Below are 72,089 nucleotides of genomic sequence, written 5' to 3' on the forward strand. Positions count from 1 at the left end.
GTTTATATGCGAACTAGCTCTGCACATGATGCATTGAAGAAATGTATGATGAGATAAAAGAAATTATTCACATAGTTAAGGGAGAAAAAAATTTAATACTCATTGGGGACTGGAATTCAGTAGTAGGAAGAGGAGGAGAAGGAAAAGTAGTAGGTGAATATGGAGGTTTAAGAATCATGAAAGAAGGTTGTGTGTGTGGAAGAGACCTGGAGACACCAAGAGATTTCAGATTGATTATACAGGGCATTACAAAAAGGTAGGACCAAACTTTCAGGAAACATTCCTCACACACAAATAAAGTAAAGATGTTATGTGGACATGTGTCCGGAAACGCTTAATTTCCACGTTAGAGCTCATTTTAGTTTCGTCAGTATGTACTTCACTTCCTCGACACACCGCCAGTTGGCCCAACTGAAGGAAGGTAATGTTGACTTGGGTGCTTGTGTTGACATGCGACTCGTTGCTCTACAGTACTAGCATTAAGCACATCAGTACGTACCATCGACAGGTTAGTGTTCATCACGAACGTGGTTTTGCAGTCAGTGCAATGTTTACAAATGCGGAGTTGGCAGATGCCCATTTGATGTACAGATTAGCGCGGGGCAATAGCCGTGGCGCGGTACGTTGTATCGGACAGATTTCCAGAACGAAGGTGTCCCGACAGGACGACGTTCGAAGCAATTGATCGGCGTCTTAGGGAGCACGGAACATTCCAGCGTATGACTCGCGACTGGGGAAGACCTAGAACGACGAGGACACCTGCAATGGACGAGGCAATTCTTCGTGCAGTTGACGATAACCCTAATGTCGGCGTCAGAGAAGTTGCTGCTGTACAAGGTAACGTTGACCACGTCACTGTATGGAGATCGCTACGGGAGAACCAGTTGTTTCCGTACCGTGTACAGCGTGTGCAGGCACTATCAGCAGCTGATTGGCCTCCACGGGTACACTTCTGCGAATGGTTCATCCAACAATGTGTCAATCCTCATTTCAGTGCAAATGTTCTCTTTATGGATGGGGCTGTGATCAAATTGTAAATTTTCACAATCGACATGTGTGGGTTGACAAGAATCCACACGCAATTGTGCAATTACGTCATCGACACAGATTTTCTGTGAACGTTTGGGCAGGCATTGTCGGTGATGTCTCGAATGGGCCCCATGTTCTTCCACCTACGCTCAATGGAGCAGTTATGATTTCATACGGGATACTCTACCTGTGCTGCTAGAACATGTGCCTTTACAAGTACGACACAACATATGGTTCGTGCACGATGGAGCTCCTGCACATTTCAGTACAAGTGTTCGTACGCTTCCCGACAACAGATTCGGTGACCGACGGATTGGTAGAGGCGGACCAATTCCGTGGCCTCCACGCTCTCCTGACCTCAACCCTCTCGACTTTCATTTATGGGGGCATTTGAAAGCTCTTGTCTACGCAACCCCGGTACCAAATGTAGAGACTCTTCGTGCTCGTATTGTGGACGGCTGTGATACAATACGCCATTCTCCAGGGCTGCATCAGCGCATCAGGGATTCCATGCGACGGAGGGTGGATGCACGTATCCTCGCTAACGGAGGACATTTTGAACATTTCCTGTAACAAAGCGTTTGAAGTCACACTGGTACGTTCTGTTGCTGTGTGTTTCCATTCCACGATTAATGTGATTTGAGGAGAAGTAATAAAATGAGCTCTAACATGGAAAGTAAGCGTTTCCGGACACATGTCCACATAACATATTTTCTTTCTTTGTGTGTGAGGAACGTTTCCTGAAAGTTTGGCCATACCTTTTTGTAACACCCTGTATGATGGTAAGACAGATTTGGGAAACAGGTTTTAAGTTCTATGACATATTCCAGGGGCAGATGTGGACTCTGTACACAATTTACTGGTTATGGACTATATATTAAAAATGAAGAAATTACAAAATGGTAGGAATTTCAGGAGTTGGGACCTGGATAATCTGAAAAAATCAGAGGTTGTAGAGTGTTTCAGACAGAGCATTAGAGGACAATAAAAGGGGAATGGAATACAGTAGAAGGAGAATGGGTAGCTTAGAGGGATGAAATAGTGAAGGCAGGAGAGGATCAAGTAGGTAAAAAAAGACGAGGGCTAGTAGAAATCCTTGGGTAACAGAAGAAATATTGAATTTAATTGATGAAAGGAGAAAATATAAAAACGCAGTAAATGAAGCAGGCAAAAGGGAATACAAAAGTCTCAAAAATGAGATCGACAGGAAGTGCAAAATGGCTAAGCAGGGATGGCTAGAGGACAAATGTAAGGATGTAGAGGCTTATCTCACTAGGGGTAAGATAGATACTGCCTACAGGAAAATTAAAGAGACCTTTCGTGAAAGGAGTACCACTTGTATGAATATCAAGATCTCAGATGGAAACCCAGTTCTAAGCAAAGAAGGGAAAACAGAATGGTGGAAGGAGTATATAGAGGGTCTGTACAAGGGCGATGTACTGGGGGGCATTATTATGGAAATGGAAGAGGACGTAGATGAAGATGTAGGAGATATGACACTGTGTGAAGAATTGGTGAGAGCACTGAAACACCTAAGTAGAAACAAGGCACCGCAAGTAGACATCATTCCGTTAGAGCTACTGATACCCTTGGGAGAGCCAGCCCTGACAAAACTCTGCCATCTGGTGAGCAAGTTGTATGAGACAGGCGAAGTATCCTCAGACTTCAAGAACAATATAATAATTCCGTATCCATAGAGAGCAGGTGATGACAGGTGCGTGAACCACCAAACTATCGTTTTAATAAGTCACCATTGCAAATCAGACAAATGAAAAAACTGGTAGAAGATGGCCTCAGGAACATCAGTTTGGGTTCTGTTCAAATGTAGGAACACGCGAGCCAATTCTGACCCTACTACTTATCTTAGAAGCTAGGTTAAGGAACGGTAAAGCCCGTCTCACACGGAGCAAGGTTCGCCGCAAGTTTGCGAGATGGCGTGCATGCCTGCCGGCTTGCAGGGAAGGGAGCCGGCTGTCTTCCATGTCGAAGCTCTCCCACGGTGCAAGATCGGCTGCTAGTTGTGTTGTGATCGGCTGCGTGTTGTATCGAACCAAGATGCTTCAGGTACAGATGTTCTGAGCAAACTGGCATTATTAGCTCTTTTGGTGCTAAACGATGCAGAAATACATGCTACTGAGAGAAGAAGAAAGAAAGAATGGACGAAAAACTGGATTAAGAGGAGAAACGCTGGGAAAGGTGTGCTCTCCATGCTTCATAAAGAGTTGAGGTTAGTTCGCATAATACCTACTTTTCTTTGAAAAATATCACCATTTCATTACTGTTTGACTTTATAAATATACAAATAATGACTGTTATATACGACTTTATTTTATAGGATAGAAGATCGCACATGCTTTGCAAATTTTATTCGAATGGATGTATTGGTATTTGAAGAACTGCTTCGAATGGTTTCGCCTTTGATTCAGAAGAAAGACACTGTGATGCGTCAGGCAATTACGGCGCGGGAAAGGTAAGTGCATTATTATATGTTCGAAACAGAAAGTTAATTTTTATTTATAATCCATTGTAATTTTACGATCAATCTGAGACATGTTTAATATGCGTCTCTAGGCTTGCTGTCACACTGCGTTTCCTAGCGACCGGAAACACTTACAAAGATTTGGCCTATTCTACACGAATAGCGAACAACACGCTCTCCCGTATGATACCAGAGACTTTGACGGCCATAGCAAGCGTGTTAGGAGATAATGCGACACAGGTAAGCTCAAGATAAATGCTATAAGTATTTGCTACGATTTTCTACTTGGTACGGCACGACTGTGAAGTAAAATGTAATTTGCAGTGTCCACGTGATCCTGCCGAGTGGAAAGTAATAGAAGATGGGTTCCACAGCCTCTGGCAATTCCCGCATTGCATTGGAGCACTTGATGGGAAACATGTCAAGTTTAGGCCTCTGCGCTCTGATGGTTCATCATTCAGAAACTACAAAGGTCACGACAGCATAGTTCTTTTAGCTCTAGTAGATGCTAATTATAAATTTTGTTTGTGGACATTGGCAGAAATGGAAGAATGAATGATGGTGCAATATTCAGAGAGAGTGCCCTGTTCATGAAACTCATGGATGGTTCATTAAATTTGCCACCAAGTCTCCACTTCCAGGTAGTGACATCTGTGTTCCCTACATGTTTGTGGCAGATGATGCTTTTGCGTTAAAGGAAAATTTAATGAAACCATATCCTGAACGTGACATAACACCTGAAAAAAGAATTTTTAACTACAGAATTTGTAGAGCACGTAGAGTTGTGGAAAATGCCTTTGGCATAATGTCAAACAAATTCAGAATTTTGCTGCAGACTATTCCACTATCTGTTTCGAAAGTAGAGCTCATTACAAAAGTGTGTTGCTTGCTACATAATTTTGTACTTGCCAGAAACTCTCAAGGATATATCCCTCCAAATGTAGATGAATTACCATGTCTTCCTGGCATTGCTACTCAGGGTGCAAATCATAGTGCAGCCAGTGCAAGAGAAGTGAGACAACATCTGACATGGTATTTCAATACTGTTGGCAGAGTTCCATGGCAGGAAAGGTGTGTTCAGGAAGGTAACAGATAATGGTTTACTATGTTTCTGAAACATTACCTTATTCATTGTTTCATTTTCAGTCCTTTCGCATATTGACAATGATTTTGTGTGTGTGTGATTTTTTTTTATATATATATATATATATATATATATATATATATATATATATATATATATATATATATATATATATATATATATAGAGAGAGAGAGAGAGAGAGAGAGAGAGAGAGAGAGAGAGAGAGAGAGAGAGAGAGAGAGAGAGAGATAAATATAAATGTATATGTATCTCAAGCAATGATTGGAACCTGTGCAAGACCTTGCAAAAATCTGATCTTATTTTGTATAACAGCTCCACAATTAATTACCTGGGACATGTAGAGAGCCACTATTATGAAATAATATTTTTCTTTGATGGTTATGAAGAAGGTATGGAAAGACCTACTAAACATTTATGAATCCCAAATTAACAGTTTTGGAAGATAATTTTGTGCTGACTGTATTTGTGGTAGTAAGGTACTGCACAATATTTTTTTCTGATTGATAGCACTTGGATGTATATGCTTATTTTTATTTTACTTATTTATTTATTCATTCATTGAAGGATCATCTAACAATTATCTGGTATTTGTCACCATAATACAATGGAAAGACATAGTTTGTAAATATACATATATGTGTACATATAAGTATGCTTTTGGGATAGGACAGCTGGTTGGTTGTGGCCTTGACACAACCTTGATGGGGGGTAACATAAATCAGGATGGCCAAATAGGGCCTGCTCCAACCTCTAAAATATGAGGTTACTATTTTAACAGTTGGATTGGCTCATCTGTTTAGCCCCTATTGTACAATGTTCTTTGATTTAAGTACTGTCTGTTCCAGATAGCTTATAATACAAATGTGGTTTTACTGTTCACTTTTGGACACGGAACAGCATTTAGTGATAACTCTGGATCACAAATTTGCTGCTTTACACCGTGCTCTAACTTTAGTCTGCTTGGAAAACTGGCTCCACACTGGTAGACATACTTCTATTCCCACCTCTGTCCTGAGTCTTCATCCCCTGTCATTCACTTCAGATATTGGCACAGGATTACAGTATTTTACGGTGTCGGGATGATGATGTTATCCCATATTACTATTAACCACTTCCATTAACACTTTATCAGTGATTCCCAACCTTTGTGAAACAATGTTTCTGCATGGAGTCAGATATTAGCTACTACCCATGCACATTAATTTTTGTTGCTACTACTTTTTGATAACCTCTTTTTTTTATAGAATGATGGTGGTAGTCTCAGAACAACATGTTAAAATTGGTTCATTGTACTCCTGTTCGTAAGCCACTTGATTTTTAGACTCCTTGCTTTTGAAATACCAGTAACTAGAAGACACCACTTTGCTACTGTTCTGCGTGAGAACTGAATAATAATAATAATAATTTGTGTGGCACAATGGCAAAGTGCCTTTCTTTTGATGTGATGCCACTTCGGCAACTTGCATATTCCAAATCTAATACTGTTATCAAGATGGGACATGTCATTTTTGGCAGCTCCTCACATCACTGAAAGGGGAGTGCTACACTGAAGGCTAACTGAAACTTTTTGTGGTCTGAACAGCCTTAAATTTTGCTTCCTGTTTTCAGGCACACTATCACTAGCCTCCTTTAGCAATGTAAGAACTATTACCTACTTTCTATTAATTTTGATGTATGTTTGAAACTGCAAAGAGAATAATGAAGCAATATATGGTTAAGAGAACTATGTACAACTCTGAGAATATATTTAGGCATTTATGAGGTCTCAATGTTGTCATAGATGGCTGCTACAAAGTATGTGCATTTTTTTATCAGTTGCATAAAACTTTCTTAATCAGTATGCATGTATTCAAGAATATTGTCTATATTTCTATTCAGACAATAGGTGTCTGTTTTTGTGTGTAAGAGATTTTCTGCTGTTCGTTTCTGGTTTTCTGTTCCAGATGCAGCTGCCGATACACCAACTACATGATAGGATTCACGTTCAAGAATGCTTGTGAAGTGTTCTGAAGAAAATACTGTTGCAGTTCATGTGTCCATATTTAAAAAGTGTACAGAACAAAGCAGCCATGTAAAAAGACATTTTTACTGTGTGTGTGTGTGTGTGTGTGTGTGTGTGTGTGTGTGTGTGTGTGTGTGTGTTGGGATTGAGCTAACTGTAGCCATTATATATGTTATGGGATTATTTGTTTATTAAGTAAATATCAAGCCATCCTGACTTGGGTTTTCGTGGTTTCCCCTTGTCGCTAAGGTGAATACCGGGATGATGTGTCTAAAATGCCACGGCCGACTTCATTCACGAGTGTCACATTATGTATTTCTCTGATGCAGTTGTTAAATTTTAATAGGCAAATACAATGCATAAACAGAACTGGTTAAAATGTTACTGCTTATTTTACTCCTGTTTCCTATCATGTTAAATTCCTATTGTAATTACTTATCATGCAGACGACTTGTATCTCTGTGTATTATTTAAATATCCCAGGATATTGTAACTGTATTCAATTTCTTAAATACAATTATATCATTAGATATCACAAGATTCCAACTGCTATTATTTGTCACATAAGTACATGCTTCTTTTGGAATTCATACTATGATTGGCTACAAATCTCAACTACTGCATTTATGGGTGATACTCTTGAAGTAATTTACCTACTCAGAGATTTAGAAATCCTTACTATCGAGTGGATTCAAAACGGCATATTTTAATTTGTTCTCGTGAAACAGCCTGATCTAAATGTACAGTTGAGTGCAAAGCTTTCATGCAGGCTATGCTACTACATAGGCAAGTCTGCATAATGTTGTTACCTAATATCTCGAAGTACTTGGGTCATTTGCTTCAAATTTTTACACTGTCTAATGAACATCTGCATAGATAGGGGGTGGGGGTGTTACCAAAAGTCTATAGCAAGATCTTTACCAATATGTTTTGTATTTTTATCTGATACTCTCATTCATATTGACATAGGCTATTTTTTCTCTTTTTTATAAATGTCTTAAGGATTTCTGCATAAAGTTACTGCAAGAAAGAAATTGCTATGCTGTGAAAATGTACAGCTTAACCTATTCACACACTGTTTCAACCAACATAGTCTGGCATGTCTACAGTTATTCAAGTTGTTTCCCCTATCATAATTCTTCCTACTTATATATAATCAAATTGTATACAAAATGTGCTGCTAAGTTTTCATCATAGCAATCATATTTACAGGAAAGAGGCCAGTTGCACTTGTGGGTTATGATTAGAAAACTTTGTAATCCTATTCCTGTGCAGATTAAAATTGTGAAATGTCATTGAAATTATTGTCCTCAAAAATTCAGTAGCAGAAGTCTTTAGAATACCCTGTATACCAGTTATCTCAATGGATGCACTTACTCATATTGAGACATTCCAATCAAGGCTCAAGATCATACAGTGGTAAGATAAGGATGGGGAGAGAGGGGTGCTAAAGATGTGTATCCAATTCCCACACATATTTTACAATTGTCCAGCATTCCTGGGTTTGCTAGTATATAATTATGTTACAGGGATTTTACTTTACTCATTCCTTTCAGACAATGAGAAAGTTCTATTTCAATAAATGTCCTCTTTCCTGCATCAGTGTACTGTTTTACTTACTCTTTGAACTATTTTACAATTCTCCTTACTAGACATAGCTTATATGGTTTCTTTGGCAGTCTCTTATGTTGACTGCAATGTGGCCACTAGCAGAAATAGCCAAGGCTCTGCCTCGGCTAGTGGAACCCCATGGCAGCGAATGTAACAATATTAGCGGTTTAATTTCGAAATTGGTATTGATAATTGTTCTAGCTATTTCTTATACATCACTTTCTTATTGTGAAGATGCTAATACTTCATGAACAAAGGTTTGATTTCTTAGTATTGCATTTAATTTACCTTCCTGGAAAATTGCTTTCAAAACTGAAAAAATGGTTTAATATGAAATATGTTGGTAGTACAGCTTGCATTAGGATAATTAGGAACTTCATGAGTCAACACTACAGCTTTCTTTATCTACATTTCCCTTTTTGCATCTGTCATTAGACTTTTACCATTAATTTCCATTAAATGTTTGAGAGTGCATTTACTGTTGGTAAAGTTGCTGTTCAGCTCCATGAGGATATGCACATAAATCATAAAAATGATCTTGCTAAACAACTGATTTCTGATTCAATTAGCAGAAATATTACCTTTAAATTTGAAGCTTCATTTTCATGTTAAGTGCAGTAAGTGGACAAAGGACCTTATAACACTTCTCGCATTTGTTTCTCATTACCCTTAAAATAGACTTCTCAAAGCAGTTCAACAAAGCATTGTAAACATATGTATAAATAAAATCTCAGAAGAACTATACAAATATCTACATCAATCCACCTCAATAGAATTTATGTCATTAGTAGAAGATTAATTATTTGTAACTACTCATACCATTGCTGAAAAAAAGGCTGAAATTTGTTTATCAGAGACAATTAAAATTTTCTCTCTTAAGCCTTTCATAAAATTTCAGGTTCGAGATAAATAGAAGTCTTACAGCAGGGAAAAAACGTTTATTTTATCAATATTTCATATGGCAGTGGAATGATGTGCTATAAGTAAATGACATCAATGAAGTAATTCAATGACTGGTATATTTCTTTACTGTATGTTGCACAACAAATAAAGATATTGTTGGCCAAGATGTTAGTGGAAATTAAAGGGAACTTGGAAGAAAGGAATAAAGCAAATAATTTTAAATACCATTTATTTTCTGTACATCATGAAAATCACGAACTTACGCAATTTCACTTTCACTCGAGTTCTGCATTTGTATCTGTAGATCTTTCAGTTTTGCTTCTGTTGTTACATTAACAAGATCTCTTATTAACTGCATTTTGATTTCACTGCTCTTGATTTCCTTTGCAAGGTTACCAATGAATATCATGCAGCTATCCATAGTGAGCTCTGCCGAGGGTTGTTGGCGGTCTTGGGTGGCACACATTTTATTAGCTATTACCTCAATAGCACTCATGTACCCGTCACCAGGCCTCTTTCTTCTTCCATCCTTGCTTTGAGTGGCATGGGTAGGTGGTGGTGGTGGTGGTGGTGGAGGTGACGTTGCTGCTGCTTCTTCACATTGTTCCCCAATGCATACATCGTTCAGCACATCCACATCAAGACTATAACAGCCTTCGATGTTTTGATGTGGTGATGGTTGTATATCCACACTTTGAGAAGAGAGACTGCATGTCTGTAAATTGCAAAACGTTCTGAAATTTATTCCAGTACTGTAAAAAAATGGTTCAAATGGCTCTGAGCACTATGGGACTCAACTGCTGTGGTTATCAGTCCCCTAGAACTTAGAACTACTTAAACCTAACTAACCTAAGGACATCACACACATCCATGCCCGAGGCAGGATTCGAACCTGCGACCGTAGCAGTCGCACGGCTCCGGACTGCGCGCCTAGAACCGCGAGACCACCGCGGCCGGCTCCAGTACTGTAACTGAATGAAATGCATAACATACCAATGAACAGTTGAGCATACTGAAGTTTTGTAAATAGTGTAAGACAGTTACTACATAAGGGGTAACTTCTATTTAAATTACATTTTGTTATTATAAAAGTGGGGGGGGGGGGGTGTTCTTTGCCCCAATTTCAGGGAAACTGAGGCAACTTGTTCCCTCTGACAAATTTGATCAAAATAGCTCCACAATATTTTCATTGCTGTCTTTCATACCTGAAGCAACTTGGGATGAACTTAACACATTGAAAGGAATACTGCTTAAGAGATTAGTGTTATTACAGTGGGTATGAATGCAAACAAAAGCCAAGAGCACACCAATATGCAAATTACAATGCACACAAAATCTGAAAGAATTCCAGTAATCCATAACAAATGGAACATTTGCTAAAAATGTCACAAAATGCTTGTGAATCAGTAAAAGGTACTAGTAAACAACCTGATAGAAGGAAGAAACCAGGCAGTGCTTGATTATTCTAGTGATGAAGACCTATCATAAGAACAAATTGCAGATGAGGAAATTCAGATGAAGACTGGGAATCATACAGAAGAAATAAAACCATATCAAAGCCACAGAGAAAACTGACACCTATCCACAAGCAAATTAGGCCTAATCCACACTAGGGCTACTTTGCTCCAGTTTTTAAAAGGTTAAAAAATTTAAAAAAATAATCCCTTCAGGGTTTACTATGGTTCTTAAATAGCTTCGAACAGAATAACCTCATTTTCAAAAGTAATTTTACAAAACTACTACCCACTACATGATTTTGTATGAATAACTACGACAGTGGAGCACAGTATTCTAATTGCATTTGTAATGTGTCTAAGACCCATGAAATTCAGTTTTTGTCTTAAGTAAATAGGTAACTTACCTCTTCACTTTCATTGTACTCAGTCATGGAATGTTGAGTCAGGCCTATGGCTGTGCTCTTTCGTGGCAAGCAATGATCCGCCAAAAACATTAACTTCTCGTAATACCATAAAGATGGTTTGTATATCTGAAAAATTGTAAGTTCATATTAACATAGTAAAATGTACGTGGGAAAGCAACATTGTAATCCATTACCATTCAAGATTATGTGCTTTCAAAAATCGGGTAAATATTCAGTGTGATATTTCTATGAAATAGTCTTAAATGTGTCCGATGTTTGCAAGTAGTAGGTTTCTACATTCAACACAAAATTCATAGTTTTGTACTTACGTCGTTCATCCCAGCGCCACTGCTTTTCGTTGATTTTACTTTGGCGTGCTCCACTTTAAATTGAGTTCGTAGATTGTGCACTTTGCTGTAGCACTCCTTGCTCGTCGTGTATGGTCAAACAAGACACACGGCACTTGCAACTCTTTCGAGTGCTTCTGCACGCAAGTGTTTATTGTAATAATTTGCGCTTTTCACGACGTACAGACACTGTTCTTCCCTATAAGCACATATCAAAGTTTCAGTCGCTTCCTCGGACCACTGCGGTGCCATTATTTAATAATTATAATAACTTCCTACCGCACCTCACAACAGCAGAAAAGCAACTACGAACAAAGGCTTCCAGCTCAAGCTTTCCGCGTCTGACGTCACAAACGAAACGTATCATGATTGGCCAACGCAGGTAACATGCAGGGAACCTTGCAAGAAAAATAGCACCGGACCCATCCAGTAATCTGTAAGAAGCTGGTATGTAGCCATAAACACAAAGAAAATTAATATTATATCTCCGACCATAAGACACACATATCACTGATTGTTCCAAACATAAAAATTAATCCATCAGCCGTAATATGTAAATTCAAAGTATCTCACCAGTAAACCAGCACAAATTCTTCCAAATGCAGCCTGAAACATTCAATTCATGTCAACCAATTCACTAACCAACATCCAACTCAAGAGAGGGCCACCAAATGCTACAGCACACCATCTACAAACACAAACAGAGACAAAAACATCAAATCTCACCATGACATCACACACCACATCACGCTTACGTCACGGGCCTAAGCAGATGGGTGTAGCATCAGACCCGACCGAGTGCGAATAACCTTACGTTATCCCCACATAGCAAATGGTGACAATGAGTGCCAATTGGCAAGAAAACGGGAACAAATTATCTAGCATGAAGCTTAAATGCTGTTGGAACTTTTGTTCAGAGTGTGAGTCTTTTGGTACAATCCAAGAATATCAGTACTGGCTGCTTTGCACTTGGAAATCTTTCTCACTGTACTGGCCCACAAACAGGACTCACAGCATAATTTTATTCAATCTGTCCTACAGCATTTTCTCTTTATGTGCCACAGCTAGGATATAAAATTGTACATTCTAACACTGAAATTGTTATACTTACACCCTAAACCATTTACTCCCTGATCGTAATTGTGATTAATAATAAGGGGTGCGTTTAGTACACACTGATTTGATTTGCGAATTTTCATAATGTCAGTCGAGACATTCGCATGAAGACATACCTGCTATTTCTTCAGCATCTTGATTTGCAAATGCAAATTTCCCACTGTATCTTCAGTTCTGCCGCATGTCTCCTTCTGCTGTTGGCGAGTTTCATCATTAAATACTTTGTAAATGAAGTTCAAGAACTCGCTTCACAAGTCAGAATGTTTAAATGAGAGTTAACTTTCAAGAAGCCTTGCACACTCTTTAAAGCAGTACTATACAGTTAATCTACAGTTCATGACCAATAAATTGTGGTCAGTGTCCACATCTGCCCCTGGAAATGTCTTACAATTTAAGACCTGGTTCCTAAATCTCTGTATTACCATTATATAATCTATCTGATACCTTTTAGTATCTCCAGGATTCTTCCAGGTATACAACCTTCTTTCATGATTCTTGAACCAAGAGGTAAAAAGACGAGGCCCATGAACCATGGACCTTGTCGTTGGTGGGGAGGCTTGCGTGCCTCAGTGATACAGATGGCCGTACCGTAGGTGCAACCACAACGGAGGGGTATCTGTTGAGAGGCCAGACAAACGTGTGGTTCCTGAAGAGGGGCAGCAGCCTTTTCAGTAGTTGCAGGGGCAACAGTCTGGATGATTGACTGATCTGGCCTTGTAACATTAACCAAAACGACCTTGCTGTGCTGGTACTGCGAACGGCTGAAAGCGAGGGGAAACTACAGCTGTATTTCTTCCCGAGGACATGCAGCTTTACTGTATGATTAAATGATGATGGCGTCCTCTTGGGTAAAATATTCCGGAGGTAAAATAGTCCCCCATTCGGATCTCCAGGCGGGGACTACTCAAGAGGACGTCGTTATCAGGAGAAAGAAAACTGGCGTTCTACGGATCGGAGCATGGAATGTCAGATCCCTTAATCGGGCAGGTAGGTTAGAAAATTTAAAAAGGGAAATGGATAGGTTAAAGTTAGATATAGTGGGAATTAGTGAAGTTCGGTGGCAGGAGGAACAAGACTTTTGGTCTGGTGATTACAGGGTTATAAATACAAAATCAAATATCGGTAATGCAGGAGTAGGTTTAATAATGAATAAAAAAATAGGAGTGCGGGTTAGCTACTACAAACAGCATAGTGAACGCATTATTGTGGCCAAGATAGACACAAAGCCCATGCCTACTACAGTAGTACAGGTTTATATACCAACTAGCTCTGCAGATGATGAAGAAATAGATGAAATGTATGACGAGATAAAATAAATTATTCAGGTAGTGAAGGGAGACGAAAATTTAATAGTCATGGGTGACTGAAATTCGTCGGTAGGAAAAGGGAGAGAAGGAAACATAGTAGGTCAATATGGATTGGGGGTAAGAAATGAAAGAGGAAGCCGCCTTGTAGAATTTTGCACAGAGCATAATTTAATCATAGCTAACACTTGGTTCAAGAATCATAAAAGAAGGTTGTATACATGGAAGAATCCCGGAGATACTAAAAGGTATCGGATAGATTATATAATGGTAAGACAGAGATTTAGGAACCAGGTCTTAAATTGTAAGACATTTCCAGGGGCAGATGTGGACTCTGACCACAATTTATTGGTCATGAACTGTAGATTAAAACTGAAGAAACTGCAAAAAGGTGGGAATTTAAGGAGATGGGACCTAAATAAACTGACTAAACCAGAGGTTGTACAGAGTTTCAGGGAGAGCATAAGGGAACAAATGGCAGGAATGGGGGAAAGAAATACAGTAGAAGAAGAATGGGTAGCTCTGAGGGATGAAGTAGTGAAGGCAGCAGACGATCAAGCAGGTAAAAAGACGAGGGCTAATAGAAATCCTTGGGTAACAGATGAAATATTGAATTTAATTGATAAAAGGAGAAAATATAAAAATTCAGTAAATGAAGCAGGCAAAAAGGAATACAAACGTCTCAAAAATGAGATCGACAGGAAGTGCAAAATGGCTAAGCAGGGATGGCTAGAGGACAAATTTAAGGATGTAGAGGCTTGTCTCACTAGGGGTAAGATAGATACTGCCTACAGGAAAATTAAAGAGACCTTTGGAGAGAAGAGAACCACTTGTATGAATATCAAGAGCTCAGATGGCAACCCAGTTCTAAGCAAAGAAGGGAAGGCAGAAAGGTGGAAGGAGTATATAGAGGGTTTATACAAGGGCGATGTACTTGAGGACAATATTATGGAAATGGAAGAGGATGTAGATGAAGATGAAATGGGAGATAAGATACTGCGTGAAGAGTTTGACAGAGCACTGAAAGACCTGAGTCGAAACAAGGCCCCGGGAGTAGACAACATTCCATTAGAACTACTGATGGCCTTGGGAGAGCCAGTCATGACAAAACTCTACCATCTGGTGAGCAAGATGTATGAGACAGGCGAAATACCCTCAGACTTCAAGAAGAATATAATAATTCCAATCCCAAAGAAAGCATGTGTTGACAGATGTGAAAATTACCGAACTATCAGTTTAATAAGTCACAGCTGCAAAATACTAACGCGAATTCTTTACAGACAAATGGAAAAACTGGTAGAAGCGGACCTCGGGGAAGATCAGTTTGGATTCCGTAGAAATGTTTGAACACGTGACGCCATACTTACCCTACGAGTTATCTTAGAAGACAGATTAAGAAAAGGCAAACCTACGTTTCTAGCATTTGTAGACTTAGAGAAAGTTTTTGACAATGTTAACTATAATATTCTCTTTCAAATTCTGAAGGTGGCAGGGGTAAAATACAGGGAGTGAAAGGCTATTTACAATTTGTACAGAAACCAGATGGCAGTTATAAGAGTTGAGGGGTATGAAAGGGAAGCAGTGGTTGGGAAAGGAGTGAGACAGGGTTGTAGCCTCTCCCCGATGTTATTCAATCTGTATATTGAGCAAGCAGTAAAGGAAACAAAAGAAAAATTCGGAGTAGGTATTAAAATTCATGGAGAAGAAGTAAAAACTTTGAGGTTCGCCGATGACATTGTAATTCTGTCAGAGACAGCAAAGGACTTGGAAGACCAGTTGAACGGAATGGACAGTGTCTTGAAAGGAGGGTATAAGATGAACATCAACAAAAGCAAAACGAGGAAAATGGAATGTAGTCAAATTAAATCGGGTGATGCTGAGGGAATTAGATTAGGAAATGAGACACTTAAAGCAGTAAACGAGTTTTGCTATTTGGGGAGTAAAATAACTGATGATGGTCGAAGTAAAGAGGATATAAAATGTAGACCGGCAATGGCAAGGAAATTGTTTCTGAAGAAGAGAAATTTGTTAACATCGAGTATAGATGTAAGTGTCAGGAAGTCGTTTCTGAAAGTATTTGTATGGAGTGTAGCCATGTATGGAAGTGAAACATGGACGATAACTAGTTTGGACAAGAAGAGAATAGAAGCTTTCGAAATGCGGTGCTACAGAAGAATGCTGAAGATAAGGTGGGTAGATCACGTAACTAATGAGGAGGTATTGAATAGGATTGGGGAGAAGAGAAGTTTGTGGCACAACTTGACTAGAAGAAGGGATCGGTTGGTAGGACATGTTTTGAGGCATCAAGGGATCACAAATTTAGCATTGGAGGGCAGTGTGGAGGGTAAAAATCGTAGAGGGAGACCAAGAGATGAATACACTAAGCAGATTATTTTTTGGGATAATTCTTCTGATTCAAAAAGGGTATTTTTGGCTCAAAAACGGGCTGTTCGAGCTATGTATGGTGTAAGTTCTAAAACCTCTTGTCCACCCCTTTCAATAGTCTTGGAATTTTGACATTGCCCTCACAGTATGTATTTTCTTTAATGTCGTTTGTTGTTAGCAATATTAGCTTATTCCCAAGAGTTAGCAGCTTTCACTCAGTTAATACTAGGCAGAAATCAAATCTGCATGTGGAATGCACTTCCTTGACTCTTGTGCAGAAAGGAGTGCAGTATTCTGCTGCATCCATTTTTAATAAGCTACCACAAGAACTCAAAAATCTTAGCAGTAGCCCAAACACTTTTAAGTCTAAACTGAAGAGTTTCCTCATGGCCCACTCCTATTCTGTCGAGGAGCTCCTGGAAGAGCTAAAAAATTAAGCAAATTCCAGTGTTACATTCTTGATTTTCTTCATTTAAACTAACGACTTGTCGCCTGAATATGTTTCTTATATTTCATTTCATCTGTTTCTACAATCGTGTTATAATTTCATGTATTGATTCGTTCCATGACCCTGGAGACTTCTCCTAAATGTGGTCCCACGGAACAATAAATAAAATAAGGATGTAGGTTGCAGTAGGTACTGGGAGATGAAGAAGCTTGCACAGGATAGAGTAGCATGGAGAGCTGCATCAAACCAGTCTCAGGACTAAAGACCACAACAACAACAACATTTAAACGATTTGACTGTGTCAAGCAGGACGCTATTAATTCCGTTTCCGAGTATTACGTGTTTCTTCTTCCTATTCATCGCCTACTCTAATGCTCAGGGTACGCTAGTATTTTGCTTTGTGCTCACTTTAACATAGACTTTTTTTTTTAATTCTTACTGTGTAGTACTGTTATGTAGCAATACCCGTCAGGTTGATGTCTATGCAACGCTACAAAAATCTAGTAAGAAGGAATACGAAATTCTAGCAATAATTGAAAATGTAATAAAGCAGTTGCCTATGTATACCAAAACTAAGGATAATAAGTTATTTATGACAGTTTGGGGGGAGGGGGCTAGACCTCGGCGTATGGAGTACTTTTAGTATCTTCGAATATAAATGGCGTCTTGTAAGTAGCCATAAAGGGTTCCACTCACTGTCCTGTAAATAAACCTGCACAATAATGCCTTTTAAATGATCTTCATGAAAGAAATGCACGCGACTACGTTATATTTCCCCGAATATGGATCTCCTTCTGTAGGTATCAACGTAAAGTCATGTGAGGAGCTAAAATGACAAAAAAAATCGGTGTGCTGCTAGTCCGTAGTTTAACAAAGAATAGCATTCTGTAAATTTCACCTCAGCTCTGCGCTAGAGCGTGGGACCGCCAGCGACTGCTCGAACGAACCTAACCGTACGCCGCCAATCCAACAAGTTTTCAGCCAATCACGAACTGTAGATGGCGGTAAAAGATGGGAGACCTTGTTTTCGCCCGAACGAACTAGCCCAGTTCTGAGGCAGCGTGTTGAGCTGACATCTGTTGGCAACACCGAGCAACACTACAGTACTCAAGCGATGCGTATTTTACTTCGCATTGGCAAGTTTAGCACGAAAACGTTGGAAGTAAGACACATCTTTGCAGGTATATCAATTTCTTATTTACAGTTTGCTAACAAAATAGGAATAAGTGCCAACATCTTTTCATTATTTGTGAAGGGTATACTTCACGCCCACAAAGTTTCTTGGTAAGGCGTTCTTTAGATATGATAACTTGGAACAATGTGTCGTGATTAGTGTTTGCTTATTTAGAACGTGGAATCAATTTTTGGGGGGCTCGGATAATATTATCCGAGTACATGCTCTAAATGCAGTAGTATGGGCGGCGAAAGGGCTCGTGTTCTAACAGCACAGCGCGCAGTGGGATTTGACATATCATCGGAATTGCTGTACCCATAATTTTCCATTCATTAGCCGTACTTGCGACTACAGCCTGGAACTTCCTCGGTCGATAAATGATCTATCATCTATGTGCTTGGCTACACACACACACACAATACATACACGAAACTGAAAAAGGTTAACATTTCTTAACTTCGCCTTTCGAAACAGCAGGAAATTTCGTTATGGGAAACCTATATCGAGTTTACAGTAAAGCAGCCCAGGTTACTTTTATTTTCCCGTTTAATTTTCTTCTCTGCCCAACCCGCAACTTTATCGATTTGTTCGCTGCATATTAGTTAAGTTTTTGTATCGAATTTCAAGCATACTTTCCAACTTGCTGTTATAGGGTCTTACTTCGAGTGTCTCCAGGTTTATGTGGACTAGATGTAAACAGACAGCACAATGCCGTGAGCCAAAGCAGGGTGCTTCACGTAAAAATTCTTCCCACGTTTCGTATTACCCAGTGGAAGTCCAGGCAAGCAGAAGACGGCAGGAGATGTAATGGCGATGCTAACCCAGCCAGCTGCACGTAGTGTAGAGGAGTGACGCGAGAGAGCAGCAGCGTAGCCCGACACGCATAGTACGGACTGCCACCGACAGATGGCAGGTGCGAACTGCAGTGCATAAATCTCTGTAAAGGGAAATTATGGCCAACTTGAAATTGGGCGCCATTTTCGAACGACTGCGCCGATGGTGATACATTAACTGCTGCAGCGTATTTAGCAGTGTTTACTGAAGGAGTACACTCAGCTCTCCAATACACTGCTAAGACTAATCAGTGGCTACAAACGGAACATGTCGGATATTTTGCAACAAAAAATCAACAAATTAAAGCTAAATGAGTCGAAAAGCATTTGCTGCTGGGAGCAAAACAGTTTTTTGCCTGCTATTCTTTATTAGTAGCGAAAGCAGATATCGCAGTTCTTGATGCGGTATCGAGTTTGAACACCTGTTTTCGTAATTAGCATTAAATCGGTCCTATCCAACTGTTAGTAAGACCAATGTTAGGTCGCAAGTGCAGGGAAGTAGAAGTCGCTAATTTAAAGCTCTATATCAGCTTACCTCTTGTTCCTGCTACTTCATAGTACGAAAATTCGCCCAATGTCTCTTGTTATATGAAATGAAGCATTGCATTCACATATATATGCGCGGTACCCTAGTAAATAGAATTGACAAACGAGGCTTTATGATTAGGCATGCTTTATATCTTTGTCAGGCCTATCCCACAAAATTTTTTCTGCAAATTCTTCATAGCATTAGGAGAATGATGACGAAAGTACAGGAGAATACAATATGTTTCAAATGTGTTGAGGTAAAACTAGTCGTATGATCAAAAGTAGGCTGTAGGGAACTGTAACAACTGTACTCTTATTAGTATACTACAAATTTTTGGCCAGGTTCCATCAGAAATAATAGTCTGCCAGTAACGTCAATATTCACTGAATATAAGGTTGTAGGTTCCGTACGTGCATCGTGCATTTTTTTTTTTTTTTTTACGTTATAATGTGTTGAACAAAAACAATTTCTTGTCGTGAGCATCCTAAATATACATTTAAACCATAATCTACAGTCAACCAGGTCAAATTTTTTTACCAGTCATTATAACTTTGTACACCACCACTCACTATTTTTCGTTTTATCTGCTAACAGAGGCAGTTTTGTCTCCAAGATTTCTATTTTGTAATTAGACTACCTTTAAACCATCCTATTACCTCTTCTGACTTTTCTTTGCTGTTCAGATGGATTGGAAACTAAGTAACATAAATGTAAAATAAGACAAAAGACCAGAAATGAATGAAATTAACTAAATGGTTAAATCAAGTTCCTGCAACCTTTCCCATTGGGACCAAGATAAACCCAAAACCAAGTAAATGTATAAAAACTCTAGCTGCAGTGTTCAGAAATTGAAATTAAAATAATGAGCCTGGAGATGCTGCTGATAGTAGCACGAAGTTAGCTGAATTAGGTGTAAACAGCAGTCTCACAGGGAACTTATAATCATTTCTGTCACTACCAATAAGGGAACATGGTTCTAGGCTTGCTGATAGATTTGTTCATTAAATTTACATTTATCTTTGAGTATGGCTTTCACATAAATATGTCATTACACTGTATGAAGGTAAATCATACGCTGGAAATGTCACTGTAGCAGATATGTAATGCAAGTATATCTCGTTTAAAATAAGTTGCAATTGCAGGATCAAGAAAGGGGAAAAGAAATAGGTTTTGGCTTCAAAGCTAAGGTGGAGTCTTGTACTGTAAAGACAGTGTATTAACAGAAAAGCTGAATCTCGCCCAATACCTGTTAACAGAAAGTGGCGTGGTCCATAATAGCAGTGAACATTTACGCTAAATATCTGAAAATGTTTGATGGAATGTATTTAATATATGGTATTACTGAAAGTGTTGTTCTACTTTGAAGACAATGTGTGCACTATTATTTGTAACACGTGTTATCAAAAATATCCTTAACGAATGTGTTATTTTTACATTTACAACCCCTTAGCCTAAAAACTGTTAATAACAGGTCTATATAAATATCTTTAAATTTCAAAGTAAACCTGCATTACTGAAATAGAACAATTTATTTAGGCTTCTTATTAACCACCGATTTACTTTTGGAATGGCTTAAAATTACCCAGAGTATTTTATGTAGGTAAAATAATGTGTTGTCCAAGACTGACATAAACTTAGCCAGAATAGCAGAGCAACTTTATCAGTATAAATATTAAAATATTACAGCAAACAGTCAATTTGTCTATATTTTTACTATAAAAAATGCTCAGTAACTGTAACTACAACATGTGTTGCAACAAGTAACATATTTTGTGGGCAGTATTTTCAAAAAATGGTCTCATGGGGGGCAAAGTTCCCCAGTTGACTGCATTTCCATTCACATATTCCCAGTCTTCAACATAAAACGCTAAATTTTGATAATAAATAAAAATAGCAGTTACAATACAAAATATGCACGACATTTACTTGTAATGACGTTTACTTTTTACCGTGTTTGGAAACAAGTATTCTTCAAAAAGTATTGTTCAGCAGATTTTGCATATGTGCTATTTCATTCTGAGCTAGAAAAGAGTATAGAGTACAAGCTAATGTTCTTACTGAGTGAATGTATACTTTTTTCCTCTCTACAATATTATATAAAATATGGGTACATTGTATGAATAAAAACCTATTAAAATCCAGAGAAAAAAATAAACGACATAAATGAAGCACAAGGAAGAAACATAGTTGGTGGCAAAGCACAGAAGTCAAATAGGTACACAGGTCGAAAGGTGAAGTTTTTATTTTTATATGCATCAATCTGAAACCTGGAGAGTGACATAGTTTACTTGCAAATAATATACGATATAATAAAAATACTCCATACTCAGAAAGAAACATAGAACAAAAATTTATAAAAATCACTGTGATTGAAACAATAATGAGACCACTTTAAGAGAAAATGGCAACCAAATGAAGTTTGAATGTCAATTTTTCAAATCATTTACTAAAGAGTGATTTTGGAAATCACAGTTTCTGCAGTAACTTTCTCATGGCCTGCTTCTACTGCCTTGTGTCACTACACCCTGATATATTTTATTTCCCTCCCTTGGAACCAGATGAATTCTTGTTGCCAGGAAACTGTGAATTATTTTCTCCTGTACACTGTGGCAGGCTGGGAAAACTACTTTCTCCTTCACTGATGCAGGCACGGCAGTGGCTACATCACAGAGCAACAATTCACCTGAGAGTAATTTCTTCTTGTTGCTTCTCAAACACATCTCTGCCTTTTGCAACACACTGAAAACCTCACTTGATGGCTCAATAAGTGAGGTATCCGTGAAGGACTTCATATGTAAAAGCACGTTCACACAGGTACAGAGATTTTCTTTGCACGCTATTAGGCGCTCCTCGAAAAATTAACAAAGTGCGTGACGCTTCATAACCTGCCTGACAGTGTGACCACACAAATAGTATTGGGACTGCTGCTCTTCGTCACACACCATGTTACAAAGTGGCTCACCAACTTCCTCAGCACAGACATCCCCATCTTCACTAGTTCTGACTGCAAACTACTGCCTTCATTTTCATAATTATCAGTGGCAGTATTAAAGAACTGAGAAAGAGTAATAACCCTCAGTGACGATTTTACTTCTCGTAGCATTGGTACTGGATTTTTGAAGTGGAGCATTGCTAACAGATTTTCCAAGGTATCTTGTGTAAATCTACTTATTAGCAAAAATTTTAATTTCTTCTCATTCAGGAATGTGTTCTGCAATCCCAAAATACCTCCAGCTGTCAAAACTACACCACACTGAACTGGTTTCCAGGCACTGCTCAGCCCAATTTTCAAGTTTCCAAATAATCACAGAGTGTCCTAAAGATGACAGAGAGCCTCACTGTATGTTTGTTCATCAGAACGACTCAGAGGCATAACTGGAGCTCTGGATGTCATGAGGCAAGACCACTCACGAACGTGCTTTAGCAACCGTGCTGTGGTTAAAGTATTTTTCTGCAGTTTCTCTGTCTTTACAGCACACTCACTGGCTGCTGCAGTCTGGCTGTTAATTATGGCAGTAGATGAGCCAACTTTCATTTTCTCGTAATGGTTTGGCCTCAGACATCCCTCACACAGTTTTGGTGCCAGTTTAAGACTTAAACCACTGTCTACCTCAAGCCACTGTTATACACGATTTATATGTACCTCATTACAAGGCAGATCATGTCCCTTGACAACATTTCGTCAGAGGAAGACCGATTGCCCATTGACTAAGTGAATCCTCGTTTTTCAAAATGTGTGGTGTATCTGTGAGGAAAATTAGTTTCCAATTATCATCACAAAGACACTGGCAGAAACTAATTTTGAAAACCTTTCGACAACAATTCCAAATTCTCGCCATACAGCTCAATTCTGCCCTCCCGTCACTGACGCGATGCAGCGAACATTGTACGAGTGCCTAAGATTCCCTAATAAAGCTTATAGTAATGTCTGGGGTGAGAACTGGAAAAAGATGGCCCTGTGTAATGGTAACCTATTGTTTGTTTCCATCTTGAGGTAATACCACCCAGCATAACAACTGATGCATTAGAAGCTATAGTTTTTGCAAGGGCGAGTTCTGGTGGAGGTGTCGTATCATTATCAATGGTGCAGCCAATGCTCAACCACATTCCAATGGTGAGTGATACTAACCTCATCCATCAGGAGAACAGCATGCATCTCCACTGGTAACATGAGGGCAAGCTTGACTCTCACGAAACTCACGAGCTCCCTCGGCACACCAGGTCTAACTTTTATGCTCTGTAGCGAACATATTGGGGTTCTATCTGAAGGAAATGGTAATTTATTTTCCAGCAGGACTTTGTACCCCTTACTACTACAAGGTGGTCGAATTTTTAGCCCTTTCCACTGACCATTTGCTACCTTCACGTGTCCCCTTCACTCATACTACAAACTGATCTGCACCGAATAAACCGTGCAGACTCGCTAAGAGGCTGTCTTTTTCTAAAGACACTCTTCTCTCCCTTTTCTGAGAGAGGGTGAGTTTTCTCTTGAAAGCTTCAGTTCCAGCCTGAAGCTAGGTTCTTCAGGGTGGTGACTTCATCTTCTGTCGTGTCCAAGTTCGCTGCAGGACTGACGTCATTGGTCACATTCGAAGGCTCTCCAACCTCTGGAACACATATTTGCAATATTACAATCTTCAAACATAAAAAGCATTTAATACTGTAATATGTTTTTAGGTAACCAGTAATTGTTTCTCAGTAGGCTGTGGTATGTAATTTAAAGATTCGTAAGATGCCAAAATCTTAGTTTCAAAGGACTGAAGCAAGTCTATGACAATCTGAGTGGTAATATTCCCAGTATGCTCTTAATACTATGAAATGGTAAAGTAATGTCATATCCTACAGTGCAATTGTAGTTGATCAATTGTATTTAATTCTCAACAAACGCTACTATAGTGTTTCCAAAAACCTGTAGGTTCTTTGCTAGGCATCACAGGAACCTGACGGCAATAGAATGTAAAAGAGCTTCACTATACAACACTTCAATAATAACGCAGCACGTGAGAACTGAATACTTAAATTACAAGAGCTGTGCGGCAAGTGTTACTTCCCGATGTGGGTTTTAGTGGAGATTACCTTTAAGGGCAAGTAATTATTATTTACAATAAAAGATTAAATAATGAGGACCAGACCGAACCACAACATTGGACACCTTAGCACCTATTGTGCTACATACTACCAATAAAGGCAAAGCTCTGTATATAGAGTCTGAAAAACACAAATGGTATGGGAAACACCACAGGCTTTTAAGGAAACTTTAGCCAGCTGTGGTAACAAATCAAAGCATCAGTTTTCCCATTTGTTTATAACATTTAACTGTAAATTAGAAATATGGTATATACAGTATCCAATGGCAAGCAGTAGAAACGATATAGCACAAAGGTACGAGAAATTACATTACTTTATATTTCATCAGATACCAATACAAGTGGACTGTGTGTGTGAGAGATGTGGTCCTGTTCACTAAATTACCTTGTGGTGAAGTATTTTGTTCCTTCCATCAACAGACCCTGGACATGTCAGTTTCAAAAATATACAGCTGTTGCAAATGAAATGTTTTAGTCTTCTTCTGTACACAACTCAGGGTTAAAATGAGTGTACAAAATATAACTTCTAAAGAAGGAACTCTAAGCAACACATTTACAACAACTTTAAAAAGGTATATGCTTACTGTACTCAACTGACAAAAGTGTTTCCTACGACAATTACTACGATACAACTAAGCCTACTTTCTGCAAGCATAATGCTGTGAAGGGAAATTCTGTGTGTCCTACTGATCAAAACAACAAATGTGTGCTGTTAGCAGTCACACGAGATTTTCAGAGTGTCATAATTCAGGAGCAAGTGAAAGCATGACGTATGCATATAGCAACTGAAGCTGTGAGCTTTATTTTCCAGTTACCTGTATCCTCAGTACGTTTCTCCAGTAGGCCAACAGGTTTCCTCTCGGCAGGAGCTTTACGATCACCAAAAATTGTTGGCACAGCATTTGGTTTACGTTTTACCACTCCACCAAGTCTGTCGGTTCAAACTGGTCTGGAGTAAAGTGATTCTGGTAAACACAAACAGTGCTATCAGTCAGTTTAGTTACCAACTTCGTTATTTAAGCGATATAAAAATATCAAGACTATACGTTATAACTATATTTTGTAACATAAAATATATGAATCTGTAATATCAATAGAACTCAGCACATGCTACTCGTAACTACATAAAGTGCAAGAAATCAAGAGACGTATGAGTTAGGTACAGTAGCTATACACAAACATTGTAACACTCAGATTCTATCTACAAACTAACTGAAACAATTTCATTTTACATGATACGACTAACATCTTTTAGGGAATGTATCTTCATTCAAGTTTAATTTTCATTAGGTTTAGGTTTCCTGTGTAACAACAAATATTGTACGATGCACGTTGTCTACGCCTGCCTACACTGTGTGATCAAAAGTATCCAGACACCACTAAAAACCACTAAAAATATCAGTTTTTCATATTAGGTGCATAGTCCTGCCACCTACTGCCACTGTTTCCGATGTGATGGTGAAGTGGAAACGTGAAGGGACACGTACAGCACAAAAGCGTACAGGCCGACCTCGTCTGTTGACTGGCAGAGACCGCCGACAGTTGAAGAGGGTCTGTCCAAACCGTCACGCAGGAATTCCAAACTGCATCAGAATCAGAATTCAGTGCAAGTACTATGACACTTGGGAAACTTTGATTTCAAGTTACTTTTGAGTACATTATGGGAGTGAACAGTGGTCAATGTGTTACAAATATTTACTATCAAAAACAGTCTCGATCACGATTTATTTATTGCGGTGTCCGGTTTCGACCACTACTGTGGTCATCTTTAGAGCAATGAGTAAGAACCTCCTTTTGGTGGTAAATCACTACCAGCAATCAGTACTCACCGTAATAAATAAATTGTGATCAAGACTGTTTTTGACAGTAAATACTGGATTTCAAGGTTGAGCGCACAGTGCAACGAGTGTAAACACTGGACGATGGAACAGCGGAGAAACGTTGTGTGGAGAGACAAATCACGGTACACAATGTGGCGATCCGAAGGCAGAGTGTGGGTATTCCGAATGCCCGGTGCACGTCATCTGTCAGCATATGTAGTGTCAACAGCAAAATTCAGAGGCAGCGGTGTTATATGGTGTGGTGGTGTTTTCCATGGACTGGGCTTCCACCCCTTGTTGTTTTGCGTGGCAGTATCACACGCCTACATTGATGTTTTAAGCACCTTCTTGCTTTCCACTGTTGAAGAGCAATTCGGGGATGGTGATTGCATTTTTCACCCCTTGTTGTTTTGCGTGGCAGTATCACACGCCTACATTGATGTTTTAAGCACCTTCTTGCTTTCCACTGTTGAAGAGCAATTCGGGGATGGTGATTGCATTTTTCAACACGATCGAGCACCTGTTTGTATTGCACGACCTGTGACGGAGTGGTTACACGACAATAACATCCCTGTAATGAACTGGCCTGCACAGAGTCCTGACCTGAATCCTAGGGAACATCTTTGGCACGTTTCAGAATGCGGACTTTGTGCCAGGCCTCACCGACCGACATCGATACCCCTCCTCAGTGCAGCACTCCGTGAAGAATGGGCTGCCATTCCCCGAGAAACCCTCCAGCACCTCATCGAACGTATGCAAGCGAGAGTGGAAGGTGTCATCAAGGCTAAGAGTGGGCCAACACCACACTGAATTCCAGCATTACTGACGGAGGGCGCCAGGAACTTTTAAGTCATTTTCATGCATGTGTCCGGATACTTTTGATCACATAGTGTAGTATTTGTATCTGAGACTGTTGAATATACAAGATGCCGTATTAAAAGAGTTAATTATAAATATACTGTACTGTTACGACTGACGATACAATTCAGCTATGCTATTCTTTTTATTTATTTCAATGTTTGTCGAAACGGTAGGCCTACACTATTAAATGCAAGTAACAGGTACTTTACAGAGGCACGTCAGTATCACGCCAATTATTTTCACAAAATTTACTGAAAATGAGGCACTGTTAATTGATCTTTGAAGTACACATAGCCATAGCCAACAACATACATTAAAACATCCAAATACTGTACTTTCCATCTTCAACAATTGGGCCTACACACTGAATATGAAACGAAAATCCGTGTTTACCTATTACACCTTTCGTGTTGCAAAAAATATGTCTTTATAGCAGTCAGTACATTACAGATTAACTAGAAACGTGTAGCTTTCACTATGGTTTGTCCACAAAGACAGACTTGCACACAACGTACCTTTCACAAACAACTGTGACCGGTTTGAGACGAACCACATGTAGTGACACACCAAATCTGATCACTAAGCGAGTCGAAATACAGCAAGTCTGTTACACAGCGTATGTTAAACCTAAAGATTATTTGCACTAATGAATGAAAACTGTTCTTTCCATACAGAAGCGAGAGTCTCATGTGGGCCGCCAGTTGGCTCTGCTGGTTTTCATCGGCCATATTCTCCTTCTTGTTGCATCTCTACCTTCAGAAGGAATTCTGTACAGTTTACCTCCCTTTCTGCCTCAGAACAAAAAGCAAAAAGCACAGCACTGAGGTAGTATTCTACTTAGAACTTTGAAAATACACAACACTGCCCATGCCTCACACACAATGCTTGGGCCCACAACGGCTGCTAATGTTACAAGATGTGATTTCAGCCAACTGTGGATGGCGGCGAACGCAGCAGAATACGATGGCCGTACTTCCCTTTATACGAGGCTGTACTGCCCTGGTAAACACGCCACGACTCCAGCGCTGCAAAGTGGAGTGCATCTCGACTTGCACTGCTGCCAACTTTGGACTTGCTAGCAAAATGGCTTCCTCGTGGAAGAACGGGGACGTGTGTTTAAAATCTTCAATCGTGCAATCGGATAGATCAGCAAGGTTTCACAAGTGAGAAGATAGTACGACACTTGTATGTGGAACAGATTCTGTAAGGATTCAACGTTCACCTTTTGCATTATAAACAACCCACATACAGTACTTGATAGTATATCCTACAGCAGTCTCCAAATAAATTCTTGCCCTTGTGCTATTAGGTGCTAATTATTTTCAACTGTTTGCGCTGGCTGTACGCTACCATCAGAACTTTAATTTCAAAAAGAGCATTACTTACATCTTTATAGGTATTCAACTTCATTAACAATTATTTAACATAATTCCAGTTTATAAGTTACAATGTTTAACCTACTGAAACGGCTTTGCCCTCGCATTTTTTGCGAGTTAATTGCATGCATGAACTCTTGAGTTATTTATGCACCATCCAGGTTGTGGATTCTTTGCAGCTTTTGGAATTAGTGCTTTGCAAGGCTTGTATGTAACACATAAATGAGATACTTCATGACCTTAATTCAAGATGGGAGTGTCATTCTGTAAAAATATAATTCATCCAGAAATCCCATCCAACCTTGCTATCTGAATCAGCACTTAGTGTGTCAAAGTGAAAACTTTGTATGTCTCTTCACTTCTGCTGCCCCAGTATCTGTATCTCTCAGGTAAGTTTTCATCTTTGTGTATGTCTCTTTGTGACCTACTAAGTAAATACAATCTTTAATTGATGGCAGTATGTTTGAACACTGATTTTAATAATTACCAGCAGCAGGAATGTACAGGTTACTCAATTCAATTAAACATCTCAGTATCTTAGTTTGTTGCTGTTAAGGCTAAATATAATTTACAGAAATGCAATTTTTGCAACTGCTAGTACTACTGCTGCAGCTACAAGTTATAGAACCATAGATATCAGAACTTTACGTGTGCATTTATTGTGACGTGCAGATACTACGTAACTAATTTTTTTTTCGTCACTACCCACAAGACCAAACTGACTACTACATCTAAATTATGCTGAACGAGGTGGAGCAGTGGATAGCACAATGGAATCGTATTCAGAAAGACAGTGGTTCAAACCCGCGTCCAGACATCCCATTTCAGATGTTCCGTTATTTCTCTAAATCACTTCAGCGAAATGCCGGGATGGTTCCTATCAAAGTGCAAGGCCTTACTTCCTTTAACATCCTTTGCTAATCTGAGCTTTTGATCCAATCATTATTTTGTACATTTGAGAGAGATGCAACCTCGTGACAAGAAAGTGATGCTGTAGCAGTTTCCACCAATAGTGCTGCAGGAGGGAAATGACATGGAGGCTTCTGGGTGAATCAGACTGAATAATGGAACAGCTATGGCCACCACAAGCGACGTGGAATCAGGAGGAATTGCTACACCAATCCACACCAACAAAATCTAAGGAGACTGAAGATCGCTATTTTCGTGCAGCGCAACTACTTGCGCAGATACCCTGAAACAAAATGAGAATGGTAATGTGGGCAGTTTCATAAAATATCTGGCATCAGTTTGTGAAATCAATTAGAAGGCATAGAGCAAGACCACTGTAGCACATCAATAAACTGTGTGTGTTACCCGTATGCACACTATTTAAACAAAATTTGATTGCTGTCTTGGAAATAAACTAAACCCTTATTACTTCCTGAGAGAACTGAATGCGAGTGTTTTCACATGACCCTCGACTGTGTTCAAAATGACTCCTGTCAGCTATTGTAATTATGTAGCTCTGCACTACTAACCCCCCCCCCCCCCCCCCCCGCCCCCCCACGTGAACCTTGGACCTTGCATCTGTATCAAGCAAGCCTTCCCATTAGGGAAGGCTTGCGTGAAACAGATGCAGATAACCATACTGTAGGTGCACACCCACAAAAGAGGGGTATCTGTTGAGAGGTCAGACAAACGTGTGGTTCCTGAAGAAGAGCAGTAGCCTTTTCAGTAGTTGCAATAGGCAACAGTCTGGGCAATTGACTGAACTGGCCTTGTAACATCACGCAAAATTGTCTTTCTGTGGTTGTACTGCAAACAGCTGAAAGCAAGGGGAAACTACAGCCATAAGTTTTCCTGGGGGCATACAGCTTTGCTGTACGGTTAAATAATGATGACATCCTCTCGGGTAAAACACTACAGAGGTATAATACTTCCTGAATTGGATTTCCGATCAGGGACTGCTCAGGAGAACATCATTATCAGGAGAAACAGAACAGGGGTTTTATGGATTGGAGCGTTGACTGTCAGACCCCTTAACTGGGCAGATAGGTTGGAAAATTTAAAAATGGAAATGGATAGGTTAACGTTAGATATAATGGGAACTAGTTAGTTGATTGGCAGGAGAAACTGAACTTCTGGTCAGGTGAATACAGGGTCATAAATACAGAATCAAATAGGGGTAATGCAGGGGTAGCTTTAATAATGAATGAAAATTAGGAATGCGGATAAGCTACTACAAACAGCAGGGTGAAAGCTTTTGCACAGTAGTACAGGTTAATATGCAAACTAGCTCTGCACATGATGCATTGAAGAAATATATAATGAGATAAAAGAAATTATTCACATAGTTAAGGGAGAAAAAAATGTAATACTCATTGGGGACTGGAATTCAGTAGTAGGAAAAGGAGGAGAAGGAAAAGTAGTAGGTGAATATGGAGGTTTAAGAATCATGAAAGAAGGTTGTATCTGTGGAAGAGACCTGGAGACACCAAGAGATTTCAGATTGATTATACAGGGCATTACAAAAACGTACGACCAAACTTTCAGGAAACATTCCTCACACACAAATAAAGAAAAGATTTTATATGGACATGTGCCCGGAAACGCTTAATTTCCATGTTAGAGCTCATTTTAGTTTCGTCAGTATGCACTGTAATTCCTCGATTCACCGCCAGTTGGCCCAAACGAAGGAAGGTAATGTTGACTTCGGTGCTTGTGTTGACATGCGACTCATTGCTCTACAGTACTAGCATCGAGCACATCAGTACGTAGCATCAACAGGTTAGTGTTCATCACGAACGTGGTTTTGCAGTCAGTGCAACGTTTACAAATGCGGAGTTGGCAGATGCCCATTTGATGTACGGATTAGCACGGGGCAATAGCCGTGGCGCGGTACGTTGTATCGGACAGATTTCCAGAACGAAGGTGTCCCGACAGGAAGACGTTCGAAGCAATCGATCGGCGTCTTAGGGAGCACGGAACATTCCAGCCTACGATTCGCGACTGGGGAAGACCTAAAACGACGAGGACACCTGCAACGGACGAGGCAATTCTTCGTGCAGTTGATGATAACCCTAATGTCAGCGTCAGAGAAGTTGCTGCTGTACAAGGTAACGTTGACCACGTCACTGTACGGACAGTGCTACGGGAGAACCAGTTGTTTCCGTACCGTGTACAGCGTGTGCAGGCACTATCGGCAGCTGATTGCCCTCCACGGGTACACTTCTGCGAATGGTTCATCCGACAATGTGTCAATCCTCATTTCAGTGCAAATGTTCTCTTTACGGGTGAGGCATCATTCCGACGTCATCAAATTGTAAATTTTCACAGTCAACAGGTACGGGCTGACGAGAATCCGCACGCAATTGTGCAATTATGTCATCGACACAGATTTTCTGTGAACGTTTGGGCAGGCATTGTCGGTGATGTCTCGATTGGGCCCCACGTTCTTCCACCTACGCTCAATGGAGCAGTTATGATTTCATACGGGATACTCTCCCTGTGCTGCTAGAACATGTGCCTTTACAAGTACGACACAACATGTGGTTCGTGCACGATGGAGCTCCTGCACATTTCAGTCCAAGTGTTCGTACGCTTCTCGACGACAGATTCGGTGACCGATGGATTGGTAGAGGCGGACCAATTCCGTGGCCTGCTCGCTCTACTGACCTCAACCCTCTCGACTTTCATTTATGGGGGCATTTGAAAGCTCTTGTATACGCAACCCCGGTACCAAATGTAGACTCTTTGTGCTCGTATTGTGGACGGCTGTGATACAATACGCCATTCTCCAGGGCTGCATCAGCGCATCAGGGATTCCGTGCGACGGAGGGTGGATGCACGTATCCTCGCTAACGGAGGACATTTTGAACATTTCCTGTGACAAAGTGTTTGAAGTCACGCTGGTACGTTCTGTTGCTGTGTGTTTCCATTCCACAATTAATGTGATTTGAAGAGAAGTAATAAAATGAGCTCTAACATGGAAAGTAAGCGTTTCTGGACACATGTCCACATAACATATTTTCTTTATTTGTGTGTGAGGAACGTTTTTGTAACACCCTGTATGGTGGTAAGACAGATTTGGGAAACAGGTTTTAAGTTCTATGACATATTCCAGGGGCAGATGTGGACTCTGTACACAATTTACTGGTTATGTACTATATATTAAAAATGAAGAAATTACAAAATGGTAGGAATTTCAGGAGTTGGGAGCTGGATAATCTGAAAAAATCAGAGGTTGTAGAGTGTTTCAGAGAGAGCATTAGAGGACAATAAAAGGGGAATGGAATACAGTAGAAGGAGAATGGGTAGCTTAGAGGGATGAAATAGTGAAGGCAGGAGAGGATCAAGTAGGTAAAAAAAGACGAGGGCTAGTAGAAATCCTTGGGTAACAGAAGAAATATTTAATTTAATTCATGATGGGAGAAAATATAAAAACGCAGTAAATGAAGCAGGCAAAAGGGAATACAAAAGTCTCAAAAATGAGATCGACAGGAAGTGCAAAATGGCTAAGCAGGGATGGCTAGAGGACAAATGTAAGGATGTAGAGGCTTATCTCACTAGGGGTAAGATAGATACTGCCTACAGGAAAATTAAAGAGACCTTTGGTGAAAGGAGAACCACTTGTATGAATATCAAGATCTCAGATGGAAACCCAGTTCTAAGCAAAGAAAGGAAAACAGAAAGGTGGAAGGAGTATATAGAGGGTCTATACAAGGGCGATGTACTCAGGGACATTATTATGGAAATGGAAGAGGACGTAGATGAAGATGAGGTAGGAGATATGACACTGTGTGAAGAATTGGTGAGAGCACTGAAACACCTAAGTAGAAACAAGGCACCGCAAGTAGACATCATTCCGTTAGAGCTACTGATACCCTTGGGAGAGCCAGCCCTGACAAAACTCTGCCATCTGGTGAGCAAGTTGTATGAGACAGGCGAAGTATCCTCGGACTTCAAGAAGAATATAACAACTCCATATCCATAGAAAGGAGGTGCTGACAGGTGTGTGAACCACCAAACTATCGTTTTAATAAGTCACCATTGCAAAACAGACAAATGAAAAAACTGGTAGAAGATGGCCTCAGGAAGATCAGTTTGGGTTCTGTTCAAATGTAGGAACACGCGAGCCAATTCTGACCCCACTACTTACCTTAGAAGCTATGTTAAGGAACGGTAAACCTACATTTACAACATTTGTAGGCACAGAGAGCTTTTGACAATGTTGACTGGAACAAGCTCTTTCAAATTCTCGTGATAAATACAGGGCGCGAAAGGCTATTTACAATTTGTACAGAAACCAGATGGCAGTTATAGGAGTCGAGGGGCATGAAAGGGCAGCAGTGATTGAGAAGGGAGTGAGACAGGGCTGTAGCATTGTGGCACAACTTGGCTAGAAGAAGTAAGTCGGTAGGAACATTCTGAGGGATCGACGATCACCTACTTAGTACTGGAGGGAAGCGTGGAGGGTAAAAATTGTAGATTGAGACCAAGAGATGAATGCAGGAGGATGTCGGTTGCAGCAGTTACTCTGAGATGAAAAGGTTTGCACAGGATGGAGTAGCACGGAGAGTTGCATCGAACCAGTCTTTGGACTGAAGATCACAACAACACCACCTCTGTACTACCAAATCACAACATATGTTGCCCGCCTGAAGACTGTGTGACATGGCGTACATTTATGGGCACAACTATCAGGTTATACTCTCTTGTATTAGTGCACGGTGAAGTGCTGTATGCCACACGTGTCCAGAAACGCTGCATTATTTGTAGATCTGAGTAACTCTACGGGAACCAGATTTTAGGAATGCACAAGTGAAATAAAACACAGTTGTGTGCTTTGTGTGTACATGCACCACTGCTCTGGCTTTCAGTGCAGATTTTGATAGGCAGTTCAGTTAATTTGTTAGTTGCCGCTTGACTCTTAGAGGGATGTGTAGCTGGTTCACATTTCACAGCCACGTTCTTATTACAGCTCCACAGAAGAAGGTCTGAATTGATTGGTGATTACTGTAGAGCTCAAAACGAATTTCCTACATTTAGTAAAGTGTATTATACACGAGCAACATCATTACACAGTGTTACTGCATAAAATTCAGTTGTCATCTCTGTAGCCACCAACAACGAACTGTTGTTACTGTTAATTGGAATCCCATCAGGACCTGGCGATTTATTTATTTTCAACCCATTCATTCAGCTGCTTCACAACCCCAGGGATGTCTATCACTACGTCCTCCATACGGGAATCTGCACGAGACTCAAACGGCGGTATGTTTGTACGATCCTCCTGCGTGAAAGATTTCTCAAATGCTAAATTTAAAATTTCAGCTTTCGTTTTGCTGTCTTCCGTTGCCAGGCCAGACTGATCAGTGAGTGACTGGACGGAAGCCTTAGAGCCGCTTACCGATTTTACATAAGACCAGAATTTCCTTGGGTTTTCAGCAAGATCTTTTGCTAAGGTACGACGGTGGTAGTGGTTGTATGCTTTGCGCATTGCTCTTTTTACAGCAACAAGAATCTCCACTAACTTTCGCCTGTCATCATTCTCCCGATCTTTCTTGTACCGCGAGTGCAACTGTCTTTGCTTCCTGAGCATTCTCCCAATTGCACTGTTAAACCAAGGTGGGTCTTTTCCGCCCGTAACCCACTTTTTCCGCACATATTTGTCCAATGTGTTTAAAATTTGCCCATAATTCTTCCACGTCCATCGTACCGGAAGTAAATGAAGTCGATTCATTTACTAAGTGGGATGCTAACAACTGCTTATCCGCACTTTCTAGTAAGAACACTCTCCTACCCTTCATGACCGACTTTTTAACTTTCGTAACCATAGTCGTAATGACAACATCACGATCACTAATCCCTGTCTCAACACTGACACCATCGACGTCTGTTCTGTTCGTGGCTGCCAGATCTAAAATATTTCCATTACGCACTGGCTGTCGATTTAGCTGCTCAAGACAGTTTTCGGATAATGTGTTCCAAAGTAATTCACACCACAGCTTGTCTGTACCACCTGTAATGAATCTATAGACATCCCAGTCTATACTAGATAGGTTGAAGTCACCTCCGACTAATATAGCACGATCCACGTACTTCTGCGATACAGAGTGTAGACTCTCTCTGAATGATTCTAGAACTGTCACGGTGGAATCTCGTGGCCGGTAATAACACCCAACAATTAACTTTATTTCCCCTTGCTCTGTTAAACGTGTGCAAATAACTTCACAATCTACTTTGACCTCAGTAGACACAATATTTTTGTCAACTGCAATGAAGACACCACCTCCTACGGTGTCTAATCTGTCTTTCTGATACACATTCCGACCCTCACTAAATATTTCAGAACTTCCTATCTCAGGGTTCAGCCAGCTCTCAGTCCCGAGAGAATAATTTGCGCACCACACGCTTCCTGGAGGGCAGTAAATTTGGGAACTTTATTCCGAACACTCTGAAAATTTACTGCTAATATCTTGATAGGTGGAGTGTATTTAAAGTGAGCGCGTCCCGATTTCCCTGCCCGCACGTCGACTGGTGAGTGTTCATCAGGACACCTCGCACTGCTGCCTAGCCTAAAAAACCCCCCTGTGCACGCCGCAAGTACTCTGCTACCCGAGTAGCCGCTTCCTTTGTGTAGAGCACCCCTGACCTACCTAGGGGCGTCCTACAATTCCCCAACCAATAGGGCAAGTGGGAACACGTAGGAGGGTTTTCGCAGTTGGGAGTTAAATGATCATTGTAGATGATGAATCTGTAGTAATGACAGTCTCTGACTAGGTATCAGGAAGGCTCTACTTTGTGTTCTGGTAACAGATGAGCACCGCATTCTGAAGGTGGCGATCTACGGTTGAGGGGTCTTCAGAAAAGATGCGAATGAGGAATATAGGGCCAGAATTGTGGCGAATTCAGTGGGCTCTTTGGATCTGCGTGTCAGGATTTCGACTCTGCTTCCACACAACTGCCCCCACTGGGATCCCGGGGTCCACCACCGTCAATCGCAAAAATGAAAGTGAGCAGGAGGTGGGGCGTCGAAGCCATCTGCGTCACAGTGGACTGTTTTTGAGGAAGGATGCATGTGGACCAATGGTGATGGCAGGTAGACTGGGGGGGGGGGGGACAGAGACTGTGCCAGAGACTGTGCCAGAGACTGTGCCAGAGACTGTGCCAGAGACTGTGCCAGAGACTGTGCCAGAGACTGTGCCAGAGACTGTGCCAGAGACTGTGCCAGAGACTGTGCCAGAGACTGTGCCAGAGACTGTGCCAGAGACTGTGCCAGAGACTGTGCCAGAGACTGTGCCAGAGACTGTGCCAGAGACGGAGAGATATATAGAGAGATATTGGAAATGTGCATTGCAAATCTAATGGTGCAGGCTGCTGTTAAGACCAGAGATGACAAACGCTTTGGTATATGTTGTCAATTAGGATGGACTCTGTCTGTTTTCTTTGACATTTGTACATCAGCAGTTGTTCAAGGATGTACAATTTTCTGCCCAATCACGTTACATGAGACAAAATACATGTTTATGCCTTTACGTATCACGACATTGGCAATCTGATATGAAATACTACCCACAAATGGTACGGTATAGGTGGTCTTATTTTATGTTTGTTTTGTGTGCTGTGATTCTTTTGCAACTATTTGTGTTTTTCAGGGATTCAGCTACACTGGTGTTTATTTCAATCTCTTGTTTACATTTATCTTCAGAGTGTTGTAGTTGGGTTGCTGTTCCTCTTGACAACATACCAGAATGCTGCCATTTTGGGGCTGTGGGATGACAAGAGGAGTTGTGGATGGCGGAATGTTGTTGTAGGCTTCCAATAAATTCCAATTTTATGTCTACTACTTGTTATTGTAATGGTCAGGTCTAGTAAGTTTACAATGGTGCCTACTTTGTCCTCAACTGTGAACTTAATACCTTTATGTGGGGTGCTGAACAATTAGATAACTCACTGCTAGTTAATTGTGATGTATATGGCACAGAAAGGAGACCGTGACCACTGGAGGTACTACACTTTAGTTATTTTATTTACATATTTGGATTTATGTTCGAGTCTTAGTGGCCTCCACACAGCCATTTTCTAAATAGTGGTTTGTTTCTTTACACACGGTGCCTCAGGTTACCCTAAAATCCTGACACAATGCACACCTCTATTAAGACAAGTAAATCAACCTGACGCCTGAAATATTTGTCTGGACTGTAGCCTTAAATGGAACTGAATCGTGAGCAATAAACAGCATAGACAAGAGGAGAATAGAAGCTGTTTAAATGTCGTGCTGCAGAAGAATGCTAAAGATTAGGTGGGTAGACTGAACCACCAATTAAGAGGAAATGTTTTTGAACAACGTCCCACACGTACACTCTATCATTTTATTTTACCAATTTCACGTTTGTGACTAGTTTTGCCAACTGCGACCAGTGGCGATGCATCATTCCAGATGGATAATGTGGCGGATCCCAAAATTAATCACAAAGACTGGAACATCAAGTAATAAAATAAAAACAATGTATTATGGCCGTGGAACTTCTACGCTATCATAAACAGTTTATCACTTGCTGACTCACGAAGTTCTCCAATGACAGTAATGGAGAAGATCATGATACATGATGATAATGGAGAAGATCATGATAGATAAACAGGTACATAATCTGGGAGGATAGAAATTTATGGCACCCCCTGCCTATAAGTGCAGTCACGTTAACATGAAACATTGAGAGGTAAAAAGTAACGGTGAATTGGGATGTGTTGGCAGTAAAAATTTTAGAGAGAGACAAAGCCTCAAATACTGTAGGTGAGTTCAAATGGACGAACGTTGCAGTAGTTATTCGGAGATTAAGAAGCTCGCACATGACGGACTAGATTGGAGATGTGATGAAGTCAGTCTAAGGAGTGACGACCACAATATTTAAGTAGCAGTAATGCAGGTACGAAAAGCAGTCAGGCTGATCGAAGGCAAGAAAACCCACATGCTGGCTGACCCTCATAGAATTCCAAACAGGTGTTTGTTCTTCCCTCGTTTGTCTCTTATTTTCCATTTCTAATCATCAGTAAAGAGTCCAACTGCAGCCTTTGGTCCACCAAACTTGTGTACATCTATTCTGCCTGAAAATTTCAACAACTGTTACAGTCCTTCACGTAACAAAACTTATACAGATGCACAAAGCCACAGAGAAAGGAACACAAAGTCTAGAATGAGTTTTGGACTCGTTTCACTTAAATAGTACTGTCAAGTTAGAGCAGAGTACGGAAGCTGGTCTGGAGAAAATACAAGCAGTAACAGTGTGGAAGTAATGCAGCACCACGACCGGCCGTGAGTTAACACAGCTGTCAGCCGTGTAATCGGGGTGCCGAGTGAACTGCTGTCTGTTGGAACAATGTCTCACACGTGTGCTGTTACTGTCGCTCCAACTTGCAGATGTGGATATGCTGATTATCGCCTGCATCTGAATAGGGTGGCTAGGGAGAGGTACTAGATGAGCATCTGGCAGGATGCGTAAGGCAACACATCTTTTGGCTAGAATCAGATTACAGACAGACAGCTTTGATAGGAATTACAACTGCGTAGAACCATCAAATATGGAATAGTTACCAGAAAATATAAATTAGTTTGTTCCGTCAAAACATTAGGATGCTGAATGAATAGGTAGATGAGCTTCTTTTATGTCAGGAAGGTGTATGAATTTCGGGTGTGTCTTTTTTGCCTCTCTCAGTACCATGTACTCTCAGTGATGCAGAAATTAAATATAAGGTTCAAATGGCTCTGAGCACTATGGGACTCAACTGCTGTGGTTATCAGTCCCCTAGAACTTAGAACTACTTAAACCTAACTAACCTAAGGACATCACACACATCCATGCCCGAGGCAGGATTCGAACCTGCGACCGTAGCAGTCGCACGGTTCCGGACTGCGCGCCTAGAACCGCGAGACCACCGCGGCCGGCTTAAAATATAAGGGATTACAGGCTAGCATCATGTGTGTGTACAGTTTACTTGGAAAAGGGAAAGATGTTAACACAAAAGCAAAAATATACACTTCTAATTATAACACTCCTCAGGGGTCTAGGAGACTATCAGTGATTTAGGAGAAATCTAGACGAATTGTTGAGCTTTCTGCCAAACAAGTTGAATCAGTCATTAGTTTGTGAGGATTTTAATGAACTTTTCTTAGAAGATTCTGACAGGTAAAAAGTGCTAGAACCATTATTTGGGTGTTTGAATCTGATTCTGGTAGTGAATTTAGCAACTTGTGAGCAGGGAGACAAGAGGACCCCGAATCAAAATATTTATTGACACAGCTCAGGCTGAACAAGTGATGTGCAAGAAATTGTTAATGGAAATGGGAAATTTATTTGAAGCCTATGACAGTATAAGTTCTTATTCAGCAAAACCACTGGATTTTAATGAGTGTCTAAAATATTTGCAGATATATACATATTCTGACAAATTAATAATGCAGACATCTTTAGCGTATTTCTGCAGACTAGTATATTATGGAATAATTGCTTGCTTAAGTTAATAGCAAAGAGGGGAACTATTCATGCATCAATTATCTACTGGATGTACACCACGTTTCTCATTTTTTGAAGTATTGCAAGCGTTTCTATAGCTATCAAAGTTTCACAATTACTATTTTTCATGGCTATCTGTATGGGACTGGATGAAATTATTTATACTTCTTGCCCCCTTTAAAAAAATACAGTACAATAAAAACTTATTTTTATTTAAAGTGTTACTTAATACAATGTGGCAGATACTGAAGATATAAAACAAATTTTTCCATGCTACCTGTCTCCTACGGGCATGTTTCAAAAACATCTTCCTCTCAGCAATAGCCTTGCGTACGATTAGTGTTTTACTATGGCAAAAAGAGTTTTCTGCAGCGCTGGTTTAACTGTCACAAATTCATTAGTTCCTATGGTTTAAAATGGCTCTGGAGTAAAGCGATTTGATTAATCACTGAAACAATTATCATCTAATCTCATTACGTCAGCCGTGTATTAAAGGTGCAAAAATTTTGTAACTGTCCATTACAATTATATTTAGCAATGAAAACGTTGTTCATCTGCAAAAAAAATAAAACTTTACGAATATTACTGATAGTAACACACAATCTGCATACGTTCGGCTGACACACAATAATACCTTCTCATCTGTGGCGTTCCACTTACAGTATTGCTCGAACGCAATTTAATTTTTAATTTAAAAACTTAGCTGCTCCTCTTAAGTAACATTCATTTCTTGGTATGTTATTTCTGTTATGTTTAATTTTTAGCAATATTTCACACACATGTTGAAGTTCTATTTGCACTTGAGATCGTTTACTGGAGTAACATCTTACACAAACAGTTGTAAAATAACGAGAAATTAATTATGCTGCTCTCATTCCGTTTGCTTTCGTTTTACATTTTTCCTGTTCGTTTCAATTCGTCACTCCCGTGATAATGCACTGAACACAGTTTAAAAAAAAATAACAAAAAATAAAATAAAAAGAAATAGGTAAACGTCCTTCAGGATTTGCACACCACAAACTGAAACGTAACCGTCTTGGGCCTCAGTTATGACATTTTTTTTCTGTTTTTCCAAGTGTACACCTGTGAAAGCACCGATACTGTACATCTGAATTTAACCTCAACAATCTACTACTAGTTATGTCAAGAACTTTAACAAGTTAAAATACTGCAGGTCTCTACTACGTGATATACTCGGTGCGGAATCTTAAATTTTCTAATCCACGTTAATGCGCGAAAATTGCACTTACTTTACACAAAGCAGTTGCTTTTGTAATCTGCCAGTATGCTCTGCAGATGTTCATCAGCCGTATTATTCTTCTTCTTCCTGCGTCCCTCTCTTCTTCTCTTCGAAGGTACAACCAAAAGCACAGCATTGTTAGTTTATTCAAGACGAGAAAGCCCAATATCTCCTACTTTAAACGAACATGTCACGAACTGCAGTCAGCTGTAACCTGTGCAGTGTGCGCCGTGCGGATGTGAAACAGTTGCAGGCAGCGACTCGACCTGCCATCTGTCTGCGGCAGTTGGTACTGTGGCCGGCAACTCCTGCCCTCTCGCGCCTCTCCGGTACACTACGTACAGTCGGCCAAGTGTCTTTTCCGCCATTACACCTCGTGCCGTCTTCTCCAGACCGGGTCCCGCAACGTACCAAATTCTGAAGATTAACTTATCATAAGACCAATTAAAGGATGTTGATTCTTAGAACTGTTTCCCAAATCAATTACACATCAAAATGTGATTCAGATCAAATAGAACAACTCTAGAGTTACACACAAGCAGCAAACAGATAAAATTCATTGAACCTAACAATGACTTTTTTCATTTGTGGGAACTGAAGATAATGATTATCGACTGCATGGACAGGGAATGAAATAATTAGGAGAGTGAAAATCTGGCCTACTCGGCAGAGTTTCCAACACTAAGCGAGTATACTGAGCCTCCGATTTGTGCGAAAAAGGAAGTTAGGGAGCACTACGATTAGCAGTTATGACTTTTCAAGATCTTTCGCGCATTCATAGACAGTGAGAAACACCCTCGCATTGTTCCACGATATGTGATGCGCACAATTGCAATACATTTTCATCTACAACATATGACGTGGTTTGACCAACCACACCTTACAAAAATTGCATTGTAGAGACCTTCATGCAAAATTCTACCAGGCGGCTTCCTCTTTCATTCCTTCCCCCCAATCCATATTCACCTACTACGTTTCCTTCTCTCCCTTTTCCTACACTCGAATTCCAGTCACCCATGACTATTAAATTTTCGTCTCCCTTCACTATCTGAATAATTTCTTTTATTTCATCATACATTTCTTCAATTTCTTCGTCATCTGCAGAGCTAGTTGGCATATAAACTTGTACTACTGTAGTAGGTGTGGGCTTCGTATCTATCTTGGCCACAATAATGCGTTCACTATGCTGTTTGTAGTAACTTACCTGCATTCCTATTTTCCTATTCATTATTAAACCTACTCCTGCATTACCCCTATTTGACTTTGTGTTTATAACCCTGTAGTCACCTGACCAAAAGTCTTGTTCCTCCTGCCACTGAACTTCGCTAATTCCCACTATATCTAACTTTAACCTATCCATTTCCCTTTTCAAATTTTCTAACCTACCTGCCCGATTAAGGGATCTGACATTCCACGCTCCGATCCGTAGAACGCCAGTTTTCTTTCTCCTGATAACGATGTCCTCTTGCGTAGTCCCCGCCCGGAGATCCGAATGGGGGACTATTTTACCTCCGGAATATTTTACCCAAGAGGATGCCATCATCATTTAATCATACAGTAAAGCTGCATGCCCTCGGGAAAAATTACAGCCGTAGTTTCCCCTTGCCTTCAGCCGTTCGCAGTACCAGCACAGCAAGGCCATTTTGGTTAGTGTTACAAGGCCAGATCAGTCAATCATCCAGACTGTTGCCCTTGCAACTACTGAAAAGGCTGCTGCCCCTCTTCAGGAACCACACGTTTGTCTGGCCTCTCAGCAGATACCCCTCCGTTGTGGTTGCACCTACGGTACGGCTATCTGTATCGCTGAGGCACGCAAGCCTCCCCACCAACGGCAAGGTCCATGGTTCATGGGGGGGATATATATATTAGAGGTTTTAATACCTTATCAGATTACTTTTAAAAGACATAGTCTGGCACACCATCCAGTCCACATGAATATTTGATTTTGAGTGACCTTATTATTTGTTTCACCTCTGTTTCCATGACTGTTTGAAGGAACATAGACTTAACACTAGCATTTAAATAATTTGGTAGGCACGCAGGTCCATCGTCATACTGATTTTCGATTAACTGCTTTGCTATATTAGTAAAGTACATGTTTAACTTTTCAGCTACCTGTTTTGGATCTGAGTGTCTGTTATTTTCAATTGGAGGAGAGATATTTTGTAAAGTTGACTGTTCTGTACCAGTTTCTGCTCTAATAACCTTCCATACAGCTTTCATTTTATTGTTTGCATTTGAGAAGTACTCATCATTTTTTTCGTTTTTTGGCTTCTTTTATTACCTTGCTGGATATTTGGTTGTATTTTTTCACATAATTTCTGAATTCTGGAGTAGTATTTCTGTGCTTAATAAGACAGTGAAGTATTTTTTTCTTTCTACTGGAAGTTATAATGCCTTTCGTTAGCCAACATTTATTTTTTACTATCTTAATCCTCCTTTTTTTCACTGGAAACGCTATATGAAAGTAGTGAGGGTATATATTATGGAAACTGTCGAACATGATGCTATTTATTTCAGTTTTACTAAAGACATCGTCCCATGTTTCCCCTGACAGCATAAAATTAAACACTCTAATGTTGTCATCACTGAAGCCTCTTTGTTCCACTATTTTAGCTTTTAGTCCACACTTAGTGTCTGATTTCAGTTCAATAGACAGGAGATGAGCTTCATCGTCACTGTAACCCATATTTATAACATTAGTGCTATAATTTAGGTCACATAGTCTTATAAAAACTTGGTCAACTGCAGTTTTACTATCGGCAGTAATTCTAGTTGGGGAATTGACTGTGTGTTTAAAACCAAAACTATTGACTATATTTAACATTTCATTTCTATAATTTGAATCTTGTAAAACGTCTACATTTACATCTCCACAAATAACCACTTTCATTCTCTCACTCTTTATAAAATTTAGCAGCCTTTCAAAATTTTTAATGAAAATTTCCCAGTCCCCAGACCTATATAGTGTTACAACCAAAATATTAACATCTGTCAAATCCACAACACACAGCTCAAAGGCTTTGTCTCTTGCCAAGCTCTGATAACTTTCTACTGCAGTAAATTTTAAATAATCTTTTACAGAAATAGCTGCTCCACCACATTTACTATTGCTTCTACAATAATAACTGGCAAGCTTGTAACCCGGAATCATAGTTGACATAATCTGGTCTTTGTCTAACGAGTGTTCAGTTACACATAGGATATGAATTTTTAGTTCAAGATTTACTAATTCAAACAGAAATAACTTATTTTCTGGAGATTGAACATTGTGGTGTAAGAGTTTTAACACGTTAGTATACCTATTAGCAGATGTATTTACCCACGATTGACTGTTTATCTTGCAATTTTCCTTGTTCACTGTTTTTTTTTTGTGCGATATTTGAGTCCTTGTCATTTGATGTGAGTGCAGGTAACTCGGACACCGGTGCTGTGGCCTTCTGCTTACGTGTTTCTTGCTTCCTCTTGTTAATAAAAAATCCTTCTGGTGATTTGGCTGCTTTGTGTTCCTAGTAGGTGGTGTTTTTGCAGTTTGATTTTGGGAGGGCACTCTCATTGTTCTGCGACAACACCACAGAAAGTCCTTTTCCTGCATTGCTGCTCTTCTTGACCTTAAAGACATTTTTTGGCTGCCTGTTGCTGCTGCTTTTTCAGGTGGTGATCTTGTTTCTGCTGAAGTTTTTGTTTTTAAAATTTTATCTGTGACTGTAAAACTGCCATTTGCTTTTGCGTCTGTGTTCACTTCACTATTAATTGTGACAGCATCTCCCACTGACTGCAGTGGTTTAGCTATCTCTGTCGATATTAAGTCTGAGTTTGACAGTGTCCTGTTTTGTACTGATTCGGCTTTTGCAGGAAGTGAGATTGTGGCTTTCTTCACAGCAGTTTCACCTTTTATCTTCCTCAGTATCTCCGAACACATTTCCCTCTTTCCTCTGGTGTTTCTATGGAGACCATGTCTTGGGAAACACTCCCTCACATCACTGTTTATGTCTATAAAGATAGCATTTGGGAAGTTTTTACAGATCTTCCCAAACTTTCTGTTTGTGGCTGTTAACTCCGTCTTTACATATGACTTTGGTATTAAATCATGTCTCAATGGGAGGCTGACCACATAAAAGTTTACAAGAGGTAGTTTTTGTATTTCTTCCTTCAGAGCTCTCGTTGCATGCTCGCTTTCATTATGATACAAGTCATTTGAGCCACCAATTATAACACAGTTACTGCCAGGCGTCACTGCTTTTTCGCAAGATCTTACAACTGCACAGAGAGGTGTTCCAGGCTTAATGATACCGGTTATTTCTGTGTCTGGTTGTATGCTTCTTTGTATATTTACGACACCCCTGCCATGACTATCTGCCAAAACAAACATTTTAGGTTCCTTGTGTGATCTACTTTTGATTTCGATGTTTAATTCTTCGCTGCACATAACTACATGTATTTACACCATGTTCTTAACGTAAAGTTTTTGGGAGTCCACTAGTGTCATTTTCTGGGTGTATGTCTACATCAGGAAATTTCTTTCATTTTTTTCTCGTCGTAATAACAGACGCACTCTTTGTTGTGTTTTCATTTGCATAAACATCTTCTGGTCTTTTGTCTGTATCTAAAACATTGAAACTGTTTTTTAGTGGCACTCGTAATACGTTTTCACTTTGTTTACATCTAGTTCACATAAACCTGGAGGATAGTCGCAGTAAGGATCTAAAATAGCAAGTTTGAAAGTATGCTTTAAAATTCGATACAAAAAATTAAACAAGATGCAACAATGCGAAAGACGCAATTTGCGGCTGTGATAAAGATGTGTTGCAAGAAGGATATATATGTGTAGCAAGCCGTGGACGATAGATCGACCGAGAAAGTTCCTGGCTGCATTTGAAATGGAAAATTATGAGTACATCACTCCGCGCTGTGTACCTAACCCACCACGATTCATATCAGACAACGAAACCTTTATTATTATTGTATTCCTTAGGCACGGATTATTTCATCCGAGCCCTTCAAAAATTGGAAGAAAACGTAGACGCGTCGACGAACAGCAGTAAATTTTTTTTTTTTTTTTTTCTTTATTGTGATTTTAACACCTTATACAAAGGCGGGCTGGCAGCAACACAATACGCCGCTCTTCAGCCTTGAGTGTTACAACAAGTAGTACAGAAAGGTGGCACAGAGTAGACAGTAATAACGGTGGGCAAAAAAAATGTAGACACTAAAAATCGAAAAGACATGTAGCCGTTCACGCTGGACGAGAAACATCACTAACACTGGGCGACACGATGCACAGAACATGGATGATGGCGACGGCACGTTAACGGTGGGGGCGTGACGGCGAACAACACTACACACAAACGAAGGCACACACACGAAACACTGACGGCGATGATCTCCGGCGCGCGAATGTTCACTGAGCGTGTACGAGTCCGGGGACCTGCCAAGAGAGGAGGTGGAGGAGGAGGAATGGGAAGGGGAATGGGAGAGGGGGGAGCAGAGATGCCATGGGCAAAGGAGAGAGGGGGAGGGAGGAAGGGGGAGGGGAAGCCCGGTGGAGAGGGGAGGAGGGAGGGGGGATAGGAAATAGGGGGGAAGGGAAGGGAGGGAGGGAGGGTGCCTAAAGGAGAGGACATAGGAGGTAGGGGGGGAGGATCAAAGTTGATAAGAGGGGTAGATGGAGGGGACAAGGACATCATCAGGGAGGGGGAGCTGGCGGAAGCCACCTTGGGAGAGGGTAAGGAGGGTGAAGAGATGGAGACCGGGTGGGACGTGGGAATACAGGCGCGGCAGCGGGCGGGGGTGGGAGAGGATCGGGGAAACGAGCGGGTGAGGAGGATCAAGTTTACGTGAGGTGTACAGGATACGTATCCTTTCAAGGAAAAGGAGGAGGTGGGGGAAGGGGATGAGATCATACAGGATCCGCGTGGGGGAGGGGAGACGGATGCGATAGGCAAGGTGGAGAGCATGGCGTTCAAGGATTTGGAGGGATTTATAGAAGGTAGGGGGGGCGGAGATCCAGGCTGGATGGGCGTAACAAAGGATAGGGCGGATGAGGGATTTATAGGTGTGGAGGATTGTGGAGGGGTCCAGACCCCACGTGCGGCCGGAAAGGAGCTTGAGGAGACGGAGTTGGGAACGTGCCTTGGCTTGGATTGTCTGGAGATGGGGAGTCCAGGAGAGGCGACGGTCGAGGGTGACGCCAAGGTACTTAAGGGTGGGAGTGAGGGCGATAGGATGGCCATAGATGGTGAGATAGAAATCAAGGAGGCGGAAGGAAGGGGTGGTTTTGCCTACAATGATCGCCTGGGTTTTGGAAGGATTGACCTTGAGCAACCACTGGTTGCACCAAGCGGTGAACCGGTCAAGATGGGATTGGAGAAGGCGTTGGGAGCGCTGTAGGGTGGGGGCAAGGGCAAGGAGGGCGGTGTCATCGGCAAATTGGAGAAGGTGGACGGGGGGTGACGGCGGCGGCATGTCCGCCGTGTACAACAGGTACAGAAGGGGGGAGAGGACGGAGCCTTGGGGCACACCGGCGGAGGGGAAAAAGGTGTAGGAATCGGTGTTATGGATGGTGACATAGGAAGCACGGCGGGAGAGAAAGGAGCCGATCAGACGGACGTAGTTAATGGGAAGGGCGAAGGTTTGGAGCTTGAAGACGAGACCGGAATGCCATACGCGGTCATATGCACGTTCGAGGTCCAGGGAGAGGAAGATTGCGGAGCGGCGGGAATTAAGCTGTTCGGAAAGGAGATGAGTGAGGTGAAGGAGAAGGTCGTCGGAAGAGAAGGACGGCCGAAAGCCACACTGCGTGACGGGAAGGAGGCGGTGCTGGCGGAGATGCTGGTGGATGCGACGGGTGAGGATAGATTCCAGGACCTTGCTGAAGACCGAGGTAAGGCTGATGGGACGGTAGGAGGAGACGGCGGATGGCGGTTTGCCAGGTTTAAGGAACATGAGGATACGGGAGGTTTTCCACAGGTCGGGGTAGTAACCGGTGGACAGGACTACATTGTAGAGCCTGGCCAGGGTGGAGAGGAAAGAGACAGGAGCTTCATGAAGGTGAAGGTAGGTGACACGATCGTGACCAGGAGCGGTGTTGCGTTTGGTGCGGAGTGTAACAATGAGATCCTGTGTAGTGATAGGGGCATTGAGTTCCGTGTGTGTAATGTTGTCCAAGCACTGGAAACCAGGAGCGAGGGGAGGGACAGAGGTGTCAGTTCGATCGCGGATATCCGGGAAGAGGGAGTAATCGAACTGGGGATCGTCGGGGATGGAGAAGACATCGGAGAGGTAGGAGGCAAAGTGATTGGCCTTACTAAGGGTGTCAGGGAAGGGGTGATCATCGTGGAGAAGAGGGTAGTAGGGGGAGGGTTTAGTTCCGGTAAGGCGACGGAAGGCCGACCAGAACTTGGACGAGTTGATTGGTAGGGTTGCATTTAAACGGGTGCATGTCTGTCGCCAGTCCCGGCGTTTCTTAGCCGCGAGCAAATTACGAACGTGTCGCTGGAGTTGTCGGTGGCGTCGTAGTGTGTCCGGGTCACGCGTGCGGAGGAAGGCACGGTAGAGACGACGGGATTCACGGAGGAGGAGAACGGCCTGTGGGGGTAAGGTAGGACGGTGGGGGTGGATGGCGACAGTAGGAACGTGGGCCTCCACGGCCTCAGACAAGGTCTGCTGGAGAAAGGAGGCAGCATGGGTGACATCGTCAGGGTGGTGGTAGGTGAGAGGGTGGCTATCGACCTGGGTGGAAAGGGTATCCCGGTAGGCATTCCAGTCGGCGCGGGAATAGTCGTGGACATACTTAGGGGGAAGGTCAGTACGAGGGTCGGAGTGAGGGCGACGACCGTCTGAAATGGTGAGGAGGACAGGGAGATGATCGCTACCAATAGGCTCCAGGACATCCACCGTTATGCGGCCAAGGAGGTTGGGGGAGGAGAGGATAACATCAGGAGTGGAGTTGGATTCAGGACGGGTATGCCCGGGGATGGGGACGAGGTCACCTTGAAGGGTGGAGAGGAACCGATGCCATCGCCGTAACTGGGCAGCGGAACGACTATGGATGTTGAGGTCGGCGGCGATCACGTAGGAGGAAAAGGTACGATCGACGTGGGAGAGGAAGTCGAAGGAAATAGGAGCGTTGGGGCGGACATAGATGGTGGCGCAGGTAACGGTAAGGCCGGGGAAGAAGAGACTAAGGATCAGGTGTTCGGTGGGGTCGGGAAGGAGAGGTTGGAGCCGAACGGGGATCTGGCGGTGGTGACCAATGGCAACTCCGCCACGCGCAATTGGGAGGGGATTATCGGAGCGGTGGAGGAGGTAGGGCGAAGTGTGAATGGTGTGGTGGGGTTGGAGGAAGGTTTCATTAAGGAGGAAGGCATCCACGCGGTGGGTGGCAAGGGTGTGCAGGAAGAGGTTCCTGTTGGCGGGTAGGGAGCGGATGTTGTTGAAAAGGATACGTTGCTGTCGCGCCATGATAGGGATTTAGACGAGGGTGTCGAGGCGGGAGAAGGTGAAATGGGCCTGGTTGTTGGAGTAGGTGGCGTACATCTTGAGTTGGAATATGGAACGGGCGGCGAGGGAGATCTGTTGGAGGGATGAACATTCTGGAGGACGATGGTAAGGAACCTGATGATGTCCTCAGCGGTGGGGGGGGGGGGGGGGGGGACGAAGGGAATTGTCAGGAGGGGTGGGGGCGTCCAGGGGACGGACAGGGACGGTGAGTTCAGGAGTGGTTGGAGGGGGTCGGGCTTTACACTTTTGGGAGTAGGTGGGATGGGGGAGATTGCAGGTATTGCAGGAAGGAGGGGATTGGAGGTTAGGGCACTGCCTGAGGAAGTGCGCTTGCCGACAATGCGGGCAGGTGGGGGCCTCGCGGCAATCAGCTGTGGGGTGCGCGTTATAGCGCAGACACCTCTGGCAGCGCAGGGATTGAGGAGGGGAACGGGAGGGGTCGACCTTGTACCGCTGGTTAAAAAGGAGGGCACCCTCCTTCAGGAGACGGTCAATGGAAGGGGCGTGCTCAGAAAAAACCCTCATAAGGCGGGTGGGGCCGGCAGCGTTATGTATGCGGCGAGCCGCACGCACCTCCAAATGGGGATGCGCCTTGAGCTCCGCCAACACCTCCTCCTCCGTGATCACTGGACTAAGCCGAGTGATCACGGCGGTGAGAGTTGGCGGGCGACGCGGAGGTTGGGGTTGGCGGGAGAGAGGTGGTGAAGGAGCTGGGGTGAGAGAGGCATGAGGGCCAAAGCGGGTGACAGGGATGCGGGAAAGGAGGTAGGGGTTGAGGGTTGGGCTGGGGGAGGAGATGAGGACCGAATCGCGGCGAGGAGTGAGGAGGGAGATGGGGGCACCAGGACAATGCTGGCGAAGGAAGAGGGTGAGGTTCCGGGCTTCAAGGAGAGAGGGATCAGGACGGGAGAGGAGGTAGCGGTAGGAGGAAGAGAGAGAGGAGGAGGATGAGGGGGCAGGGACAGGCGGGGAGACTTCCATGGCATCATGGGTGGGGGAAGGAGGACGAGGCGCAGCCTTTTTGGAAGCAGAGGAAGCAGGAGTGCCACAGGGGCGCTTGACGGTGGAGGAGGAGGTGTGGGGGACGGGAACAACGGGAAGGTGGCGGGGAGGGGCAGGTCCCGGGGCTGGAGTCGGCGCCGGAGATGGTGACGGTGACAGTGAAGGCGAAGGCGACGGCGGCGATGACGATGATGGTGGGAGTGTCGGCGGTGATGGCGAAGGTGACGGGGAGAGCTGGGCGTGGGCAGTGGCCCGACGGGCCACCACCCGAGCCGGAGCTGCAGTGACAGGCTGGGGTAGTGGGGGGAAGGGATCAGAACGAGAGGAGCGGGAGGAAGAAGCGGCAGAGGGGGCAACAAAGATAGAGGGTGAAGGGAGAGTGAGGAGAGGCGGAATGGAAGGAGGGGGGTGGGACTGGGTACACCAAGTTATAGTGGTGGAGGCGGCGGAAGGGGAGGTATAGACAATGGCGGTGGTGGTAGTAGTGACAGTGGTGGTGGGGGCGGACATGACGGGAGAGAGAAACAAGAACGAACAGAACGAAGAGGAAAGGACAGAAACTGGGGACAGACAAAGACAAAGACGAAGACGGCCGGGAGAGAGAAACAAGAACGAACAGAACGAAGAGGAAAGGACAGAAACTGGGGACAGACAAAGACAAAGACGAAGACGGCCGTAGACCAGGGTCAGGACGGCGGCGACCGGGCGGCACCGGCTGGCGGCGGCGGTGGCGGCGGCGGCGAGCACCGGCAGGCGGCGAGCAGGCGGGGGCGGCGAGCCCCGGCAGGCGGCGAGGACCGGAAGGCGGCGACCAAGCGGCGGCGGCGTCGTCGGCGGCGGCGGCGGCGAGCACCGGCAGGCAGTATGGACGGCAAGCAGACGACACGGCAGGGAACTTCCACGTCGAAGGTGCACCCTGAGAGTAGCCCAGGCAGTGAAACTCTTCGATGAAGAAGAGAGGGAATCCAACCCTCGAATGTCGCAGTCAAAATTGCGACGTTGTCATATCTAAAGAGCACATTACCACGAAACTTTATGGGTGTGAAGTACATCCTTTATAGATAATTAAAAGACATGGGGGCTTATTGCTATTTTGTTAGCAAACTAGAAATAACTAAATGATATACCTGCGATGATGTTTGTTACTTCCAATATTTTCCTGCTAAACTTGTTAATGCGAAGTAAAATAAACAGCGCTCGAATACTGCAGTGTTGCTCGGTGTTGCCAACAGATGTCAGCTCAAGACGCTGCCTCAAGATACGGCTTTGCTTTTAGCCCCGTCTCTAATCGCCATATACAGTTCGTGACTGGCAGAAAACGAGTGGCATTGGCGGTGTACGGTTAGGTTCGTTTAAGCATTCGTGGCGACCACACGTGCATGCGCAGAGCTGAGGCGAAATTTACAGAAAGCTACTGTTTGGCAAATTACGGACTGGCAGCACACCGTTTATTTTTTTTTTTTTTTTATGGTTGTAGCTTCTCACATGGCTTTCTCTTGATACCTACAGAAGGGGATCCATACTCGGGGTCAGGTCCCCCGTCCAATAGCTGTCAGGGGAAGAATTAAAAATATAGCGCAGTCAGGTGCATTTCTTTCAAGAAAATGATTTAAAAGTCGGTATTATGCAGGTTTATTAACAGAACAGTAACTGGAACTTTTTATGGCTTCTTAGAAGTCACCGTCTATCTTCCAGGATATTAAAAATATTCCATACGCCAAGGTGTAGAGCCCTGCTCTCCCACCAAACTGTCATATGGCCTCTGTTATCCCTAGAAAAGAATACAAAGCGCCAGTTCTACAGTTTCCCAGCTTCTCAAATAACCTTGTTCATTTTTTATGCAGTTTAAAATGGCCATGTAATAGCTTATTGTTCTTAGTTCTGGTACACATGAGTAACTGTTTTTTTTTTTTTTTTCTAGAATTTCGTATTCCTTCTTGCTAGCTTTTTGCAGTGTTGCATGTATATGAACCTGACCGGAATTGCTACATAAGAGAACTGCACAGTAAGAATTTAAAGAAAAAGGCTACGTTAAAGTCAGCAAAAAGCAAAATACTAGTGTAGCCTGAGCAGTAGAGCAGGCAATGAGTAGGAAGAAGAAACAGGCAATGATCGGATACAGGATTAATAGTGTCCTGCTTGACACAGTCAAGTTGTTTAAATATCTGGGCGTAAAACGATATGGAATGGAACGAGCGTGTTAGATGTGGTAGGCAAGGCGACTGGCCGACTTTGGTCGATTGGGAGAATTTTAGGAGAGTGTGGTTCATCTACAAAGGAGACCGCATATAGGACACTGGTGCGACCAGTTCTCGAGTACTGCTCGAGCGTCCGTCATCAGATTAAAATTTTAAACTGTACCCAAGAGCGAAGAGCAACGCCGCGGCCTGGCTACAGGGACACACTGCCTACGCTGTTTTTGATTTAACAACAGAGTGAAAAGTATTTAAACCGACAAACTCTGGGAGGTTGTAGGGGACATCGAAACAAATATTTTTCCCTAATGTCATTTTTTCCTATCAGGATTATTTAAATCGGTGGAGGCCGTATTATACTCTTCAGTTGTTAGAGGCGGTATTACGAACTTCAGTTGTTACAGGGCGTATTACGCTCTTCAGTTGTAGGCAACTGCTGTCCACCAGTGTAGCAGTGCATTGTCTGTGTTTACTAGTGGAGCGATACACCTGGAGTGAGTACACTGTTACGGTTGGTGCGTACTACGTAGCGCACCACAACGGACGAGCTGCACAGCGGGTTTGTCAACAACAATATCCTAATCGACGTATCCCGCATCGTACGACCTTTGCTGCTGTGTACCGACGTCTGCGTGAGACCGGGCCATTTAGCAGATTACCTGGACAGGGACGCCGTCGCACGGTAAGAACACTGCAAGTTGAGGAAGCTGTCTTGCAGCATGTGGAGCGGGATCATTCAATCAGCACTCGTGCAATTGCACGTAACACGGGGACGAATCAGACCAATGTAAGAACAGCCCTTCGAGAGCAATTGTTACGTCCATTTCACTTACAGCGTGTCCACAACCTGCAACCAGTTTATTATCCACCCAGAGCACAGTTTTCGCAGTGGTATCTGGAACAGTGTGAAATGCGTCATACATTTCCATCCTCTGTGTTGTTTACCGATGAAGCAACGTTCGAGAGTGATGTAGTCTTCAAGATGCACAATTCGCATGTTTGGAGTGAGGATAACCCACATGCCACAGTTACTAGCGCTCATCAAGTGCGGTTCTTCGTTAATGTGTGGGTCGGTGTTGTTGGGGATTGTTTAATTGGGCCGCATCTGCTACCTAGTTGTTGTCTCTTGGTCATAAAAAATGGAAAAGTGTTTGTTGGTTTAATTAATTTGACGCCAGAGAAATCTTCCTCTACTGCCTTAAATACTCCTCGTATGAAAAAATGACTTTAGGGAAAAATATTTGTTTTGATGTCTCTTACAACCTCCCAGAGTTTGTCGGTTTAAATACTTTTCATCCTGTATGGACTACCTGTGGGAAGGTCATCAACGGCTGAACCATTCACCGAAGTACAGCAAACGTTTTCCAAACAGTTTATCTGTTGCGTTATTGTATGTTTATCTGTTGCGTTACTGTATGTTCATCAGAGGATGTTCCAGTTACAGTGATATCCTTGTTAGAAATACCCATTTATTTCCCTTTTTCATTAGATTTTTCCATTTTCTTTTGCTTTTTTACATGATACACTTTTTTAAATTGTTTAAAATTCACAACTAATTAGACTCGGCCACTGTTTCTATGTTTCGATACAGTGTATCGATACGTGGAACTGTTTCAGTGTTTCGGAACGGCTGTGGTTCACTGTTTCGAAACAGTGGTGTTTCATTCCGCCCCTGTCTCGGATAACCGGACCAGATTCGATCTCGAGCCAGACACAGAAACTGTATCGTTGTTTCAAAATAAGGCTGTTTCAGTCCACTTGTGCTTGGAAAGGACTAATTGTATCGAAACAGTGATGTTTCATTCCGCTCTGTGTCGGGCGAGATTCGGGCTCGGCACAGGTACTGAAACACAACATACCACTTCGTGAAACACTTTCAAGAGTGTCGAAATCTTTTTGACAAGCAATAGCATGAAGCTTAAGATATCCGAAAATAAAGCTTCGTTTCTGGCTGACAGTCCTATTCCGAAATGGCGTAACATCTGCTTTATAAACACTAACCAAACAACAAAACTACGCATACTATTCACATTCAAAATAATAAATAAGTGAAAATCATTCAGTTAAATGACACTTTTTTTATACCATACGCTTCTCTGTTCATGTACAGTAATCATATTAAGAAACGCAAGTAAGCCTACAACATTTCGAATAAAAAAAGGCGTAGAGTGACAGTTATTAGACATACACATAAATTTGATGTAGGTATAATTGCAAGCAATCTGTTTTACATATCACTGATAGTGTAATGGTGAACGGGAAGGGCTGCCAAGCATGGTGAATTTATAGTAACGGTTCGAAACACCTAGAAAGACAAAATCGAAAAGTATGAAAGTCACACGACACGAAAGCAGCGTATTGGCTGCAGGAAATACGAAACTGCCAAGACGCCCAAGTGATAGTTTCATACTTTCTGCGATATGATTAGCGCTCTCGCACCTCATTTGTGTTTATATACTGTATAAGTATGTCCATACTTACACAGTAGACATTCAAGATGATAAAATGTGTAGATTTATTAGATAACAAAACACAAACTGTTTCACTGTTTCGAAACAGCGTATCGAAACATTACTTTGTACTGTTTCATTTGTTTCGAAACAGTTACGTGTTTCAGTTTGCCCATCTCTACAACTAATACACATTTCTTTTAGGATTGTTGCCAAAAGAACTCTGTGAATAACTTGTCACACATTTCATTTGTTTTTGTTTTCATTCCGTTTTCTTTAAAGGATTTCGATTCTGTATAATATTCACCTGCTACTCACTATTACATTTCTCTCATGTATTTTTGTAATGATGTAAAGTTAATAAATAAATAAATGTAAACAAAATGAAGTGTTCTTCAGGCGCATAATTTTTGGAAGCTGGGATTGCGTTCGCGCCAACCTGACGAAATTATTTTAAAAAAATAAATAAAAATAAAAAGGAAGACTTGTAAGCGACTCAAAGGCGGGCTGCTAGATTTGTTACCGGTGGGTTCGAACGATGCGCAAACGTTATGCAGATGCTTCAGGAAACCAAATAGGAACCACTCGAACGAAGCGGATGTTCTTTTTGAGAGCACTGTTGAGAAAATTTAAGTACCGGCTGACGAAAGGTTCTAGTTCTGCCCACATACATTTCACATAAGGAGCACGAGGATAAGATTAGAGGGGCTCGCACAGAGGCATATAGACAGCCGTTTTTCCTTTGTTCCATTTGCGAGTGGAACAGCAAAGGACATGGCTAGTAGTGGTACAGGGTACCCTCTGCTACACACTGCTCAATAGCTTTCGGAGTATCTACATAAATGTAGATGTAGAGTTTAGATTTGAATTGAATATTATACCCAGAAACGCTTCCTTATTTAGTATTCCTGAACCGTATTGCATGTGATGAAACAGCTGCCCTAAATACAGTGACTCCATACGTCGCCTCTGAACAACACGCTGGTGCAGCAAATGGACGTGGCAGAAATGTTGTTGTTGTTGTTGTGGTCTTCAGTTCTGAGACTGGTTTGATGCAGCTCTCCATGCTACTCTATCCTAGGCAAGCTTCTTCATCTCCCAGTACCAGAGGAGTGGTTGCCAAATCTCTATATATATGTGCGGTTTATCCTTCCTGTGCCAGGTCTAATGTGGTACACCACCGTCAGACGTTTCTTAGAGTTCTAAAAGTGTCAAGCAATTCTGTGTAACCTCACAATCTCCTTCCCCACCCTGGAGCATACTTTCAAACCTTAATACACATTTATCACTGATCGTGTGGGTTTATAGCATTCAATTGGTGTAGCTGACGATTTTGCCATTGTCTACTGTGATGATAAATTTATGTGGAAAATAACTAATCTCTATGACATTTCTAGCATAGAGAAATCTTTTGACAATGTTGACTGGAATACTCTCTTTCAAATTCTGAAGGTGGCAGGGGTAAAATACAGGGAGTGAAAGGCTATTTACAATTTGTACAGAAACCAGGTTGCAGTTATAAGAATCGAGGGGCATGAAAGGGAAGCAGTGGTTGGGAAGGGAGTGAGACAGGGTCGTAGCCTGTCCCCGATGTTATTTAATCTGTATATTGAGCAAACAGTAAAGGAAACAAAAGAAAAGTTGGGAGTAAGGATTAAAATCCACGGAGAAGAAATAAAAACTTTGAGGTTCGCCGAAGACATTGTAAGTCTATCAGAGACAGGAAAGGACTTGAAAGAGCAGCTGAACGGAATGGACAGTGTCTTGAAAGGAGGGTATAAGATGAACATCAACAAAAGCAAAACAAGGATAATGGAATGTAGTCGAATTAAGTCGGGTGATGCTGAGGGAAATACATTAGGAAATGAGACACCTAAAGTAGTAAAGGAGTTTTGCTATTTGGGGACCTAAATAACTGATGATGGTCGAAGTAGAGAGGATATAAAACGTAGACTGGCAATGGCAAGGAAAGCGTTTCCGAAGAAGAGAAATTTGTTAACATGGGGTATAGATTTAAATGTCAGGAAATCTGTTTCTGAAAGTATTTGTGTGGAGTGTAGCCATGTATGGAAGTGAAACATGGACGATAAATAGTTTAGACAAGAAGAGAATAGAAGCTTTCGAAGTGTGGTGCTACAGAAGAATGCTGAAGATTAGATGGGTAGATCACATAACTAATGAGGAGGTATTGAATAGAATTGGGGAGAAGAGGCGTTTGTGGCACAACTTGACTAGAAGAAAGGATCGGTTGGTAGGACATGTTCTAAGACATGGAGGGATCACCAATTTAGTACTGGAGGGCAGTGTGGAGGGTAAAAATCGTAGGGGGAGACGAAGAGATGAATACACTAAGCAGAGTCAGAAGGATGTAGGTTGCAGTAGGTACTGGGAGATGAAGAAACTTGTACAGGATAGAGCAGCATGGAGAGCTGCATCAAACCAGTGTCAGGACTGAAGACCGCAAAAACAACAACAACAACAACATGTTTGCCAGTGCCGCAAAGGAGCGTGCCACGAGGAAGCAGATACACGAAGCTGCCGAGTACGGAAATGTGGCTGAACTGGTTGAGATCCTGGCGCAGGGAATGGACGTCAACAGCCAGTGTGAAAACGGCAACACCGCACTTCACTGGATGGCAAAGGGTGGCGACGTCTGGACCCTAACTTCCTCCTGGAGTGGGGTGGTGACGTCAGTGCGCGGAACAACTGGCAACGTAGCGGCAGGGCACGGCAGACGGGAGTCCTGCCGTTTTACGGTGTGGACAAGGACGCGTGGGACGGCAGCGGGCAGACGGCCCTGCAGATTGCCGCCACGTGTGGTGAAGCGGCTGTCGTGAACCTGCTGTTGCGGCTAGGGGCGGAACGGTGTGCTGCCGTCTACGCTAGGACACCTCTCAAACTTGCCCTGGCATATAATAGGAGGGCAGTCGTAGACATACTGAGCAGGATTGGTGCCGTGTAACACGGGCCTGTCCTACCATTTGGAGACTGAAGCAAGTAAAATCTGTTGTAATGTAACGGACTACTGAAACTACCGATACCACCGACTGGCGAGGTGTGCGGTGCCGTCAATCGACTCGAAGGAGCAGGTGAACTTTAACCACGTAAACATAAAGTGAAATATTATTATTTTGTTACAAAACTGTTAAAACACTTTTCATTTTTCATACTATGTTTTTCATATATGTATACGTGTGATGTGTAAAAAATCGATATACAACCGAGGTTGGCAGTACTGCACAGTTTGTAAGTTCTGTGAACAGGAGCCGGTGGTTGGCGGGTGTAGAGACAATGGGCAGTTGGTGCGGAGACGTCTTGTAATACGCGTGCTTTGAGATGGTCAATGACAGACGGAACGAAATGATATATTGGAAAAGCTGTAACATTGAAAATTATTGAATATTGTCGTGATCAGCATTTAGAAAATAAAAGTTGGAAGTTTAACTGTGTGTCAGTTCTTACGCAGCAAAATACACAAAGCTGGGCCTCAAATTGATTTAACAAACAGTGGATGGCTAGATTCATCACTGGACGACAAGCGTGCAACAGCGACCAATAGAGGTAACAAAGTTATATTACTCTAAATTCAAATTGTGATGATACCTATCTTTGTCCATGACTTCAACCCTGTATGTACTCTGATAGAGTCAACAGCGTGACGGGGACTTGTGGTCGACTAGGCACACCAGGGAGACCACACAGGTTTAAAATGATAATTTGTGGCTTAATATACTACTACTGATAATAATTAATATTTGTCCCACGGTGAAAGAGGTGCATTACACTGTGAAACGTGCGTCATTGGATTATTCAAATATTTACCTGCTCTTCCTCCCCCCTTCTTTCTTCTCTTCATACTCGTCTTCCTTCCGCAGGCAGTAGATCAAATGTTTGACTGGTGCAGGAGTGCAGAGCGTTATTGAAACTGTTCCAGAGTAGCAGTCATTAACATTCGATCTTCACTGTGTTCCAAATACACATCATTTTCAATAAACTTCCAGTGTGGTATACTCTGAAGTCAGCTTCCAGACTCTTTATCCACATACTCTTCCCAGAAGTGTCCAGCACTTGTGTTAACACAGCCCGACATTTGTGTGTGCATTTTCATGTCGGCACACACATCCCCATTCTTAGGTGGCGAATTACTGTTGCCCGTCAGCTTATACCAGTGCGAGAGACAGCTGGGGAGTACGTGGTCAGGTTACCACCGGTGAAGCAGCGTGCACCAGAGTGCGTACTCCACTTACCAGTTAGCAATGTTAACTGATTCCCTGTAAGGAGAAATCTTGTTTGGTAAATCTGTGAGAAGGTATTAACCAGTCTGGGTCTTGCACATGAAGCAGTGACAGATATTCCTGGCGAAAGGAAAAGCTTCCTTTCCAACTGTTCAAAAAATTTTAGCAATGGTAAATAAAGTTTTATGCTGTGCGGCATGGAACAAAACAGCTGAAAAAATTATTGGTCTTGGATTTGTCACAAAAAGGAAAGTGACTTGCCTCGCATATAGTTTGTTGTGAAGGGAGACTAACCACATATCACACACTAAGTTTCAATTTACAATTTCATTTGATCGAGTTCCAAATTGATCAGAAACAACTTGCACGATTGTCTGATTTACAGGTGGCCTAAAGGAAAACATATTTTACAATCTGTGTAAGGTTCAAATGGTTCTGAGCACTATGGGACTTAACATCTGTGGTCGTCAGTCCCCTAGAACTTAGAACTACTTAAACCTAACTAACCTAAGGACATCACACACACATCCGTGCCCGAGGCAGGATTCGAACCTGTCACGTGGTTCCAGACTGAAGCACCTAGAACCGCACGGCAGTACTGGCCGGCTCTGTGTAAGGTTCAGAACTAGTTGTAGAGATTGAATGTGAAGCCACTTGGCAACGTTGCGTGTAACTGTTTGTATTTGTGAACACCGTGACTATTAATCCGACGGTTAGTGACGAGGATACAGGTACCCGTACTTTTGCCAACACTTTCTTACAAGATATGGAGTTTGTAGCGGGGCTTTGAATTTCGCCGCGCTACATTCGTTCCCTCAGATAAAAATATCCCGTCGCAGCGGTATGAGCGCTCGACGGCAGAGAGAAAATACTAAAATTGTTAACTCTTTTTTGTTTTTTATTCCGTTTCAATTGTCTCTTGATAGCCGTAGCTTAAGGCAGGCGTGATCTGATGCTGACGTAAAAACTTAATGGCTAATCTTGATCTGATTGTAATGTGTAGACATTGTGGAAGGTATTAAGAAATTCGGTAGATGGAAGTAGCAAAGTGAATTAAATTGCATACAGTATCAAGATGATTTTAATTGGTATAAATTAGTGATCCCTGGACTATTGCAAGATTTCGGAGCAGATTTTTTCACGCTGAAATGAATGAGATTTTTGAAGACGTGGACGCCGCCCTAAAGAAGATAAGTTAATCTGGTAAAGGATGATCTCTCGTCTACGCCACTTCCCCCTGTCCGTTACATTCTGTTATTCTCTGTTTCTTTTCAATAACTTTTGTAGTGAAAATTGGTTTAACTTTTGCTCAAAAACGCCACAAGGACCACCCCAACAATAGCTTTTCCGAATAACGAAGTCCGATAGCTTTTCTGTAATACAAAGTCCGATTTGCTTTTCATTCTTTCCCTTTTTCACGGTCTCTCTTCTCCCATTTTTTTTATTAACCACTACAACTGGCTCCCGCGACTGGACGCAATTTTCGGATGTGTCGTTTTTGAGCAAAAGTTAAACCAATTTTCACTACAAAAGTTATTGAAAAGAAACAGAGAATAACAGAATGTAACGGACAGGGGGAAGTGGCGTAGACGAGAGATCATCCTTTACCAGATTAACTTATCTTCTTTAGGGCGGCGTCCACGTCTTCAAAAATCTCCTTCATTTCAGCGTGAAAAAATCTGCTCCGAAATCTTGCAATAGTCCAGGGACCACTAATTTATACCAATTAAAATCATCTTGATACTGTATGCAATTTAATTCACTTTGCTACTTCCATCCAACGAATTTCTTAATAACTTCCACAATATCTACACATTACAATCAGATCAAGATTAGCCATTAAGTTTTTACGTCAGCATCCGATCACGCCTGCCTTAAGCTACGGCTATCAAGAGACAATTGAAAACGGAATAAAAAAACAAAAAAAGTTAACAATTTTGGTATTTTCTCTGCCGTCGAGCGCTCATACCGCTGCGACGAGATATTTTTTATCTGAGGGAACGAGTGTAGCGCGGTGAAATTCAAAGCCCCGCTACAAGTTGCTGCAAACTTCAGCATATAGGACACTAATCTACTGGAATTACGCCAGGTTACTGACAATGCCCCAGGCTGCCTGGTTTGTTGATCTAATTTTGTAACAGTAAATGTAAATACGGCTGACAAAGCGTACTGTCGTGGGATATTGTGACTGTCGCTGGAAGGTTAATCGACAGATTGGACATAACACATTCTTCAATCGATCATTATATTCGATATCGAGAGATGAGTAATGGCCAGCCACAAACAGTTCAGTTACTGGAAGTTACAGACGTCATGAAAATTATTCTCAAACACCGGACAGAAATAATTGTGAAATGTGAATCAGTTTGCCAACTTGCTTAACATACTAAATACATTTTGACAACTAGCATAATGAAGATAACATGCCAAATTCCAGAGCTGTTATAACGATACGATTGTAAGACTGCAAATCGTAGTGCAGAAATCAATGTTCGATTGCTCGTAAGGTTCCGACACGAGCAGGACCTGGCGCTCTAGCAAATCTTCGAAGTGAGTGAATATGAATGTTTAAATTTTTCTGTGAACTGCAGACACTGCAGCATCACATTACGCACTCGAAGACATCCCTAATATCACTGAATCTGACAGGTCTATCGAAGTAAGGACCATATGAACTGAATGCAATTTTAACACTCGTGCAAAACATCTCTTAAATGTGTGTAAGTAGAAAGATGAGTCATCTCACAATCCTCTTAATACCGGGTGATCAATAATGTAGATAGAGAGGTTAAAGTTGACACACATGCTTGGAATGACATGGGGTTTCGTTAAAACAAAAAAAAAAAAAAAAAAAAACAAAGGTCACAAAATGTCCGAGAGATGGCGCTGGACAGCAAAACTGCTACCGTGACGGGTGAGAGGTACGCCGATATGTTACAGAGTCGCGTCATCCCCAGCCTGGCTGATAAACACCTGTTGGAACGTACGATGTTTATGCAGGATGGCGCTCCACCCCATACTGCTAGACGCGCGAAAGATCTCTTGCGTGCGTCGTTTGGTGACGATCGCGCATTCAGCCGCCACTTTCGTCACGCTCGGCCTCCCAGGTCCCCAGACATCTGTCCTTGTGACTATTGGCTTCGGGGTTACCTGAAGTCGCAAGTGTATCGTGTTCGACCGACATCTCTAGGGACGCTGAAAGACAACATCTGACGCCAATGCCTCACCGTAACTCCGGACATGCTTTACACTGCTGTTCACAACATTATTCCTCGATTACAGCTATTGTTGAGGAATGATGGTGGACATATTGAGCATTTCCTGTAAAGATCATCTTTGCTTTGTCTTACTTTGTTATATGCTAACTATTGCTATTCTGATCAGACGAAGAGCCATCTATCGGACATTTTTTGAACTTTTGTATTTTTTTGGTTCTAATAAAACCCCATGTCATTCCAAGCATATGTGTCAATTTGTGCCTCTCTATCTACATTATTCCGTGATTTATTCAGTTTTCAAATTTATACTGACTTTTTGATCACCCGGTACTTTTATCAGATAAGTACATAAGCTGATACATTAGTTGAATAGTAAACTATTAAGAGCAGATGAAATGCTATTTAGCACTTATAACAGGTTTGCCACAAGTTCTGGAAATCAGGAATTTCAAATGTGTCGGGGGGAATAGACCTCTCGCCTCTGTCTCAGTAGATGAAATGGTTTGTTTAGTGGGATGGCATGCCTCTTCCGTACCCCCTCACTCTTACTGCTTCTCCCCTTCCTCCCCCCTCCTACTACTTCCCTCAGGAGGCAGTCAGTGCTGCCAACCCAGCAGCTGCTAACGAGAGGCAGGCAGGCGTGAGCAGTGGTTCGTTCGGATCCGATTCTCGGAGACCGTCGACACGGCGGCCGGAGGTGGTGGTCACGTGTGCACGAGTTCTCCGAGTGATTGTGTGTGCGCTCTCGTTTTCTGACGAGGAATACGGCTGGAAATTTAGTTGAGAGTGTGCGGTTGTCCTTGCTACGTGCCTGCCTGCACCTCGGTGATTATCTTCGCAGTCAGTTGCTACCTGTCCCCACCAGTACCGACTCTCAGAGTCTTTGCGCACGCTATCTGTTGCACGGACTGGTCACTGCGGTCTCATTTCGTCGACACGGTATCCGAGTGAATAGCTGGTCCGACCAGTGGACTTCCGGGACGGGCCAAAAGCGCGGGCCATTTCTGTTGGTCATCTCTCACGGATCGGGCCAGCCGATACGAAGCGTGTCATCTCCCACCGACGTGCGAGCCCTGGCCGTCGGATCTAGTCCCGCCGACGTAGCCACGGGACTTGGTGTGGTGTAGTGGGGCAGATTTTTGTGGTTTATCCGTGGACCTAGGACTGGGGCTCCTCGGTGGGTGAGAGGCCCCACACGACAGATTTCGACCGTCTCACAGCAAGTACATTGTACGGTGCAGTGTTTTATAGCCTTTTTTTAATTCTAATATATTTTGCCACCACGAAAGTAGTTTAATGTATTAGAAAGTATGAACGATGAGAAAACTGTGGCAGTTGCTGGTGGTTTGTATGCTATGTAGTCAGGTATCTCTAAGAAAGATTACACGATACCTATAAAGTAAGACATGACACTGTGGTGATACCTGATAACAACAAATATAGTACAACCGACATCTTTTCGGCGAGCACCCTGTACTGTTGATTTACACACCTCTTCCCCCCTTCACCCTTCTTTCTAAAGGCCTACATTTTTCTGAGATTATTTTTGAAATCAGTGAAGGTATTTTAACTCTTGTCATGTGACTCGAAGGAAATGTGTATTTTTGTTGCCAAATGTTTTATTGAAATAAAATAAATGGTCTTAATGCAACACACATACCATTTGGGTTGCTTTCTGCATCTAAAAACAGTTCGTTACAAAAGATGTACATGTTAGTACTTCAGATTTTTGCTCAGATAGGAGAGAAATACAGAAGTGCTTACTTTTTTCTCAACTTATGTCTTTAGTTACCCTTGAGATCTCAGAATATGTCAGGGAAAAACACAACAACTTCTCTAGAAATCAGGGAATTTCACTTCGGGAAAGTTGTGGCAACCCTGTATAAAGACTTCGTTGTTCACATTAATCGACATGTATATGAATCACTGTGAGTGTAATCACTTAGTACGAGTCTTGAAATGACTTAATATACTGCAATCCACTATGTATCACTCACACATGGATCATGAAAATAAGATCAGAAAAATTACTGTGTGCACAAAGGCACTGAATCATTCTTCCTGCACTCCATGCATCAATAGAGTGAAGAAACCCAGTAACTGGTACATTGGGACGTACCCTCTGCAATGCACCTCATGGTGGTTTGCCAAGTATACATGTAGGTGTAGAATTAAATGAAAGAATGCAGAAAGTGTAAATGTAAGTAAAATCAAATTATCTGAAGGTTTTAATTGGCACAACTTTTGCACAGTGGACACCCATCTTTTTACTACATTCCAGACAAATTGTCTGACCTCGGTTGGTGCATTTATTTGCCAATTTCCTTTCCTATTATGCACAGTACCTCATACACTTACTCTTTTCCATTCTGTCAGTTGGTTTACATACGTGTCTTTGGATGATTCCTCTATATTTGAGATCTGGATGGCATCTGTACCAAAATTCAACTTTTCCTTGTAGTCCAAGCGTTCCTCCTTTGAAAAATGTTGTGTTGCGTTTTTTCTTGCTCTTACAAAACAGTTCTGAATGTTTTCACTTCAAATTATTTTTGCTATGAAAGACTGTCCCTGCTAAGAGTAATTATCTGTGGAACTGGTCCTACCAGAATGAAATTATCACTCTCTGCAGTGGAGAAACTTCGTGTCAGATTAAGTGTGTGCCAGACCGAGACTCGAACTAGAGACCTTTGCCTTTACGTCTGCCAGTACCTCGTCTCCTGCCTTCCAAACTTCACAGAAGCTCTCTCGAGACAAATGCAAGAGTAGTACTCCTGAATCCAGACAACTGACAAACTGGCTCTGCCGGAAGTTGGGAAGGTAGGAGACGAGATGCTGGCGGAAGTAAATCTGTGAGGAGCACAGGTCAGGAGTTGCCAGTTGGCTCAGTCAGTACAGCCCTTTACCACATCAGGCAAAGGTCGATCGATTGATTTCAATCAATCAATCAGTCGACCTTAATTACCTCTGACTGGAGATGCATTAACTCATTTGATACAACTATATTGTCAATACAGGTACCGGTACCTTTACAATGTGGCCTTGTTATTTCAGTGGTTGTAATATAAAGACCAAAATAATTTAATAAATTATTTACATATGAGTTATAGATAGTGGACAACTGAAAATTCAAATTGAAATCTCCACAGATTAGTATCCTACACTCACACTTACAGACTGTCTCACATAAAGACACTAACTTGTTAACAAAATCGTCTGTTGAATTGCCTCCAGTCTTATTTGAGTTCAAAGCTACAACTATTAAATTTAAATCTGTTAACCTAACAGCTGCAATTTCACATAACATTTCTAGAGAGAAGGCTTCAACTTTTGCTATCGGTTCATATTTAATCCCTTTTTTTAGAAATATAACACACCCACCATGATTTCTATTAGCTCTACAATATTTGTCAGCTAGGGTGTAGCCCTCAGGGCAGTATAGATCTATTTCATCCCGCTTTAACCAGTGTTCTACGAGGCAGACTGCGTCTAAGTGATAAGTCTCTATGACACCTTCCACTACTTCCAGCTTGTCAGATAAACACTGTACATTCCAGTGAAGGACGTTAAAATTGTCTAATCTGTGCCCGAGTCTGTTTACCTCGAGATCTTCCTCCCCCTTCGACCTACCACTAAAAAATCTTTTAGATGGGAGGGAAGCACTGTTTTCCGTTTACTCACCCTGTTAGTATTTGGTCTTGTTACTGGGGTTAGTGATGATGCTGATTCATCTGCTGCTGGTGGTGGTGGTGGTGGCGGCAGTGGTTCTGCCATGACCGATGGTGCATTGTCAGCTAATGTTGTGACTATGCCTACTGTTGCTGTTGATGAGGACTGTCTCGCTTCAGTCGACGCTGGTTTTTCTGCCACTGGTGACGGCTGCGCTGAATCAGCTGATGGTGGTGGTTTTGTTTCTGATATTGATAGTGGTTCCGAGTTAGCACTGGACCGACAACCTGTGTTAATCTGCCACGAAGTTTCAGGTCACAACAGCCCCTTTTACCAACAAACCCTTTTCTCTGTTAGTATCCCTGTGTTTCGTGGTGACCATCAGCCACCACAAAATCGGAATTGTCAAAAATGTCATCATTCCAGTGTTCCACTTCACCTACATCGTAACAGATTTGCACCTGAGCTTCAAAATTTGGATAAACTGAAGAAGTCTTATTTGTCTTAGAAAGTCACTCCGTGCTATAGCCAAAAATAAGTTTCTTGCACATAATACAATGCTATAAAATAAGAAAATCCGAAAGAAAACAACTGAAAGCAAAACGTTAATAGGCACAATATTTCACACTGCCTTCCGAGCAATATACTTTATCACTAAAATGACAAAGTTGAGCTAATTGTTGAATGTTACTTTACATATGGCACACATTAAAATGAAGACTCTGAAAGATTTTCGTTTCTCGCAGTGCAGAGACAGTCGATGTTCGCAACGAGTGACGGGTACGAGAGACCGATGTATCGGTTTGAAGGTCAAGCCAGCTTCGCGTGTAAGATGGGGAGACTGGTGCTGAGAGTGCGGTGTACAGGTTAGAAAAGGAACTGCAGTGTCATATTTGTAGCCAGTGCTGGCAGTTGTCAAAGCAGAGATACAGCGGGCACGACGTGCCGTCGAGATGTGAAATACGGTGGCACCGGGTAGCGGTTTCTTCACTTGCCACACTGGCAGGGCAGGTGTGTCCATTTCCTAATGGGAGAATCTGTGCAACTGAGTCTTTTGGGGGTAAACAATTTTTTCCCTCAAGGACTTTACAGACGAATGGAAAAGCTGGTAGAAGCCGACCTCGGGGAAGATCAGTTTGGATTCCGTAGAAATGTTGGAACACGTGAGGCAATACTGACCTTACGGCTTATCTTAGAAGAATGATTAAGGAAAGGCAAACCTACATTTCTAGCATTTGTAGGCTTAGAGACAGCATTTGACAATGTTGACTGGAATACTCTCTTTCAAATCCTAAAGGTGGCAGGGGCAAAATACAGGGAGCGAAAGGCTATTTACAATTTGTACAGAAAGCAGATGGCAGTTATATCAGTCGACGGGTAGGAAAGGGAAGCAGTGGTTGGGAAGGGAGTGAGACAGGGTTGTAGCCTCTCCCCGATGTTATTCAATCTGTATATTGAGCAAGCAGTAAAGGAAACAAAAGAAAAATTCAGAGTAGGTATTAAAATCCATGGAAGAGAAATAAAAACTTTGAGGTTTGCTGATGACTTTGTAATTCTGTCAGAGACAGCAAAGGACTTGGAAGAGCAGTTGAACAGAATGGACAGTGTCTTGAAAGGAGGGTATAAGATGAACATCAACAAAAGCAAAACGAGGATAATGGAATTTAGTGGAATTAAATCTGGTGATGCTGAAGGAATTAAGATTAAGAAATTAGTCACTTAAGGTAGTAACTGAGTTTTGGTTTTTGGGGAGCAAAATAACTGATGATGGTCAAAGTAAAGACGATATAAAATGTAGACTGGCTATCGCAAAGAAAGCGTTTCTGAAGAAGAGAAATTAGTTAACATCGAGTATAGATTCAAGTGTCAGGAAGTCGTTTCTGAAAGTGTTTGTACGGAGTGTAGCCATATATGGAAGTGAAACGTGGACGATAAATAGTTTAGACAAGAAGAGAATAGAAGCTTTCGAAATGTGGTGCTACAGAAGAATGCTGAAGATTAGATGGGTAGATCACATAACTAATCAGGAGGTACTGAATAGAATTGGGGAGAAGAGGAATTTGTGGCACAACTTGACCAGAAGAAGGGATCGGTTGGTAGGACATGTTCTGAAGCATCAAGGGATCACAAATTTAGCATTGGAGGGAGCATGGAGGGTAAAAATCGTAGAGGGAGACCAAGATATGAATACACTAAGCAGATTCAGAAGGATGTAGGTTGCAGTAAGTACTGTGAGATGATGAAGCTTGCACAGGATAGAGTAGCATGGAGAGCTGCATCAAACCAGTCTCAGGACTGAAGACCACAACAACAACAAGTACTTGAGTATGTATTGGGACAGATACTTGCTTACTAACTGCACACAACGTGAATATTATTGAAACGGTGAGTTGTCTGACTCGGGTCATTATGTCTATTGCTTCGAGACTGTTGTCACTTAAGGCTTCATGGGAATGAACGGTTTAAACAGCCGGACAGTATTGACAATTCTACTTCTGTAAGCCACATCAACACAAGACCGACAACAAACTGCTGATGTTTAAACCTTGTGGATTTATCACAGAGCAGTAACACACATGAAACGAAGCAGTAGAAGTAAAAAATGTTCAAGCTAAGAATAGTCACCACTCATTTAGATATGGCAAAAGAATGTAATTGTTTGATACCTCTACAGCCATAAATTTCTAAATTTAGTAATTTGGTAGGAATTCAGAAAGAGATGTGAATGTGGAACAAATGCCGCACATGCATAACAATAGGTCTTACAAATGGGAGTGGCCTTCAGATTAAGCACTGCGCCAAATCTCTTTACTCTTGTTTGATTGGAGCAATTAGTGGCGCTTTTTCAAATCTTCAGTTTTGGAAAATAAACATTTATTTGGATGTTAAATGTGAGTATTTAAACTACATAAATAATGCAATGCTTGTATCTTATAAATCTGTATCTACATGGGTGCTCTGCAAATGACACTTAACTTACTCCGCTCTCCAACAGTGCACAGAAAAAATTAACGCCTATCTTTCTATGCGAGTTCTAAGTTTGCTTATTTTATTGTGATAGTTTCTTCCTGTGTAGGTTTGCGACAAAATATTTTCGTTTTCGGACAAGAAGAAAGCTGGTGATTGAAATTTTGTGAGAAGATACTGCTGCAACAAAAAATGCCTTGTTTTTACAGTGTCCATCCCAAATCCTGTGTAATGTCTGTGACACGCTCCCCTATTTTGTGATAATACAAAACGTGCTGTTCTTCTGTGAACTCTCTCAATGTACCCCATTAACACTATTAGTACCCAATGCAGAAAAGGAAACCAGTTACAGTCCAGCATAGAAATAGTCAGAGGATTGTCCTTTTTAGTCTTGGCTGCTTTCAGATTATCTCCATGGAGTGTCATTCCCACAAATTAGTGGTCTTTTGGTATGCTTTGAATCAGAAGTTATACTACTGTAACTTGTAAATAGTTCTCTCCGTAACCACTCTCCACTGAACTTTTATTTCCATTTCCCTGTCCCACACCATTACTATGCCCTGAGTAGTTACCTGTAGGATTCTATCAGATTGCAGAAAAATCTTAAACATCTGCATCAGTGTATGGTACACATTTTCTTGCCTGGACTATTAACTGAGCTAATAAAATATATTGGCAGTGTGCAACTGGTTGCCAACAATTGACTCATAACTCTAATAGACACTGTGTGCTGGTTATTCTTTGGTATTACGTATTGGGAGACATCCGTGTATGGAACTGGGAGTTTTTGTGTTTTCTCAATCAGGTGAACACAGCGTTATAAATACAAAATCAAATAGGGGTAATGCAGGAGTAGGTTTAATAATGAATAAAAAAAATAGCAGTGCGGGTAAGCTACTACAAACAGCATAGTGAACGCATTATTGTGGCCAAGATAGACATGAAGCCCACACCTACTACAGTAGTACAAGTTTATATGCCAACTAGCTCTGCAGATGATAAAGAAATTGATGAAATGTATTATGAGATAAAAAAAATTATTCAGGTAGTCAAAGGAGACGAAAATTTAATAGTCATGGGTGACTGGAATTCGAGTGTAGGAAAAGGGAGAGAAGGAAACATAGTGGATGATTATGGGTTGGAGGAGAGAAATGTAAGAGGAAGCCGCCTTGTAGAATTTTGCACAGAGCATAATTTAATCATAGCTAACACTTGGTTCAAGAATCATAAAAAAAGGTTGTATACATGGAAGAATCCTGGAGATACTAGAAGGTATCAGATAGATTATATAATGGTAAGACAGAGATTTAGGAACCAGGTATTAAATTGTAAGACATTTCCAGGGGCAGATGTGGACTCTGACCACAATATATTGGTTATGAACTGCAGATTAAAACTGAAGAAACTGCAAAAAGGTGGGAATTTAAGGAGATGGGACCTGGATAAACTGACTAAACCAGAGTTTGTACAGAGTTTCAGGGAGAGCATAAGAGAACAATTGATAAGAATGGGAGAAAGAAATACAGTAGAAGAAGAATGGGTAGCTCTGAGGGATGAAGTAGTGAAGGCAGCAGAGGATCAAGTAGGTAAAAAGACGAGGGCAAGTAGAAATCCTTGGGTAACAGAAGAAATATTGAATTTAATTGATGAAAGGAGAAAATATAAAAATGCAGTAAATGAAGCAAGCAAAAAGGAATACAAACATCTCAAAAATGAGATCGACAGGAAGTGCAAAATGGCTAAGCAGGCATGGCTAGAGGACAAATGTAAGGATGTAGAGGCTTGTCTCACTAGGGGTAAGATAGATACCGCCTACAGGAAAATTAAAGAGACCTTTGGAGAAAAGAGAGCCACTTGTATGAATATCAAAAGCTCAGATGGAAACCCAGTTCTAGGCAAAGAAGGGAAAGCAGAAAGGTGGAAGGAGTATATAGAGGGTCTATACAAGGGCTAAGTACTTGAGGACAATATTATGGAAATGGAAGAGGATGTAGATGAAGATGAAATGGGAGATACGATACTGCATGAAGAGTTTGACAGAGCACTGAAAGACCTGAGTCGAAACAAGGCCCCGGGAGTAGACAACATTCCATTGGAACTACTGACGGCCTTGGGAGAGCCAGTCCCGACAAAACTCTACCATCTGGTGAGCAAGATGTAAGAAACAGGCGAAATACCCTCAGACTTCAAGAAGAATATAATAATTCCAATCCCAAAGAAAGCAGGTGCTGACAGATGTGAAAATTACCGAACTATCAGTTTAATAAGTCACGGCTGCAAAATACTAACGCGAATTCTTTACAGTCGAATGGAAAAACTGGTAGAAGCCGAACTCGGCGAAGATCTGTTTGGATTCCGCAGAAATGTTGGAACACGTGAGGCAATACTGACCCTACGACTTATCTTAGAAAATAGATTAAGGAAAGGCAAACCTACATTTCTAGCATTAGAGAAAGCTTTTGACAATGTTGACTGGAATACTCTCTTTCAAATTCTGAAGGTGGCAGGGGTAAAACACAGGGAGCGAAAGGCTATTTACAATTTGTACAGAAACCAGATGGCAGTTGTACGAGTCGAGGGCCACGAAAGAGAAGCAGTGGTTGGGAAGGGAGTGAGACAGGGTTGTAGCCTCTCCCCGATGTTATTTAATCTGTATATTGAGCAAGCAGTAAAGGAAACAAAAGAAAAATTCGGTGTAGGTATTAAAGTCCATGGAAAAGAAACAAAAATGTTGAGGTTTGCCGATGACATTGTAATTCTCTCAGAGACAGCAAAGGACTTGGAAGAGCAGTTGAACGGAATGGACAGTGCCTTGAAAGGAGGATATAAGATGAACATCAACAAAAACAAAACGAGGATAATGGAATGTAGTCGAATTAAGTCGGGTGAT

General features: G+C 41.9%; 1 protein-coding gene and 1 long non-coding RNA gene across 2 annotated transcripts; both read right to left on the bottom strand.

Annotated features, from left to right (window-relative positions):
- Positions 1–9,389: 9,389 nt before the first annotated feature.
- On the bottom strand, positions 9,390–11,764 carry LOC124553566. Its single transcript, XM_047127411.1, has 3 exons — positions 11,321–11,764; positions 10,992–11,117; positions 9,390–9,845 (listed from the first exon to the last, which is right to left on the bottom strand). The coding sequence occupies exons 1-3, from the start codon at positions 11,327–11,329 to the stop codon at positions 9,390–9,392; spliced, it is 591 nt and encodes a 196-aa protein (XP_046983367.1). The 5' UTR covers positions 11,330–11,764.
- A 10,473-nt stretch (positions 11,765–22,237) lies between these two features.
- Positions 22,238–41,180, bottom strand: LOC124553701. The gene is made up of 3 exons (XR_006968111.1): positions 40,975–41,180; positions 25,030–25,179; positions 22,238–23,734 (listed from the first exon to the last, which is right to left on the bottom strand). It is a non-coding gene; the product is annotated as an uncharacterized LOC124553701 (long non-coding RNA).
- Positions 41,181–72,089: the final 30,909 nt, after the last annotated feature.

Source organism: Schistocerca americana, chromosome 11, assembly GCF_021461395.2.
Source record: "Schistocerca americana isolate TAMUIC-IGC-003095 chromosome 11, iqSchAmer2.1, whole genome shotgun sequence".
NCBI lineage: Eukaryota > Metazoa > Arthropoda > Insecta > Orthoptera > Acrididae > Schistocerca > Schistocerca americana.

What these genes read in the sequence shown, in the direction of transcription:
- LOC124553566 (XM_047127411.1), bottom strand. An exon ending in AGTACAATGAAAGTGAAGAG is followed by an intron (nt 9,846 to 10,991) that starts GTAAGTTACCTA and finishes TGCAATTTACAG; the next exon opens with ACATGCAGTCTCTCTTCTCA.